At 41.6% G+C, this 57,380-nt stretch overlaps 2 long non-coding RNA genes across 2 annotated transcripts; one reads left to right on the top strand and one right to left on the bottom strand.

Annotated features, from left to right (window-relative positions):
* The first annotated feature begins 8,780 nt into the window (after window positions 1–8,780).
* On the top strand, window positions 8,781–52,830 carry LOC118972300 (uncharacterized). The gene is made up of 8 exons (XR_012127035.1): window positions 8,781–9,418; window positions 13,526–13,586; window positions 15,248–15,303; window positions 15,872–16,031; window positions 17,226–17,357; window positions 34,627–34,809; window positions 37,525–37,621; window positions 51,131–52,830. It is a non-coding gene; the product is annotated as an uncharacterized lncRNA (long non-coding RNA).
* A 56-nt stretch (window positions 52,831–52,886) lies between these two features.
* Window positions 52,887–56,620, bottom strand: LOC140847237 (uncharacterized). Its single transcript, XR_012127036.1, has 2 exons — window positions 54,763–56,620; window positions 52,887–54,365 (listed from the first exon to the last, which is right to left on the bottom strand). It is a non-coding gene; the product is annotated as an uncharacterized lncRNA (long non-coding RNA).
* Window positions 56,621–57,380: the final 760 nt, after the last annotated feature.

The following is a 57,380-nucleotide window of genomic DNA, read 5'->3' as shown; positions in this document are numbered from 1 at the left end:
CAGTGTTTTGGGAAACTGTCAAGTAGAAATTCAGTAATGTGACTAGTGTTGTGTGAGAGACGATGGAGCCATACAGATGGAAGGTATTTATATAGAATTTTAATCATACATCTATTTAGCCCATCGTTTTCTGGTTTATTTGTGTTACTGTTTTCTAAACTAGACTGAGCTTCGCAAGGGCAGGAACTGTCTTTTGGGTCACTAGCGCTTGGGGAGCCTCCCGTGTGTTAGCCTTCTGAATCCAGAGATGAAAGACATGGTCTCTGCTCTTAAGGAACTTTTCCCCTGGAGGGGAGATAGGTAACACAGCATCATTGCACAATGTGACTACATCCTCAGATTTAAGAAAGGATGTGGGAGCACAGAGGAAGAGCATCTTAAGCTGGGGAGAGGCTGCCAGGGAAAGCTAGAGAAAATGATGCTTAAGTTGGCATTTCAAGACCTATCAAGTGTTGGCTAAATAACAGTATTCAAGGCAGTTTGCAGCTAGAGAGGTTGTGTGAAGGTGTTTTGGGTTTTATGTCAAAGGCTGTAGACAGCCATTGAGGGATTTTAAGCTGTTGAGAGATGTGATTGATGTTTATGGAAGGACTCTCTGTTAATGTATGAGTGGCAGAGCCCCGTTATTCAGGCCTTGCATTTTTCCAGGTTAGAGAGTAGCACCTGACTGAAGCATGAACAGGATAAACCTGGATGTGGGTTGGGATGGGGAGCCAATGATAGCCCAGATTTCTGACCTGGGCAAGTGGCTGTGCCGTTCACTGAAATGGGAAGCAGGATATTTCATCCTGGGATTCTGAAACAACACTGTCCCAATTTTCCTTTTACTCAATGCTTGGACAGCCTTGGCTGCTTGTCCTTCGGCGTAGCCCAAGAAACGAGCTGTGCCTGGACTCGGAAAGCTCCCACACTGGGGGTCTGCGTCCGGCTGTCACAGCTCTCACTCATGCTTCACACGAAGCCTGATTTGAAGTGATCCTTTCTTGCCTCTGAAAAGTGCCTCGCCGTCTCCACCAGGACCCCAAAGTCCTTGAGGAACAGTGTGGCCTTTTAGGTCTAAGGCCATTGTGAGAGGTTCTCTCTCATCTGTGCTCAAGGCCAGATTTCTGCTTATTGTGTGGTCCAAAAAGAAGCTACTCCTGATTGTTAGAATGGAGTTCTTATTTTTCTGATTTCTGGGTTTTTTTTTCCTAATGTCAGTTGAAGCTGCACGGCAGTACAAGTTGCTGTAACCGGGTACATGGGCTGAGGCAGTTGCCCAGGTTCATGTGGCTACTATACCAGCTGCCATGGCTGTAGCAAGAGCCTTGATTTCATCCCTTGGTGTCTGTTGCATTAGACCTGAGTCAGATGTATTAGGGGTTTGAAGATGGGGCTTGATGCAACCCATTTTTTTTTCTCCAAGGTTCTGGCTGATGGAAAAGTTGAGGTAAGGATCACCAAGAAAATGGAGACCAAGGTGTCATCTTTATTACTGGTGGGCAAATGTCCAATAAATCCTCCAAATGTAGAGTATCCATCAATGCTATTGTGAATATGCCTTAGAACGGAGACAGGAGATAGACCCTCCTACCTGCCTGACACCTGCATGCTCTGGTGTATGTAGGGTGAGCGAGGTTTGTGGAGCAGAAGCGGAGTTCATTTCATCAGTTGGCAGTGAAGCCTGCAAGCCTACCTCAGGTACTCAATCCCTGGTGGGGGGCAGCAGGAATGGAGGACCTCCCCTCTGAGGAACGCAGCTCAGGTGGGCAGGCAGTAAGGAGATGGGAGGCAGAGAGGCTGGAACTCCTGGGCCAAAAAACCTACTACACTAGCACATAGGGTCCAATTTCAAGGCACAACCTGGTTTGTGATATTGAGGCCTAATGTGCAGAGTGAAACAGTCTAATGAAGGTGGCTACTACTCTTCTGAGGCCTACTTTGGACACATTGAATTGAGGTGCTAATCTTCAGTGAGGACCAAGTGGAGGGCTGGAAAGAGGGTATTACAGACCACAGCCCAGAGGAGAGGCTGGAGAACACACTTGTCAGTTGAAGTACAGAAAGGGGGAAATGGGTTTTTGTGAGAAAACTGGGGCAGTTTGAGGGAAGGACTGGGTAAGGTTATTCTTCTGAACAATTCTCTTGGGCTCTCATTTCAAGAATTTTCTCCTGATCAGTCTGTGACTATCATTACCTTTCTAAGGCAAGAATTCTCCATCCTCTGCTGTCTGGTTTACAAACCTGCCTTGATACAATCTGTTTCAAAATAAGAGAAACAATAAATAGTGTTCTAAGCTTAAATTTAGAACTACAGTGAGCACAACAGTCTGGAGGGTTTGGTTCAAAGTATTACTCTTGGCTGAAGTTTGCCTCTAGCATAATATAAGGTTATCCTTATAATCTCATGGGCTAATATTCATAACTTATCAAGTATCATTAGGACTATTATCTGAATAAGCTTTAAATTCTCAACAAACTGGCTATGTAGATATGTTGTTTTACAGTAAAATAAGATCCACTGAAATGAGTTTATCACTTTAATTGTATTAGCACCTTTCAAGTGGCTACATTTATTTGGAACATTTCCATAGGAGAAGAAATAAATTAACAGAATATTGCATGGCATGTGTTTGGCTCTAGTTCAAAGCAATGGAAAAGGTTTCAGAGGGAAACATTCATATGCTTGTCAACTGTAAAGAAATAGGACTACATTTTCTTCACCAGGAGAGAAAATGTCCAGGTAGACCATAGTTTGTAGGTCCATAAGGAAAGTGCACCAAAATATTCTCTGCCTGAGATGCATACATCTTTCGCTCATAAAAAGAAATCACCACTGAACAGGCAAACCTGTGTTGGAGAGTAAAACCACTTAAGATGTATTAGTTATTCTCATATTCCTAAAAAAAAAAAATCCTCCAGTCATAATCTGTTTAAGCATCTCCTTCCCCCTCCCCCATTCCCCCCCTCACCCCCATGACAGCATCTGTGAAGGTATAGGGGCTGGGAAGAGGCTAAATAAATTGGTTAGGGTCCCAAAGAAGCTGAATTTACTGCTGTGGTTTGATGAAAGCCAGGCCATGAGCATATGGTAGATTATTTTTCTTGACTGTCTTTTAAAATTTTGTCCAGAAAGGACGATGAATATTATATTTCTTCCCAGGGCATAAGGTGTAGGAATGGGGAGAATGGACTTGAAAGTCATGAAACAATCATGAGTCTTCTAGGCAAAAAAAAAAAAAAATAGTTCTCTTAGCTGGGAATTAAAGATCAAAACCAGGAACAGCTTTAAATAGTGCATGTTGAGGAATCTGGAGAAGGGTAACTGGGTGGTTTCCATTGTCATTGAGGACAAAGCAAAATAAATGGGTTTCAAATGCCGGGGAAGGGAAGGAATCAAGTTAGAATCAAGTTACCACAAAGAAAGATCCCTACTCTGCAGAAACATCTTCCAGTGAGGGTTTAAGAGTTGAATAAACAATCTTTTTGGAGGCAGGCTAGTAAATGAAGTGTTTGGGGATGAATGCATGCATCATACTTTTGGTGTACAATAGTTTTTCACAATGGGCAGCCCTGATTGTCACATTCATATAGCTCTTTTTATAAAATCCCCTTACAGTGGAAAGCCATGATTGTCATTCATATAATTTGTAAAACCTAAAATATTGTGTTCACTCAGACTTTATGAGTTAAGAGTAAGAGACTTATTGTGCTTCTCATCAATAAAAAATGAACCTCCTGTAATTCAACGCTTTCTTACATTGGGTATTTAATAAGTATTTATGAATGGAAATGAATGACTCCTTGAAGTGTATGGACTCTTTTATGAATATCTTTGAATTAAGGCCATTTACTTACTTGGTATTATTGAGCACCATCTACAAGCCTGGTATTGTCCTAGGCTCTGGATATAAAGTAGTGAACAATAAAGTCCCTGCTTTCAGAGAGCTATCATTCCAGAGAGAGACTAACAATCAGTAAGTAAATATAATATGTCATGTGATGATGTTATGAATAAAAATGAGTCAATGTTAAGGGAGTAGGGCATTACGGGTGGGGTGGTACGGGCTGGGTGCCATTTTACAAAGGGTGTCCAGGAATGGCTCTCGGAAAGAAGGTGGCCACAATGCCTGAATCTAATGAGAATCAACCATGCAGGTGTTTCTGGGAAGAGTTTCAGGTGTGTTCAGCACTTGTGGCTGAAGTGGATGAGGATGATGGGTGGGAGTGGGTTGCTGTACGCTGTGGTAAGTTTGGTTTTTACTTTGAATGAGAAGGGGACACACTGGAGCTTGCTGAGCAGAGAAGTGACATCATCTAATTATTTATACTTAATGAAAAAGCCACTGTGTTCACACAAAAAGTTAATTTGCAGTTACTGTTTTAGTTCACACTGCAAAGGAAATGTCCTGCCAATGGGTTTCAGCCCTGGGCAAGTTTACTATGGATTCAATGCGACCAAAGAAATTGACAGCAAAACATTCTTGGGGTGAAAGGGTTATACCCAACTTTATTTCCTGATGGCAGTCACTAAAATCCCGTTCACTCAGAGCGAGTCTGTATGCAGAAGCCAGTCTCTGCCTCTGGGCCTCTCTGCCTGCACAGCTGTCCCACACAGCCATCCTCTGGGCCTCTCTTGCACAGTTGTCCGCACAGCCATCCTCTGGGCCTCTGTCCTCAGCGCTGCCACCACTCCAGCCTCTGCTCTGCTCTCCTGCAGCTTTGCAGCTGTGCCACCGTGTTATGCCCAGAGCACTGGGCGGAGCTCTACATAGAGTCAACAGCCATGTATTGCCCACAGATGTGCAGTGAGCTAGTCAACCATGGCCAGATGAGAATCCTGGCTACAGGAACTCTTGTTTTATCCACAGAAATCACCCAAACTCCAATTTCCATTTCAGGCTCTCTCCTAGGAACACTCCTTCGCCATGTCCCAGACTTCCACTGAAGCTCAAGACTGACATCCAGCGGATATTTTTGTAATTGTAAACGTGAGTTTGAAACACAAAATAACTCGAGTAGGAATAGAGATTTACAGCAAAATCACAAACAGGATGATAAAGCAATCATAATGTTATGTAGAAGATTACAGTAGGGTTGTCTTCTTTTTTTTTTTGGCTTATAGTTTTTAGCTCAGGTGAGCTTGCGTTTCTCTAGCAAATACTTGTTTAAACTGGCGGGATTAGCTGTCAGAAGATAGGGACATTGAAATCATGGGCCAGTAAGGGGAGAATAAGTCAGGACCAGTGGAATTAACTAGGAAAAAGTGTTCTGGTTCTAAAGGTAGTCCTCAAAAAGTACTCTGTGGCTTGTTGTGTGGTGTCTATAAGAGTGTGAGTGTTCCAAGTCTGGCCTTGAGTCAGGTTGACACCTACTTTCAAAGGGGTCTGATCTTATGAATAGGATACAATGGAAATTCGAGGCAGCAAGGAAATAGTCAGGTGAGGTTGGGTGTTTTCTAAAGCTTAGGTGGATATTTCAGTGTTGCAGTCAAGATCTTTAGCTTTAAACTGGACATCTGATGTCACATCTTATTCTGCCATTTACTGATGCGGAAACCTGGACAAGTCGCGCTCTATCTCGGTTTCTTAATAGTACCCACTTCATAAGGATGTTTTAAAGGTGCATAAAGGTAAAGGTGGATTAAAAAAATGCCTTAAGGTAATTTATGCAAAGCACTTGACGTGCTAGCATTTAGTAAGCAGTAATAGCTAGGTGTTATTGTTCAGAGGATCCATAAGTAGCCATTAGAGGTAGAGAAGCTGGCTATTGTGGTAATGATAGTATATGCATTAAAAAACTTCTTTTTGCATTAGCAGAATTTAACTTTCAATCATTTTGTATATATAATCCATTTTATCTGCAGTGATTTAGGATAACTGAATATTCTGCTTAATGAAGTTATATGATTTATACAACATAGAGATTAAAGCTGTTTGGTGGCTTTCATTACTTTTAGGAAAAAGACCCAAATACTTTGCTCTGTGGGATCTGACTCCTGCCTGTCTCTTCATTATCTCTTACTACTCTTCCCCCTCAGTTTCTGCCTTATGGACATGCTGGCTTCTCTCAGGTCCTCCAGCACCTTGTCCCACCTATCTCAGGACCTTTGCATAGGCAGTTTCCTCAGCCTGTCCATGTTTCTCCCACTCCCACCCCACCTCAACAGCCAAGCGCACACCTAGTTAATGCCCACTCTTTCAGACTGTGGCTCAAAAGACACTTTGGAGAAGCTTTCCCTCCCTCTGCCCCACTCTCTGGTGGGACAAACCTCCCTTGTATAGGATCTCATTCTGAACTTTAAATTTTTCCTCAAAATACTTGTCATAGTTTTAAAGTATGTATTTGGATGATTATTCACTGCCCAACTAGACTGTAAGCATATGGAAAACTGGAACTCTGTCTGCATGGTCCGTGCCTCTGTAGCCCTGCCACAGTCTTTAGACTCTCAGATATTCTTTCGAATAAAGTAGTAGTCTGACAAAAGGAGTCTTATTTGAAGGTTAAAAAGGGAACAGGTAAAACAACTGGTGACTAACTCTTGAGTACGAGGGTGTAGTGGGTACTATGGTGTGGTACCCAGGTTCTCTGTTAAAGGCTAGGCACTCATCCCTCTAGATGTTGGGAACTTTGATGGTGGGTCCCCTCAGCCTAGTGCAGCTACCAGAATTGCCTTCAGCAAAGAGAGCTACATCACCTAAGATCATGGCCCATCCTAAGAGCAGCCCACATCCAGTGACAGGTTAATTGGGGGGTATCTGTCCCTCCCCTTGCCTCAGTGTGGAACAATTCGGAAGGAAGGGCCATTCCAGGTCCAGAGTTTGCCATAGCACTGGCTGAGGCCACTACTCAAACTGCACCAGCTGTTAAACTCCTACCCACCCTAATCTCCCTCCCTCAGCCCTCACAGGTGCTGTTCCTGAGAGCCATGTACCCCCCACCCCAAACACCTGCACACAAGTCTCAGAGTCTATTTCCTAGGGAACCTGACCCCAACTGGGTGTGAGGGAGAGGGAGGTGTCCAAGCTCCTTGATTTCTGTCTTGATGTTACCAGCTAAGATGCTGTTTTTCCCAGGATTGTGCTTTGGAGGCAATGAAGAATGAAGCCAGTAGACAAGAGAACAGAGCAACCAGCAAAGCTCTTTCAACGAAGAATGAAAAGAAAAGACCTCCTGCCACTCAGCAGGGGCTCCAAGAGGATGCCATCAGGCCTGTGGTGTCTGGGGTTTATATTGCCTCCTGATAGGAGGAAGTTCCCCCGCCTCCCATAGAGAACTGAACTGATGACATCACAACCCTCTTTTGATTCGCTGAAAGTACAATGCTTCATTTGCATAAGGCATAACCAATCAGAGCTGAGGTCTAACTGTTCTTCGGAATGGCTGAGTTTGATTGGAGCTTTTTTAACTTATAAGGGCCCTGAAGCTTCTTGAAACCTATAGGGGCCCTAAACTCTATTTGCCTGCCTCCCTCCATTACCTGCCTCATTGAGACGGCACATGAAGCCATTCAAAGAGATGAAAGCAAGAGAAAAATTACGTACGGAAGTTCAAGTAGGTTTGCTGGAAAAGAGATTCTGAAGGTGTTAAGTGAGCTTTCTGTGGGATGCCAAGAGCCTGAAGCCCAGAAGAAAGATCTGGGCCAGAGGTATGGACTTGGGAGTCATTGGCACACCAAAAAATGACATAAAAGAGCTCAGAGTGCGGAGAGTGAATAAAACTGAAGACTAGTGGGATCTGGGAACCAGCAGAGGGAGGAGAAGGAAGACAAACTCATAGCAGATGGAGTTATCACAGAGAGAGAAAGGAGTGTGAGCAATACGGAAACCAGAGGGAGCTGCAGAGGGTTTACAGAGGTCACAGGCACGTGTGTTGTGCTGGAGGGAATGCAGCACAGCAAAGTGTTTGTGGGGGTTAGTGACACTGCCACTGAAGACTTTGCTGGGGACTGTTTTACTGGCGTGGTTAGAAGCCAGATTCCAGTGAAGTAAATGGGGTGAGAGGGGCAAAGAAGAGATGGATGGAGTAACCTTTTTTCAGTTTTCATGAGACAGGAACAGCGACTAGGAGAGGTAGATAAGCACTGAGGAGCAAAGACAACAGGATATTTGTGCACAAATGATGGGGAAGGCAGGCTGAAGGAGCCGGTCCAGTTAGAAAAGTATAAAGTGAAGGGCACAGGAGTGACAACTAGGTAGAGGTTACTGAGGTGAAAGCTGATGGAGTGCACAACGTTAATGCTGGAGAGGCAGCTTCAAATTACTACTGTGAGGAAAGTGAGTAGACGTGCAAGCAACAATAGCTAAACTTACTGATGCTCTTTAAGCATCAGAAAGTTTTAGTACTTCCCCCAACCTTCACAACAAATCTTCAAGTAGAATGCCACGCCAACTGTCCAGGGCAGGTGGAGAGCAGGGGGCGGGGCCTCTCGACTCTGAAAGGCTCTCGCTCCCGGGAGCCCCGCCCAGGCCCCAGGTAGGCGGGTGAGCGCAAGCTTCCGGGCAGGCAAGCCCTAGAGGGTCGTGCTCTTTAGGATTGGGCAATTCCAGAGGGCACCCCTAATTATCTTGAGACAGGTTCCGAAGGAGCAGGAGGAGGTAAGACTGCGTTTCCCGAAGGAGGTTCAGGAACTGGGGACATGGAGAGCCAAGCACAGGCTGGGTGACGTCCGGGCTGTGCAGGAGCGAAGGAACTCGCTCCAGTGCGCAGGCGCCGGGGCCTGCTCCCCGCCCCTCCCCGCCCTCCCCCCGCCCCTCCCCGCCCTCCCCCGCCGCCCGCGGTAGAATCCCAGTTCTGCGCTCTCGCGGCACGGCGGTTTGATTCCTAGAATTTGTGTTTAAAAATATCGGTTGCAATTTACCGGTCAACTAATCGGTATCCGTTAGTTAAAAATACAGTTATGTGCAGATGATGGACTATTTTGCAGCCCCACCCACGCAAACCAGAACTTTGAATTTCTTTTTCTGTTGTCGAAGTACGGATATTCTCTCCTTGAACTGTTAACGGCTGGTGGCCAAGTCAAAGCTGTGTGAGTGGGACAAGGGAAGTTTCTTTCCACGGCTCGCAGTAGATTTGGTAACAAGCTGCAGTTCTAATGAGAGAAGGGCTGTGATGACAGTTTTCTCTGCGCAAGTGGGTCTGTGGTAGGAGCTGTGGTCACCTGGAAGAGAACTCTCTGGAAGAGACCGTAGGGCCTCAGAGGTGGGGAGACCTCAGCAGAGCGGCAAGAGCTGCAAACGTTGGAGAAGAGGCATTTCTCGGGGAACTCCTGAAAGTGCTCACAAGAAAAACCATCCCCGAGAATGTGGCAGTGTGCAAGCCGACATCGCTCTCCGCATTTCCCAGGCGGGCGTCTGTCAGCATTCAACTGTGACTTCTGAACCGCGAAGCTTTTTGGGTGGGCCTGCTGAGCTGCCCTTCTCTGAGCTTGAGGTTGGAGGTAGGCCTCTCACACCCACTACCTTCGGTTGGAGGATCGGTAGGGCTCGCCAAGAAATCCTCCATCCACCCCCTTCCCAACTCTATTCTTGCCCTTTTATATTTTCTTTATGGGCAGGATGGTGGATTCAAGAAGATTTTAGCCTAAGTCACTTTCAAACCCAAGAGTGATCTTTGAGTAATTAAAATTCCAGTCCAGTGTTGTAATGATGTAACAACTTAGTGTTACCCATTTGAAAGCTATTTTAACCATTTCAGGCCTCTTCAAAAAAAAAATCAAGTCACGTAGAAAAATTTATTAAAGAATTCACAATCCCACTCCTCTCCCCTTCTTTGGTTCCACTGCCCAGAGGGAAGTATTATACACTCTTGTTTGCTTTTGTGTTTAAGTAGTAAATTTTAGTTGTTGACAAATTTACTTCAACCCTGGCTTCTCAGTGGGTGCTCAGATTCTGTCACCTAGTAATGTTAATATTTTGGAGAAATGAGGGGTTACTCTTTACAGATAAGCAGTGACATATTACCCACCCCCTGGACCTGCCCCACTGATGATCTTGAGACAGCAGGTAAATTGAGGGCCTTTATGAAGCACCGGAAGGCCAGGCTTGCTCTGTGTGTGTGTGTGTACATGTGTGTACACACACACACACATGTACACACACACACATGTGGCCAATTATTTAAAAGCTTTTTAAAAATAGGAATTACAGTTTGTCACAAATCATGCTCACTTCTCTCTAGTAACTTTTTAGACTCAAAGTCCTTTTCTTGCAAGCCTGGCTGTGGTAGTGTTTGCTTGGATTGGGTGTAGCTTTGACTGCACCTGTTAAGCCTGGCAAGTTGATCTCTTGGGAGCAATGCTGTCCCTGTGCCTTTAGTGTATGAAAAATTGCCTCAGTGCAGCTGGCGCTGCCAGTCTCCTGTCCTAGAACCCATGGCAGCTGACCCTACTTCCTGCCTTAACCACGCCCTCCCGGGCAGCTCTTCCACAGTCCAGTGAACACAGGGATACAGGCCATGCTATTTGGCATCCTTCCTGTGTCCATGGGGAACTTGCTAGTGTATTCTGTCCAGCACTTTATAGGTTATTACCACTTGCTTCTCTCTCTCCAGGACTACTTAAATACCTCCTCCCTGGTCTATTCCTCTTGTAGAAGGGACTTCACATAGAGGCCAACGTGTGCTGGCTGTCAGTTCATCACCTCTGAGCTTCAGATCCGTTGTGCATTGCCTGCTCTGCCACATCCTTTCACTGTTTTTCCTTTGCTAGCTGGCACAATACTAAACTCTGTCAGTAGATGGCACTGGAGAGACACTGCCGGAGGAAGGAAAAGGAGTTTGTCTTAGATGGGATGTGTCCTTCTCAGTAGGCTCCTGGGTTCCCTTCCTCTGAAATCATCTTCCCTCACTTTTTCTCCTGGCAAATCCCTGCTCACTGTCAGGCCTCAGTTTAGTCCTCTGGTCCTCTGGGAAGCTTTCTCCACTTTCCCTAAGTCGAATCCCTTTTATTTCCTTTCAGAGCATCCTGTAAGGCTCCTTCAGGTCATTTTGCATAGCTGTAATTTTACATACGTTTGTACAAATTTGTACTATCTCCTCTACTACAGATTGTAAGATCCTTGAGGACAAGGAACTGTGGCTTTTTGGCTCCCATATAGTGCGTGTATTAAGCACGTTAACAAAACAGGCATTCCAATATGTTGTGGTTGTCTTGGTCCAACACTTTCCCTTTTCATACTCCAATCTGCTACAAGATGTCAGGCTAAGACATTCTGGTACTTGATTTCAGCCAAGAAAGAAGTGGGGCTTAAGGTTAAAAAGACTTTCTGAGCCAGAAGAGGATCCCTTTGAAGTGAGATTGAGGCACATATTCCAAACGGTTTCTCTGAGAATGACCTCTGTGGCTTTGCTTCTTTGCTGACTCTGTGGAACAGTCTGAAATACTAACAAGCAAGACAAAGGAGAGACTCTCATCTGCTTGGCTGAGGGGCAGTTGTGCTGTTTAGACAGCAGTTCTAGAGAGAGCATGAGCTCCCTGAGCTCTGATTCATGTGCAAATAGGGATGTGGAGGGAGGGGTGTATTTACAGCTGCTCTCCCCACCCTTTATTCTTCATTAACTGTGAGCTCTAGAGGAAAGGTCTAGAGCAAGGGGTCAGAAAACTGTAGCCCTAGGGCCAAATATGGCTCTGTGCCAGTTTTTGTAAATGAATTTAACTGGAACCTGTGGTGACCATTTAGTAAATAATATATGTAGGTATTGAATCACTCTGTTGTATATGTGAAACCAATATAATATTATATATGACTATATTCCAATAAAAAATATTAACTGGAATCCAGCCGTACCCATATGAATAGTTGTGATATAGACCATGTAGCTTGCAAAGCCAAAAATATTTACTATCTGGCCCTTTAAGATAAAACTGGGGGGACATTTGGTCTAGAGGAACATCAGCTTTTTAGAAGCTTTACTATCTGGTTAGTATTTAGCTGACCTTTCGTAAAAAGTTGTGATTTGACCTTTTGGAGAAAGGCCTGTTTTTTTTTCCAAGAGGCAAATATTCTGGATAGAAATGATACAGATTACTTGAAGTTCCTTAGAAGTTATATCCATATGTCAGAATTTTATTTATTAATTCATTTCAGGAATTACCCACTTAAGTGTGCTGTATCTTTTTTAGTGGAAAATATGGGATACATGATGTAAATTCCTTATAGTTTTTTTAGCATGCTTTGCCATAGCAGGCCTAGTAAGTCACTGTTATACTAATTACTTCATTTGTCAAGATGCCAATCAAAGGCCTGTAGCTATTTGCCTCTCATTGAAGAAATATTCTCGGCATGGATTGTGTGGCTTATGCTGGGAAGGAAAAATTGCCTCTATCCTTCAAGGTTCTTTTGGCTGGTCTAAGATTTAAATTGACATGAGACAGATTAACAGAAGAAAATAAAAATTAATGATGTATATATGGGAAATCCAATAAACATGAGAGATTCCAAAGACAGGCAAAATGAGGTATATATGTCACTCTGGACTAGGAAGAAGGGTCAGGTTTGGGGTTTCAAAGGGAAGGAGGGCAATTCCCAAGAAGAATGGAAAGAGTAAGTCTCACTAAACAATGTTGTCTGGACCATCAAGAAACAATGGGATGTTGAGAGGACTTTGAATAAATAGGCGTCTTGCTAGGTTCCTTCCTGCCCACCACACCAACTTCATATTATACTATAGTTCTCTATGGTGGTTACTTCTTTCCTGGAATAGGTCCTCTATCTAAATTTTCAGGCTGTTAGTGGGGGAAGCAAAAAAGAAAAACGTATTCAGTCTTCTGTTTATTATTTTTTAAAAAACCAGCCTAAAATAATCCACATGCCAAAATTTGGTGTGGCAAATTTTGCTCCCCTACACAATGAGATTTTAGGTGCTCACACATTGCTGAGTCTGAATATCATGTGAGATCATTTTTCAAGTTTTAAACAGTAAAATACATTTTCTACAGATCACTTCCTGACAAAACATTTTGAGTAAAGATGGTCAGTATTCCTGACAGTTTCTTAATGTTCTTATGCTTAGAAAAACAGGCAAATCAGAACCAAGGTAACTATTTTTAAGCAAACACATATAAGAGATTAGCTGGCCCTCCATAGACCCTTTAGTTTAGGCAGATGATTGCTGTGGCCCAGTGGGAGGGTATGTTTTTGGCGAGGTCTACAGAAAGGAGCTACCAGAAGGGAAAATTCTTAGTTTATGAGTTTTGGTGGAGAGCAGCACAGGTAGGCTCTCCACCCACCTCTCAACTGTACCTTTTTTGCAGAAAGTTTTCCAGGCCTGTAGGAGAAGCTCTTCTTTGTATCCCAAGGTAGTTATGGAATAGGATTTCCCATCTACCTAAGAAAGGAATGGGACACGGGAGGCTCAGTATATGTCAGAATCATATACTTAGATCTTCCCAGAATCCTCTCCACATTTTTGGGGTTAAATCTGTCTTTAAAATAGTATGTTATTTTCAAAACATTCTTTTTCTTATTTGCTACCTCTAGCTGTATTTATTTGTATGATTTATATTTAAGGAATTTCAGTGTCTAACTTCTATTCTTTGTTATTCTAGAGTTCTTACATGTTGATTCATACTTCAGTATGCTGATTTCTTCAAACATTTTAAAATTAAGGTATGCATGTTTTATATATATATATATATATATATATATATATATATATATATATATATATATATATCTGTGCCCTTGTATGTGTGAGAATACCTTTATGTTGTTTTCCTATATAAAAAGTGGGCATAATATTTTTGACTTACATTGGTTTTCTTGAAAAAAATCACTATAATTATAAGGTTGAAGGATACTTTTAAAGAAAGTGGAGTCATGACTCAGAGAAATACAAAGTGAACATGTGTCAAAGATTTTATTTAACTCATTGATTAATGAGAGAACCATAAGATGTTACAATTGGTTCCAAGGGAAATTCAAAGAACCACATGTTATATAGGCAAGTAAGGAATCCTGGAATGAATTTACAAATAGATTCAAAACAAACCTACTCACAAGGCCATACTCAGCCATATTCCACTAAACACAGTTGACTTGCATTTTTATGGACAAGGATAATTCACGTTATTTCCCCTTTTCTACAACTTTAGAGTCATGAAATAACTCAGTTACAGTGAAAGGTTGATAACCTGGAAGGGTGTGCTACATGGGACATTCAGTAATCACTGTGGTCCATTTCAACGTCTTTAACAATTTTCCCTACACTAATACTTTGTAGTGTTTAGTATGCCTCGTAGAGTTCTAAATACATTGTGTACCTTAACTAAATAAACTCACAAAATTAACTTTATTTTACAGATGAGAAAAATGAGGCATTAAGGTTTTAATTTGCTCATGGTAAAATGTAAAAGCCAGAAGTGAAAAAAATAACATCTCTACTACCGTAGCATGTGAAATCACACGTAGGTGTATGTATATATGCACAAAAATACTAGAACACAGAAAACTGACCTTTACCAATGCCTTATGAGGTGTCCATGCTTTTTGTTAAAAGAAAAAGGGAAGGTGTGGAGTAATGTGCATAGAATTATTTTATTTCTTTAAAAGCAAACTAGCGAGGAGCAACAGGAAGTTGTATTCAGTCACATCTCCTGGTTAGAATTCCAGCTCTTCCACTCAAGAGCTGGATAGGGCAAACTATAGAATCTCTTTGTCCTTCAGTTTCTGCATTTATAAGTAATAATATAATATCTATTTGCAGCTGTTGAGAGGATGACAGGAGCATATACGTAAAGAGCCTGGGAGAGTGCAGGGCTCAGGGTGAATGCTCTGTTAAGTGTCGGCGTGTCTTTGTGTGTGATTGTGGGTGTGCTGTGCTTCCCGTTGTCCAGCCTGGAGGCATCACCTTTCCCTTTGAAGCTCAGATACTGAGTCTGTGCACTCACCCCACTGAACATTGGAACTGCAGTTGTTTACCAGATTTAGCTCCCCATGTCATTTCTGGGGCTTCAAAGGAATCGTTACAATTTCTACAAATCCATGGTGGTTTTACTTATCACCTTTTGTCTGCCCTTCCAGGATGGTCGGGCTTCTGGCTGGTGCTTGATGCCCCACCAGGGACAGCTCTGTGCCCTGCTGGTGGCCACCCCCTGTCATTCCTGGGCCATGGTCTCCTGAGAAATGAGGCTATATCCCCTCCCAACTATGAACACATTCACTTTCTTAATTCCTCAAATCCAAGTTAAAAAAAGGCTTACTGTTTACTAAAAATGTACTGGAGACTTGGAGACAGCAAAACCACAAAGTGTTTCCCCATTATTCCTCAGCCTATTGCAGTTTGGCTTCTGTTACCTTTGCCTCAGATTTCAAGAACATCCCAAAGGTAAGAGAAAAGTATAATGTACTGCTATGTCCCATCATCCAGCCTTGACAATTATTAATATTTTGTCAGTCACATTCCATTTATCCCTTTTCTGGAGCATTATGAAAAGTTAATCCTAGACATCATGTCATTTTACTCATAAATGCTTCAGTACACATTTCTAATTGATAAAGACTTTGAAATACATATTTTTTACACCCCACCATGGCATTACCACACCTAACAAAATGTCTCTGTATCGCCTAATACACAGTCCTTACTCAAATTTCCCTGCATGTCTCAAAAATGTCTGTTTACCATCACTGGTCGAATGAGGACCAGACAAGGTCACGTGGGCAGGAGAGACCTTCTTTTTACCCTTCTCCTCCTGTTCCAGCTTCTCCTGCTTCCTTTCTCCTTCCTCACCTCCTCTTTTGAAATTCAACTGTTACCATTTATTTCAAAGTCTGCATACAGAAAAAAGCAAGGGGCACATCCAAATGCCAGATGTCTGAAGTCATGACTTTTACAGGTTACTTTTCATTCATGGGAATAACCCAAGGCGCCCTGCCACCTCCATTCTTTCCAGAGATTGTTCTGGGATCCACAGAGGAGGAAAGTCTGTGTAGTCATAAGAATACCTCAAGTATGCATTCAAAAAGTGACAAGCAGACTGTGTGAAAATGGGGGAATAATGACAGACAAGTGGAACAGACATTTGAATGGAAGTGCAAGTACGCCTTTGGAAAGTAAGTAAAGTCATAGTAAAGAAGCTCAGGATGCACCCGAAAGGAACTTCAGGTATATAATTGCAAAGAAGTCACAGTATTCCCGTGGTTCATAACTTTTAGAATGAGATGTGTAAAACTCTTCTGGCTGCGGCCATGCTGATCTTTCTCATCATCCTTTCCTCTGCATAAGGTCCAGTCTGTACAGCTATAACCGTGTATTTGTTAGGCTGTAATTATACTGTAAGAGACATTTGAGAGGAGTTATGGAAGTTTAGATCATCTCCCCACCTTGATTATGACCACCCATCTCCTCCCTTCTCTACACTGTAGCCAGAGTGATTTTTTTAAGGTAAGTAATTACCCCTCATCAGCTGTTTCCTGGTACATTCAGAATATAATCAACAGTTTTTTAGTTTGGCTTGCAGGCTTGGATGATTTCACCCACTGCCTGTCTCTCCAGTTTTATTTTGGACCATTTTTCTTTCTTTCATTTGCTTCAGGCACAGTGTTCTCTGTTTCTAGAGAATCCCACACACCCTCCTGCTATTGGCCTTTGCCCAGGCTCTGTTTTCTGATTGGGAGTATGCTCCCCAGCCCCCACCTCCCAAACGTTTTGTTAGAGAGCCATATGCTTTTTTTTTTTTTTAACAGAGCACTTTACCCAAGTTTGTGGTCATTCATTCATTCATGTGATTTTTTCCCCCTCAGGCTGTGCATCGTGCAGCATGTGTGAATGGTAGCCCTGGCCTGCTAGGCCACAAAGTTCCAGAGATTCAGGACAATATCTATATTTGTGTGCCACTTTGTACCCGGCACACAGGAGAACTCAGTGTATAATCGTTAATTGTAAAAAATGGATGGTTCTCATACAGGCTCATTTCTTCGGCTTAAAAACTTAAAGTTTTTAAAGTGTCTCTGACTTTCTTGTTATTTGCTGGTAGTTATATTCTGTGAAGTTGCCTTAAACACTAAATTAGTATATACTAAATTAGCTCCTATAGAAAACAGAGGCATAGGTTCCTGTGAGCCTCTGGATAAAATATTTTTATTACTGATCATTGTATAACCTTATTTTATGTGTGTTTCTATTTAAAGACACATTATTAAATATCATTATTGGTTTATTAATATTGAACTCATAGCCTGTGGGGTTATAACTCATGCCTGAGTAGAGCTTATCTAACACATGTATTTTTTCTGCCTGGCATATAGCAGCCTTCTTGCACTTGGGGACACTAGATGGCACTTCAGCTCTGCGCTTGGGGTCCACGTAAAATGGCCAACAAAATGCATAAATGTGAAAAACGTGGCACCAAATAAAACATGAAGAGGCCATTGTTTAAGGTAGGAGTGCTGAAACAAGAAGGCAGAATGTCACCTTGTTTAATCTCAGCTGAGAACATGAGCTTTGGGCGAATCAAAATTTCCCCTGCTTTTTGGATGGCAGTGAATGATCACAAGAGTGTCATATGAGTATTGATTTTGGGGTGACAAATTTGCCAAATAGACAAATTTGCAAATATAAAATCTTAGAATAATAATGATCAACTGTATATATATATATATAAAATAACAGAAGGTATGTATGTGTAGGATAAAACTTAGTATCTATAGGGTTCGGTACTATCTGTGGGTTCAAGCATCCTCTGGGGGTCTTTGGACGTATTCCCTACAGATAAGGGAGGATGTCAGTATCTCACTGGATGGGGCACACTTTGATCTTTTTAACAAACATTGACAAATATGATTAAGCAGGATTAGGGTTGCCTGGTTTTCTCAGATATTGCACAGATTTTACATGCTGCATTTACCCGTAAAGGTGTAATGTAAAAGTTCAGTAAACACGGTGGTTTAGTCAGTGCATCAGCGTCAGTCCATTAAATTTGCTGCTGCAGGCCAGTTTCTGGGCTTCCTCATGCCCTGTCTTGCTAGGCATTTAGTAGGGGCTTAATTTGGCAAGAAGCTATGGGCTGTCCTCAGGTCAAATGATATCAAAATCTCTTATCAGATGGCTCTTCTGGAAATATCAACAATTTCTAAACTGTCAACACTGCAATATAAACAATGCACATACGTTGTTGATAATGGCAGTAATTTCTAGTCCCAGTAAAACAGACCCTAGGGAAGTTTGTTGTGGTGATGTGCTTTTCTCTTGAGATCATTGAAGACTCAACTACAGCTGGTGCCTGTCCACAGCCTGGCATTGTAATTATCTCATTTCCTGAGACCCAAGCACTATCGATCACATCTGTTATATTAAAACATTAGTGATAATGGGTGCAATATCATTTCCACTACATACAACTTCTGACCGTGAAGATGTATAATTTTTGCCTTTTAGAATTTATATTCTCTCCTTGCTGCCATATATTTTCTTTAGCTTTTGAATTGGAAAAAAACTCAACTACTCTAATGGAGGTTATCCTCATGGTATAGTTTTTATGTGCTTTGTTTAATATTCCATAATTATTTAAGAATCAAAACCTAGCAAGTGATGGGAGCTGGTAATTGTGCTGTCCTGATTTTGTCTTCTCTTATATGTTCAGGTATTAAATCCAGAGTATCTGAAAAACAAGTTGTAGATGCAAAATTTGAGAGGGTTTTAATGAGAAAACTCCCTGTAAGGAGCCATAGAATATGACCAAAATTGCAATCGGAGACAAAACTGTGGCCTTACTACTTTCATTATTAAATGAGAAAGTAAGTAAATTTAAGCAGAATTAAAAGATAGACAAACTCCAAAGAGTTCTTACAAATCTATGAAAAAACAAAAGGAATCCAGGAGGAAAACAGGTGAAAGAAGGGCTGTGAGGATGGCTCACATGCAAACAATTTTTGAGGCCCCAGAAAGGGTAGACTAGCTAAAAAATTTGTATGTAATATTGCTGGAGAAGGTCATCAAGAGAACATGACTGCAGGTTGACCCCGCAACCGGAGGCTCCTCCCCTGGCCTTGGAATGTGGGCTCTGCCCACGGTTCCCACCACGGGAGCCATTTTCAAGCACGTATCCTCGGAGAGCAATGTGTCCTGGAGCCCCTTTGAATGGTAGATTGGACTGAACCCCATTAAGGCCTCCACATAAACTTAAGATTCTCGCAGGCGGCGAGGAGATCCGCTCCTCTTCAGCTGTCCAAGACGAGCCTCAGTTTGCTTACTCTTCAAACCCGCCACCTACCAGTCTGCACCGGCCTGCCTCTTTCTTGGGTCTCTCTCTGCCCTCCACGTACTGAGGCCAGTTTGCAAACCAACAAGTATTTGCCTTGGGATCCCTCGCCTGCCAAGGACTTTGTGATGTGCACCAGTTTTCCTCCCTCTGCCCTGGTAGAAGATAGGAAAGGGCAGTTCATGAAAGCATGTGTACAGGGGCCAATAGATTGAATAAATGTCCCTACTAACTAAATAATAAATAAAAATCCAAAATAAATATAATACTGATCCGGCACTTGGTCCTACCAAGTTGGCAAAAACATAAAAGGATAATACCCAGGTGGGCAAGGGTGTAGGAAAATGACTGTTTTTCTACTGTTTGTGGACCCAGAAGCTGATTCAGCTTTTCTGTAGGACAGCTGGGCTCTTGGCATCGTTAATCTCTTTTGATCCATCTATTTTACTTTCAGGATTTTATCCTGAGGAAATTAGGGATTTGTGTAAAGGTAGATAAACAAGGATTTTCTTGTGGCATTTATAAAAGGGGAAAATAGGCTACAGTGCAGTCATTAAACATACTCATTGCCATCCCTATCGAACACTTACTCGACACGAGGCTTACTCGACACAAGGCTTTGTCCTGAGTAACTGATATTCCACAGGAGGTCAGTATTTAAGAAACAAAAAACTGTGGCTTAAGGAGGTTATACAATTTATCAGAGGCTGCATGATTAGGAACCAGTAAAGCTTAAGTGAAACCCCAGTCTTAACTAACTTCTATAATAAACGTTCTCTATCACTGAACAAGTATATTTTGATGACATAAGGAAATGTTTATACTATGTTGCTGTTTGAAAAAAAAAATCAGGCTGTATTCAGTATCTCTAATCCATGCAGGACTATTCAGATTCTCTGATACTTTGTTATGTTTTTCTAGGAATGAGTCCATTTATTGTTTCAAATTGGTTGGTATAAATCTGTTAATATCCACTTATTATATGGAAATGTGTGTAGACACCATAGTTGGTGTCCTGTTTTATTTCTGTTTCTTTTGCCTTTCTCCTTGGTCTTGGCTGGGATTTGTTAATTTTATTAGGTATTTAGGAACCAAATATTTGCCTTGTTGATGGGCTCTCATGGCTGTTTTTTAATTTAATCAATTTCTGATCTGATCTTAATTCTTTCCTCTCTTCAGTCTCCTTTGCATTCTTTTCTCTTTCTGACTTGAGTCCTGACATCGTTGATTTTTTAGCCGTTCTCATTTTTCTAATATGCATATTTAAAGCCATAAATGTATGGCATAAATTCTTTTAAATGTGGCTTTAGTTCTTCATCTGTAAAAATGGACATGTAGTTAAAAAAATATCATCATTCATCTCAAATATTTCTCACTTTCATTTTTTTTTTAACCCATGAGCTGTTTAGAAGGGTATTGGCTAATTTCCAAACCTGTGGCAAATTTTTAGTTACCTTTTTGGTGTTATTAGCATAATTCCACTGTGGAGAGTCAGGACATGACCTGTATCATTTAAATCTTCTGAAATTTGTTGAAACTTCATTTTTGTCTTAGACTGTGGACATTTGGTAAGTAGCTATGGTATTTGAAGAGGATGTATATTTGACACTAGTTGGGTGCACTGTGCCGTATCTGTCTTTTGTTAATCTTGTTCAAATCTGTGTCCTTACTGATGGTGCATTTGCTTTTTCTATCAGTTACTGGGAAGGATGTGTTAGAATCTCTGACCATGATATGGATTTGTCTGTTTCTTACTTTATTTCTGCCAGTTTTTCCTTTATATATTTTGAGGTAATGTTCTTAGAACCAAAATACAAATTTAGGCATTGTATATTCCCTTTAGATCTGCTTTTTATCATCATAAATTGTCCCTATTTATATCTGTCTAATAATGCTCTTTGCCTTAAAGTCTGCTTTGTCTTACAGTGAAGATACACCAGCTTTCTTATGGTTTGTGTTTGCATGGAATATGTCATTTTTTCCATCCTTTTGCTCTCAACTTCATCTATTTATGGTGTATCTTTTCTATGTGATTGAGTTGCTTATTTTTAATCTAACAGTCTGACAACTTTTAATTATGTATTTGATCTACAGTATTCACTTTCACTGTATCATTGATATGTTTGAATTTAAGCCATTCATCTTTTTTTTATTAAAGTATCGTTGATAAGCAGTCTTATGTTGGTTTTATACACAACACAGTGGTTCAACATTTACCCATATTCTCAAGTCCTCACCCCCTCCCTCTAGTGCGGTCACTGTCCATCAATGTAGTAAAATGTTACAGAACCATTAACTGTATTCTCTGTGCTGTACTATCATCCCCGTGACCAACCTGTATTGTGACTATGAATTATAATGCCCTTTAATCCCTTCTTCCCACCACCCCCCAAACCCCTTCCCCTTGGTAACCACTAGTCCCTTTCTGGTGTCTGTGATTCTACTGCTGTTTTGTCCCTTGCTTTGTTTTTACGTTCTACAAACAAGTGAAATAATATGGTATTTGTCTTTCTCTGCCTGGCTTATTTCACTCAGCATAATATCCTCTAGTTCCATCCACATTGTTGCAAATTGGAGGATTTTTTCTTTTTATGGCTGAATAGTATTCCATAGTGTATATGTGCCACCTCTTCTTTATCCATTCATCTATTGATGGACACTTAGGTTGCTTCCATATTTTGTAAGCCTTTCATCTGAATCCTGATTTGTCTTATGAGTCTATATGCTTTTTTCCCCTGTCCTTTCTTGCCTTCTTTTTAGTCAATCAAATGCTAATTAAAGTATTATATATATTCCTACGTTTACTAGTTCTGGATAATGCAGAGATTGGAGAGCAGCCCCTTCCTGCCTTGTGTGCTACAAGTACCAAGGATGTTGGTGATAAATTTTAAACTCCATCTGACATCCTGACTGTTATTTTGCAGCTGCTGTGTAGATGCACTGGCATACCGTGCCCTCCCCATTCTGCATTCTATTCTGCATCTTGGTGTTTCTTCCTTTTGAGAAACTCCCTTTTGTATTTCCACTAGTATAGTTGAGCTCATCACAAATTCCCTCAGTTTTGGTGTCAAATGTATTTTGCCTTCAACTTTGAAGGATATTTTTGGTGGATATAGAATTCTCTGTTGGGAGCTATTTTCTTTTAGCACTTTGAAGATATCATCCCACTGCCTTCTTTTTAAATTTCCTGTTGAGAAATCATCTGATGGTTTGAGTGTTCTTTTAAAGGTAATATATCTCTTTTCCTCTGGTGGATTTGAAGGTTGTTCTCTTTCTCTTTGTTGTTCAGCAGTTTGGCTGTGGTGTGCTTAGGTGTGGTTTTCTTTGTATTTACTCTTCTTAGAGTTTGTAGCACTTCTCCGTGTTTTTGTGTATTTTGGGGGGAAATGTTTTGTCGATATTTCTTCAAATAATGCTTCTGCTTTATTCTCTTATTCTTGGACACTTTCACCATATCCCATGTGTCTCTTATGTTCATTTCTGTACTTTTTCATTTTGATTCCCCATGTTCCAGCCTATATATTTTCATCTGATGTTCTACTTCACTGTCTTTTCAGTTGTATGTAATCTCCTTTTGTCAATTTACAATATTTTATATTTCAGGTCTAGACTTTCCATTTATTTTCTGCTTCCCAGTTCTCTGCTGAAATTCTCCCTCTTCTCAATTAGTTGATTGGATGTAATAATAGTTTATCTTTCTTTGATACTTAAACATTTGTTTCACTTCTGAGTTTGTTTCTTTTGTGTTTTTTTTCCCCTTACTTTTCAGGTAAATCTTATCCTCTTATATGCCTGTTTTTATTTTGATTAAGTGCCAGGTATTGATTATGAAAAATTTTAGAGATAATCTGAAGCTCTGGGTGATGTTTTCTTGTCTAGGGAAGATTTCTTTTGGCTCCTGTGGGTAGCTCATCTGGTTAGATCAACCTAATGCCATCAGAGATGGAGACCAGATTAAAGCTGAGCTTCAGTTCTTGTGAAGGCTAAACTGTTTCTGGTTCACCCTTCTACCCTTTCAGAATCTCATTGAAAGTGTGGGATTTTTACCAGAGCCCCTTCTCTTTGGATGCCTTGAACTCAAATTTTTATTCTTATTTAATGAAGAAAATTTTGCTCACTTTCTCAGCATCTCATTTGTCATTTCCATTTTCAGGACTGGCAGTTGGCATTGAGGGGAAAAGTGCCCTAAATCCTGCAATTACCTCTCTTGGTTTCCCTTCTTTCAAAAATCTTGGTACCACAACTTCTCACTGTGTTGGTATTTTTAAGGCCAATGTGTATTTCAAACATGTATTTTTAACATTGTGTCCATCTTTTAGTTATCAATAGGATGATTATTCTAAAATTATGCACCATACATTCCTGGAAGTGGAATTCCATTTTTTCCCTCTGTTCATATGCATATAGACAAAAAACTCAAAAAATTCAGAATTTTTGTGGGATTGTGAAGACTTTTGTTTTCTTCTTAACTTTCTTGTGATATACATGTTTCTGAAAAGAGCATGGATTGCTCAGATTTAATAAAATAAACATATACAAATAGAACATTAAAATTAGTATATGTAATGAGATACTACTAGCAGCATTTATTTGCAAATGTTTAAAAATATTCTAACAATAATAAAACATATATATATGTGTTATATATATAACATGATCCATAATCTAATACCCTCCTCTAAATTTACCTTTTTTATTTTCCGGGCTCTGCCTGTATTTCATATACAGATATTACAATGCACGTTTAGTGACTGTTCTTAGCAGTGAATTTTAATGATGTACTTTGGAAAAATATAGCCTCCATGTATTTTTTTCTAATACCATGTTTCTAGTTCTGTTAGAGGGTGGTGGTTTATTTTCCTTCTCGTCCCGGCCACAACAAAGAATTGAAGGGCAGAGACACAGTAGTGAAGCAGAGTAAAAATTTTATCTGAAGTTATGCACTTAAAGAGAGAGAAAGTGTGGGCATCCTCAGAGAGGAGGCACACTGAAAGGTTGGTGGTTCCCCCTCTTAAGGATCTTTCAGGAATGTGACAAAGGGCTAGAGGGTGTAGACTTGTCAAGTGGTCTCAAGATATTGTCTTTGGTGAGAAACATTAAGTCACTTTTCTTCTATTATCAGCCCTCTAGATAATTCTGCAAAATCAACACAAAGAATTTCCTGATCTGGTTCCTCCCCAGGATAGAAGCTTCCCTCTGGGGACATATAAATTGAGACCGTCTGCCCTGCCCCTAAGGTGGGCTGAGTTACTGTCTGTTTGCTAAAGAATATGTTAGGGACCTTACCTCCTAACTTCCTGGCTTTAAAATGGAATTTTAGCTTTAAGATGGAATATTTCCTGTTCTTACTATGCTGTTATCTCTGGGCTTTGTTCATCATAGGCAGGAAAAGTTAACCATGGTGCCTGTCTTCTACCCAGGTTGCATATTACTTGATTAGGGGCTGGAGGAGGTAAAAACAGCATATAGGATAAGTTAAAGAATAAGCTGGGCCTTTTAGTAGACTAAACTAAATCTTACAATGGCATGATCTAATTGACACAATGAAGACATGGGCTGTGCTCTGATACTTTTCATTATCTGGGGAATATCTAGATATTTTGAGTTACTCTTGGCCTTTGTAGCTTCAATTTATTAACTCATTAACTCTGTGAGTCTCTTCTGACCCTCTAGTTTTATCTGGTTAACTCTCTGAGTCCCTTCTAGTGGGCTTTACTGGCCTTATTCTCTTTCCACCCTGCTCATATCTATTTTTCTGCCTAACAGTTCTTGTCCATCATCTTACCATTCTTTGCCTAGAATTAAGAAGATTGGCTTATTTATAGATTTCTTGTTCTATGCAATAGGTATATAGTTAAAATGTCAAACAAAATACTTAAAAATATTAACACCACTAAAAGATGTGTATGGTGCCTTTCTACATGTTTTTCTTTCAAATCAGAAGAGGCATAGAAGCATTTTGTTTCAGAATATTATATTTGACTTTGCCTGCTTTTAAAAGCTTTCTTTCAGCCCAGATAGATTATTTCCCTTCTTCTTTATTTGAAATCCATTTATCAAACACTAGATGTATTTCCCTTTCCAGGACAATGCCTTCATGTCATTAATGCTGACAGTATTCATCTTTAATAATACTAGACTCTGATGAATTGTAATCTTTTGATGCTATCTCTATTATCATGTAAGCTTTTGAAAAATAAATTTTTAGGCAGATTCACACTCATATCATCATTACCTGTAAAGGCATCTTAATGAAATTCATGACTATAAGAGGAAGCTAAATTTTAATTGAAGATTGTCCTTGAAAATGGAAGAATCTTAAGGTTTTTGGTAGATAGATAGTAATAAATTGATGAAAATAGGAAATAAAAATGGGTTTATTCTCTGAAATAAAAAGTCTCAAACATTAGTGAACTGAAAGAAGCTCTGAAAATGGTACTAATGATCTTTGGACTAATTTAAAACATTAGTCATATTGTGCAAAAAACATAGAGATTAATCTTGGCCAGATGTCCACGCCCTCAAAAATGTGGTGAATGTAATTTATGCAGTGATGAAAGTTTCCAATAAGGAACTCATAGAATGCCAGCTCTGGAAACTTCCTTTAAGGTCATAGAAACTTACTGAGCCTTTCATTTTCTAGATGAGACTCAAGAGGTTTTTTTCAGGCATCAAGTTGCTAGGCAATTTCATGAAAACTCCTAGAAGAGTAGCTGGCCTTGAGCAAATGTTCTATAAATGTTCATTTCTTTTCTTTTTCCTAGAACACAGAAGAAACCTATTTTCCCATTCTTGGGATGAGCACATCATGATGTGTTTGTTGCATTAATCATCTAATCTGCGATAAAAAGCAACCCCCAAATCTCAGTGGCAAAAACCAACAAAAACTGATTTCTTTGTCTTCTCGCATGTCTGCTGTGGATGGGCTGAAGCTATCCCCCTGTTGCTGTAGGCTGCCTGTGGTTGCAGCTGTGGCTGGGGCTCTGTTTAATTTGGCTCTTTTCTATGAGTCTTCATTTTGGAATCCAAGCTAATGGACCAGCCCATCTAGGTTGTGCTTTTCTTCAGGCAGAGATTAAAAAGCAAGAGCAGGCTTCTCAAATAAGCTCTTGCTTGGAGCAAGCACGCTGTCATTTTTGCTGTCACTCATTGGCCAATCAAGTCCATGGCCAAGTCTGGCAGTGGGCGGAGAGATGTGCTCCCCCTTGCAGGAGTCACGGCAAACAAGGAGGATGTGTAATTCTCTTGCACTGTAGGGAGGGAATAGTTGTCAACAATAATATTAACTGCCACAGAATCGAAAAATATTTTAATGTGGTGCCTTTATTTGACCTGCAATTTTTTCTCAATCCCTGCTCTGCAGAAAGGCAAGCTATTGGCTCTTGCTGCATTTTCTATGGCAGGGCTGAGTTCTGATTTTTTCATATTAGACTGACAGTTTTGGGTTACTCAGGAAGAATGTTTCTAAGGCTGCACCAGAATTTGAGGACCAGTATCTGCCATAGTTGTTTCTCTTTTGAATCACTTTTTTATACCAAAATCGAGGGTGTTAATTTTCTTTTAAAAAATGCTTCATGGAGGGGGGACAGTTTGAACAGGAGACTGCTGCCTTTTATATTCCAAAACAAGACTAGAAAGACCTTCAACTTGGCCTTGGAAGTTAAAACTTTAGGTGGCTCAGTATTACTGGTGGTACTCATATAAAGATGAGAAGCCACGGGAACAAAGGGTATGTTTCCACAAAGTCTTTTAAAAATGTTTTAAAGGTCAGTTTAACAACCAACATCCCTCAAGAGCTTTCTTCAAAATGTATTTTTAAGAAGAGGAAGGCTTTGTGTAAAGTGGGGGTAGATGAGGCAAGGAAATGGGGGGCAGAGAAGGGAGCTAGTTATTCAGAGTCTAGCATACTTCTCTTAGACTTAAAGTGCACTTCAGTCTCACAACCGTCCTGTCGTGGATGGTTGGGTGAAGGCAGGAGTGACAGTGAGAGGCAGGGAGAATTGGGTGATCTCTTCAGATTGTTAATGTTAGAATCTATCCGTTTATCATGCTTCTGTATCGAGTGGTGAGTGCATTCACATGTAAAGGGATTGGAAGAGGAAACAACAGAAATTTGGAGGATATAAAAGGGACTATAGGAAGAAGTCTTCTTGTCCAGGGTCCTTCAGCCACCCAGTTCCCTTCTGTGGGGACAATTTGTGTCATCTGTTTCTAGGGGTATTTTAGGCATTTACAAGTAAATACATTCAACTGTATATATCTCAATTTTGTACACAAAATCTCTCTATTCTGCACTTGGCTTTCACGTAACATATCTTGGAGATCATCCGTATAAATATACATTGAGTCCCCTCCTCGCACCCTCATCTGTCTTTTTTTTTAAGGGAGCTTGGGTCTGTCTTTGTAAAGTTAGGTTTCCTGAGAAATGGTCCAGGGGATATTAGTTCTAAAGTGGAAAGGAGAGCAGGCAAAGTCTCAGTGTGGGGGTGAAATAGGCTCGTAGAGGTGAAGGGGGAGGGGAAGGCAGAGTGATAATGTGCCAGGCAGCGAAAGCCAGACGTCTGTGTGGTTTCTTCGTGTGCACATCTCATAGCGCCTCGTTCAGAAGAGCCGTAGTGGTAGAAAGCGAATTTGCTGTGATTTGGAATGTAAATGGGAGATGTGCATCTGCTTAGTGTGCTATTACAAGGAGAATCACATCAAATTACAGGGTATGAAATGGTACGTCATTTGAGTGAATTACCTATGACAGGTCAGCCATGACCTAATCATACACTTTCCTTTATATGTAAGGCGGTCCACTCCTCTGCTCTCAGCAGGCCATTTGCTCCCTCTGCCATGCTTCCCCCCCACCTTGCAACCAGCTGAGGTGAGGGATCAGGTGGGATAGCCTTCAGAAGTACAGTGAATAGCCTTCAGAAGTACAGACCCTCCCACCTCCCTGCCCCCTCCATGGCTTCACTAACACCTTGTCTGACAGGCTCCTGAGATTAATCAGCCTCAGTCAAGAATACAATAGTTTAATAATTACATAATGCTTATTTCCATAATACTCAAGATCATGCGTTGTTATTAAAGAATGCATACAGAGTTTTTCTCTCAACTGTTTTCTCAAAGGTAGAACTTTTATAAATGGCCAACAGTGGTATAAACAGTTAAAATGAGATTTTCAAGACTGTAAAATAGATTCTATTCAGATGTAAGAATTTCCTATATCCCATTTAGTCTGCATTTTTGAAAGTAACCATTTTTTTTAAGAAGAGGTTACATCTGCAAGTAAGTGGGCACAAGGATCCTTGATGTTTGTAGGCACTCATCATCTATCTACTTAATAACTTAAAAGTACCACTCAGGAGCTCATCCCTCATGTCCTTTAGCCTTAGCTTCTGTGTTTTCAACTTGACACATCTTCTGGACTTGTCTTCTGTTTAAAATCCAGAAAATATGAGTTTGACAGAGCTGTGTCCTACAGACCCATGAAGGGGCATTTGCAAATACTGCAGCATGTTGTGAAAATCCTGGTTTCTTCATCCTAATAAAGAGCGTGCACTAGATGGTGGACTTCAGCCTATCAGGGAACTTCAGTGTAACCGTACTGGCTTCTGTGCTTCCATGACTGTGCCTGCCTTAAGATTTCCCAGCTTTATTTTCTCTCTCAACATTCTGCAGCTGGCCTCTGAAAGCTCAGGTCTGTCCCTGCTGCGCAGCCTGTTCAGATGGGGGCAGGGGAAGCAGCAACCTCAGCCTCCCGATTTCATGAAAGTTGGAATGAAACTGCTTCAGACCAGAGACTTTGGGTGTGTCTTCCCTGAGGCTGGTTCTTGCAGCACATTATTTACTCTCAGTCCTTTTTTTTTTTTTTTTCTCTCAGTCCTTTTTTCATGTCCAAGTGGATGAGAAAGCTCTGGATTTCAGCCCAGTTCCTCTCCTTGGCTGTATGATTTTATCTTTGCTTCATACTTGAGTCTGTTTTGAAATTTATGTGTGACTGTAATATAGCCTAGTGGGTAAGAGTTTGGCATCTGGAGTCAGGATGACGTAATTTAAAATTTTCATTCTACCAGCAGAGTTACCACCGGAAAGTTACCAACCACTCTACAAACCTCAGATTTTCCCATCTATAAAATGGGGATAATGATAGTACTTCCCTTAGATGGTTGTTGAAGGATTAAGTGAAGTAATACATGTCAAATGCTTGGCACCCAATGGTTGTTAAGTAAGTGTTTAGCTTTTATTACTGTTGTTGTGCTGTTGACTATTTGACAGGACCACTACATGTACATGTAACTCTAAAGCTCCTTATGGGTAGAGACTGATAGGTCCACCTGGTATTTTCTCATTTAATATTTTTTGAATGAGTAAATGGAGGAAATACTCTTGTTATATAGTTAGCTTTCAAGTTAGAGGTTGAAAAGGGGGCCAGAGTGGTTTTTTCTCTACAAATATTTTTGATAGCCTGTTGCGTGTAAGATCTGGCTAGTGATACAACAGGTATAGTTCTTTGCCTCCAGGGAAGTCATAGTATTTTTCTACATGACAACACAGTCATGAACAAAACTAATACAGGAGGAATGAAGCAGATCTAGTGGGATAATGAGATCCTAAACCATAAAGTGGATGATTATAAACTGAATATGTTTTCTTAAACATGGAAATAACATTATTGTTTGTCATATCATTAAAATAAGTTCAGAGAACATGGAAAAGTATAAAGGATAAGATTCAATCAATTTTAATCTACAGATAATTACACAACCATCTAGAAACCTGGTATTCAGTGTGTAGTCTGCAGATTCACATCATTGGTATCACCTTGGGATCTTGTTAGAAATGTACACTCTTTGGCCCCATCCAAGACCTAGTATCAGAATTTGATGTTACCAAGATCCTGAGCCCATTCTTAGGCATATAAAAGTTGGAGAAGCATTGATCCAGTAGACTATATAATAGCCATCAAATTGATTTAGTTCTCTACATGCTGGACTTCTCTTTCTGGCAATTTAGAGATTAGAGGACCAGAAGCCTTCCTGACACAGACTGCCCAAGAAAGTAGGTAAAATATAACAGATATCCATTTGAAGTGGAACTGAGCTCAAAAGAAAGAGAGATTCTAAGGAACAAAAAGACGTGAACTACAGACCAGAGGAGAAAGTGGGTGCTGAAGTATTAGTTGCCTAAGGAAGTTTGCTGGTCCTTGTAGTCAAGGAGCTTTGGTTTGAGTGGCTCTGCTGATGGGAACAAGAGCTAGTTCTGGATGTTGGACATGTGGGATGAAACCCCAGCATAAAGCCACAGTCTTTGAACTGCTGAACCTCCAGGAAGGGGTAAACTAAAAAAAAAATCAACCCACCTGCAAAGGGAGTTGCGATTGCAGTTGGTGTGTGTCAGTTCCTCTGGGCAGGAAAAGGGTATTCTTGAGAATATATAATCACAGAGCTTCTTTTACTTAGGTTGGGCATTGGAATTCATATCCAGGAATCCTCAAGCCAAGAGATTAATATGAAAGTTAGTCCTAATTTGGGAAGAGCCCCAGGGCATCCGTGAGAAGCACACACATCCCCTCAGCTCAGCCCCAGAGGGAAGCTCTAGCTCCACGGAGCATGAGCTCTTAATCAGAAAGCCCAAAACACACAAGGAGACAACCCACGTGAGTTAGTCACCAGAAAAATCAAGTAGCTGAATTAGAATGTACAGAATTTTGAATGCTATAGTTACTGGCTACAAAATAAAAAAGTATGTTAAGATGCTTAAAAAAAAAAGGATGGGATAGAAAACACAGGAAAGAAACATGGTATTATTATCATACTATAGTAATTTCCTACAACCTCCTTTTTTCCCCTTAAGATTTCTTGAGAGTCATCTCAGCACCCTAAAAGAGTGAGTGGTGGAGATATGAGTCAGCTCATCACTTCAGCATCATATAAACAAGACATAGAAGAGACAGAGCACACTCATGTGCTGACCCTTTTAGACATGGTGGCCCACCCACTAGCACATGTGGTATGATTTGTGCCCTGGAATATGACTGTAATTAGAATTTCCCTTGTTTGTAGAAGAGAATGGGGTGGGGGTGGGGTTCAGAGCAGAGGTTGTGAGGTGGGCAGGGGAGGGAAGAGAGAAGCCTAAAGTATGTCTTCTCATAGAAGACTTCAACCTCAGAGAATATGTGTAGGGAAAAAAATGATTCCATTGAATCATTTAATGAATTTACCCTTGCTGTTTATATTATAATTATGTTAACTAAAAAACAATGTGAAAATGCATTTCAGCAGTGAAGACCCTGACCTGTTTATGTGGTGATTGAAAATGAAATGAACTTGAGCCCTCATTTTCCAAAGTCCTCAGGATTGCTCAGTTTGAGAACCAATCATTTATGTTTGCTGTCTCGTGGTGGCACAAGAAAACTCCACGTATAAACATTATATAGAGTTTGCTGCTGCATGTTCTTTTCCCATCTAGGACTTTTGCTTTTTCTCCCCCACACTGGGGACCTTGGTTTTTGATCTCAGAAGAGAAAATGCACCGTTCCATTGACATGGGTATTTCTATTCTGAATGGAGGCTTAGGAAAACTCCCTGAGGAACTCAGAAGTATTCTAGCTTTTTCCTGCTGAGGTCCTTCTGCCCCTCAAGGGACTCTCTTGGACAAGATCTTGTGCTTGGTCCCCACCTGGTCCACAGAAAATAGTCACATATATTCTATGCCACAAACTCAGGGAACTGGCCTGCCCCAGCAGCCGCTGCTTGTTTGCTTTTTCACGACAGCTGCTAGTTAGCTAGGTTTCTTGCCTTCTAGATTTTTCAGGTGGAAGTCTGTCTATATCTCCCCATCTCTAGGGTCAAATTTCAAACTCTTCAAGTGGTCTTCTTAAAGCCCCTCTATTTTGACGTACAGGAATCAGCGAAATGTTCCCGATTATTATCATACTACCTTGGGAGGGAGGTTAGGCTTCTAGTACACCAATAACTTCCCCCAAATCTCCTAATCTCTGACTTTGGACCCTTTTATATCCTATATAACTGAGGGAGTAGGAGACATGTAGTTTTTTCTAAATTAAAATATTAATTTTCACATAGTTATAAATTCACATACAATTGTAAGAAATAATTCAGAGTGATCCTATGTACCCTTAATCCATCTTCACTCAATGGTAATATCTGGCAAGACTATAGTGGAACATCACAATTGGGATGCTGACATCAGTACCTTCAGGGTACAGAGTGGTCCCATCCTCACAAGGTCCCTTGGCTGGAGAGCACAGCCTCCTGGGGGGCTGTGTAGTCTGCCTTTTTCAGCATCTTCTCTGGGATTTGTGAGCAAAAAGGTAAAAGCCAGGAGACTCGCCACTGTGTCACGCCCTAGCTGGTCTGTCTCCTCATCTCCTTATTTAGAGTCTTTCATTTGTTCTATACTATCCAGGGTTTTTGGCTGTACTTGGAGGCCTAGGGAAAAATAGGTCAACTCCATCTTCCTAGGAGTCTTAGGTAACATTTTTTGATCGCCTCTTTTGCAAGACCTCAGCATAGCTTTACATTTCACTTGGGATCTGGCCTTCATTGTCTTGGTACCTCAAACAAAACTTCCTATGAGCATTTGGTTATATATGCCTGATGATGAAAAGGTTACAAAGTACAGTCTCAACAGTCATGGTTATGAAAAGTAACTGGGTATTCATTGTCTTAGTACAACACATGAACATGTTCTTAGATTACTCTTTTTTCTGGCTTCAGGGAGATCATTCTGGAAAGATAGGTCTCAGAAAAATTATTAAAGAATTACCAAATTCCATTGTTGCAGAAATGAATGTTGTTAGAACTAGATGGCTATTTGTTACTCCTAGTAATATGGCAGTCAGAATATGGTATAGATAGGGGTGGCCAGAGTCAGTTTGTACTGGGTTATAAAAGATGACTGTTTTCAAGAATTCTGCAAGACAAACACATAGTCATTAAAAAAATTTAAGTTACATAGGACTTCAGTAAATCACATTAAAAGCAAAGGTAATAGTAAAACCTTCTTCCTAGTTCTACTACATTCTATTATTATCTTTGTTCTTGAGATTATGTACATCTGTGGTATGTGTGGTGGAAATACTGTATCATGGCATCGTGCGTCTCTTTTCAACTCTGGGTTCAATGATGTCATGTTGGTATCCTGACATCAGCCACGGTGGGAGTGTTTACACTGCAGACATTGGAAATGTTGCAAATCAGGGCTTTCTCTCAAGAGAGCCTGTTGTTAAGCATTTTCCAGAACACCACTGAGAATAAGCTATTTCCCCAGATTCTCTCAATCCCTGAAGATAATTTTTTTATTCTCCAAAAGCTTGCCCTATCCCAGGAGCTTTGAAATTCCAGACCTAAATTACTTGCATTTTATAATGTAATTGCAAGATAAAAGCAACTATTTCTTCAACCTGCACAAACCACAGTGGGAAACAGATACATGTTTCCTATTATTCTGCCTTTTGAAGAAGCTTTGAGGATGGAGCTGATGCCATATTCAGATTAACTAGGTGAGTGGAAGAGGTGGTGGAAAGGGAAGACAAATGACTTGTTTTTCAATACAGTTGCTCTGGCTATTGTCTTTAATTGCACTCTGGCAGGACTGATAAGGAAACAGGCTTCTGTCAGCTGTGAGGAGCTGCCATGCCACAAAGCCCTAATATTTCTTTTTCTGTATAAGCGATGTCTTGTGCACAAAGCAACATAGATGTGAATTATTTTTGATATTAGTGATTGGTTATGTTTCTACTATGTTTAGGGCTTTAATTTTCTTAAAGCCACACGGCTCCCATTTTGAAGTTAACTGTTGGATTTGGCAAAGCAGGAGGTTTTAGCAGTTAAGATGTAGATGCACTTTTTGAGCTTTTCAGTATACTCCTTATTCATGTTATTTGGTTTTAAAAGATATGCTGATATCAACCTGAAAGCATGACTGAGAGCTGACCACCTTGGTGCCTTTTCCTTTCCAATTTGGTCAGGTTTCTCCCAGGCTCTCCTGAACACCCCCATAATGTGAGTGCAAAGCAGACATATGATGTAGAGACCACGTGCCTTTTACTTTTTTTTTGGTTGGAAAAAAGGTAGCAGAGCTATGCATTTCAGTCTTTTATCCATGTCATCTTCACCTCCTTTGGGGTAAAAGGCCAAATGCCAAAGCAAAAAAGCATTATAGAAAGACAAGTGGGTGACGATACGGCCTGAGTGCCAAGGGAGCATCGGCTGGAGGGCAGGTACAACTGTGGGCTGCAGGGTGGAAATGCTGAATCTAGCAAATGGGATTAAAAAGCCCAACTCCTGTCAGAGTATCCTAGAATAACCTGTTCAAAACTGGGTGTGAAGCAGTTAAATATTTTATGTGGGCTTGTTAAATAGTGTTTTGTGGGGAATGTCATTTCCTCCATGTTTCTGTCTAATGAAGGAGTCATTTCAACTTTCTGTTTCAAGCAGATACATACCTTCCTGTCAAGGGGACTTTGAAATATGTGATGCTGTTGCCAGAGCTCCACTACAGCGTAGGGAACGTCAGAGCCAAGAGTGCATTCGGTTGGAGAGCCAGGGAGTCCTGGCGCCGAGAAGCCGTGCACAGGTGACCCAGAACCTGTGGGAGGGAAGCAAAGCCAGTAGAATGTGAGTAAGTAACATAAGCAGAAACTCAAGTCTTTATAGTAAGCCCTGAAATAAACATAAGACTTCCAGACATCCCAGCAGAGGGCAGGCTATGTGGGATGGGAGCCCACATGCTAAGCCATTCAGAAGAGGGTTAGCAGAGAACCATCTGACAAAGTCTGGCTAGTCCCTGGCCCTGCTTTGGTTAATTCAGGCTAGTGCTGTGATTAAGTGTGTGGGCTCACGAGTCAGATTGCCAGGTTTATATCCTTAGTAACTGAGTGATCTTGTGTTTCTCAAACTGAGTGATACTAGCACACCTCAGGTAAAGCTCTTAGCAAAGTTTCTGGAAGCTAGTAAGTTCTCCATAAATGTGTGCTGTATAGATAATAATGCAATTATATTATTATTAGTTTCATAGTGAAATGAGACATATCAGAATCCACTTGGTATTTTTTAGGGCTTTCAGTATATTGGTATAGTTAGTGAGCTGTATCTCATTACAAAATGAGGGTTTGAGAATCCCCCACAGTCCTAAGCAAGAATCCTTAGTGTGTTGCCCTACATTGATACCTAGTTCAGGAGGCCCTGCATGACTGTGCACGGACCATGGTGAACACCAGACTCATTTAAGCAGCTCCCTTACAGGTTGCAGGCTTCACTAGGCCTAGTTTTGTTTGAATTTGCTACCAGTTAATTTTTTTTGCATCTTTATGTGCCCCTCATGTGTGGAGAAGCAACAACTGAGGATACAGTAAGAATGCAGTGACAGAGCTGGGCTACTGTCCTCTTTCATTCATTTGCCAATTCATGGATTTGTTAATTTACTCATTGGTCGGTTGATCCAGTTATTCATTAAGATACAGTGATTAACTGGCCAGAGTGTAACCGTCACAGCACCAGTCTTGTAATCCTTATTTTCAAAGACAATAGAGGGGACAGAAAAGTACAAAGGGCAATCAGACATCATGCTGCTTGATAAGAATAATCACAGTGAAACATCTTGTACTAATGACTAGATTAGAGCAGCAATGACAGGTCTTGAAGAAAAGTTTCACTGACAACAAATATTTGTTGAACACCTAGGCAGTTTTCGAGGATTTGGGCACAGAGCAGTGAAAAGGACAAGTCCCTGCTGTCATGAGTATTATGTTCTCCTGGGGTTGGGCAGGGAGCAGAATAAGCTAATAGGAAAAATATTATATAGGAATATATGCTATGCAAAGAATTAAAATATATCTTTTGGGGGAATGATTGGATGACTATTTTATATAGAGTGATCAGGAAACCCTCCCTGAGGAGGTGACACTTGAGATGAGACCTAAAGGGTTGAGAAAGAAGATGAGGGAGAGAGTTTTAGGCAGAGAAGAAAGCTGGTGGAAATGCCCTAATATAAAATGGAGATTGGCATGTTGAAAAGAAGGCCAGCATGGCTGGCACACAGCAAGCCAAGCGTGGGACAAGGATGGAGAGTTAGGGAGTGGGAAGAAGGTTTCTGAAAGCCATGTTGACTTTCATTCTAAGTGCACCAAGGTGACATTGATGGGTGTTATGCAGGGGAGTGACATGGTCTACTTTACATTTAAAAATGTACTTCTGGTAGGTGTGTGGGGACTAGATCATTGGAAGTGGTCTCAGTATTCCAAGTGGGAGAGGCCAGAGGCTTGGATTGCAGAGGACGCAGAAGAGGGGAGATGTCGATGCATCTGGGTGTGTTTTGAAGATGCATCTGATAGGGTTTGCTTCTCCTTATAGGATTTGTGTGGAGTGTGGAAAAGAGGAATGAAGGCAAGGTAAGCTCTTAGGTTTTTCACATGAGCACCTGGGTACATGACAGTGCAGTTTACTGAGATGAGGCCTAGCAAAGGAGCAGAGTGATTTTTTGGGGGGAATAGGGACATGCTGATGTGGGATGAGGAGAGGAAATCAGGGGTCCTCAAGTGTCTGTGGAGTTTGAGATATCTATTAGATGCACACAATAAAACATGTTCTTACCCACCTTGGGGACTGGCATGGCAACTAGCACATTCTAGGTTAGGCCAATAGCTATATTTGGATGAAAGAATAAATGCATAAAGGAGACAGTGGCCTACTCTGTCAACTGCATCCTCACCTTCATCGGATGCTACCTCATCAGCACACACGGGGAGCACAGAACAATTCAAAAATAGACTAATTCAACAGGTAATACATTCAGACAAAACCAGGCTTAGGTAAGTCTATATTTGGTAAAAGGGATCCTACTTGCTGCCCTGCTCCAAGTGGTAACTTGGATTACAAATATGGACTCCTGGGGAGAGGTGAGGTTTGCAAGAAAGATGTGGTAGTCTTGGAATTTCGATGGTTTCCAAAGCCACAGGATGCCTTGAAGTCTCTTAGGAAGAACATGTAAATAAAGGAACAGGGCATGGGTCAATGTCCTATTATGGCTGTAACAAATTAAAACAAATTTAGTAGCTTAAAACAACACAGATTTACTATTTGATAGTTCTGGAAGTCTGAAGTCCAAAATGGGGCTCACTGGGCTGCAATCAAGGTATTAGCAGGGCTGAACCCCCTCTGGAGGCTCTGAGCAGAATCCGTTATCTCACCTTCTCTGGCTTCTAGAGTCTCCCTGTTTCACTGGCTGTGGCCCCTTTTTCCATATTTAAAGTATATTACTTCAACCTCCATTTCCACAGTTACAACTTTTTCTGATTCTGACTCTTGCCCTACCTCCCTCTTTCCTTTATAAAGATCCTTGAGATGTCCTTGAGCCCGTCTGGAGAATCCAGGATCATCTGTCTCTTCATATCAAGATCCTTAATCATACCTGCAAAGTCCCTTTTGTCATGTAAGGTGAAATATTCACATGTTCTGGGGATTATGATGGGAACAACTTTCAGGATTATTATTTTTGCCTACTAAAGGGCTCAGGACTGATCCCTGGAGTCTTCCCACGAGGACTAACGGAGAAGATCCAGCAAAGCAGAAGAGGAAGGAAGGGCCCGTGAGAGAGTAGGAGAAGCAGGAAAATGTGGTGTCACAGAAGCCAAGGGAGACAGTTTTGAGGAAGAGGGAATGTAATTGTATCGGTTAGCTTTGGGTTTGGCTGTTAATAATGGAAAACCCTATACAGTGGTTTTACCGAAGAAGGGGTTTATATTTGTCCTGTCACAGTGAGTCTAGAAGAGGCCATCCCTGGCTGGAGGACTAGCCTGGTGCCTCTGTCTTCCTTGGCCGTGTTTTGCGTGTGGCTTCCTTAACGCATTTCCAAGAGGGTGGCTGCATCTCTAGGCTTTGCGTTTGCCTGTCAGGTAGAAGAATGAGAAAGGAAAACAGGCAGAGGGGAAAGGGTAAAAGGGGCATGCCAGCTGAGTCTGAGTCTTCTGTAAAGCTTTCTCCGAAACTCTTTCCAGTCACTGCTACTTACATCCCGTTGGCCAGGCTCACACCCAACTCCGGAAGCCTGAGCGGAGTCTGTCGGCAAGGAAGGGGGAAGAGTGGGCGTTGGGTAGGCGGTCGGCAGCACCTGAGGCTGTAAGAGCTCTTAGTCATAGGATTTTTGTGAAAGACAAGGCCTTTCATCTAAGATCATGTCTTCCAAGGAAGTTGGGGCTTTAAAGGTAGACTTAACTCCTTTTTAATTTTTACGGAATTTTGATGATTGGTGTTCTGTAAACTTCCTGGAGCTCTTACGACATTTGATTTATATACTCAGGAGGCTTTTTCCTTCTGTCTCAGAATTTCCTCTCAGATAATTTAATTCTCTTTGCTTTTGTTTAATCTTCTGGAGAGATGGGGTAATGCCAGTCAGCATCAGTCAATTATCTGGACCCTTGAAATAGTTTGAACTAGCAAACCAGTGAATTAACGGAAAAAGGCATGGGCAAATCAAATACTGGTGTAATTTTGTGAGGGCTTATTGAGGGAATTAGTAAAATACAAAGGGAGGAAAAGTGCACTGCATCTTTATTGGGAAAGAATTGGTTTAGTGAATTTTCATACAAATGAGGGGAGTGTTATATATGGTCTTTACTGATGAGAATGGAAATCTGAACACTTATAAAAAATGGAAATTATAAATACTCTAGAAGATTACAGAAAGATAATTGCAAGACAAAAGAAATGGGTCTGGCTGGTCTGCAGTTTCACAGGAGGAAGGAGAGAAGAGAGGGTGGCACTTCAGTGAGGGCAGTTCTGTGCTCGACTTAACGGAGGTTGCCACGTGTCAGTCTCTTCTGACAGTTGCCATCTTTCTGGGTTGATGGCTCTATCTCCTGCAGGTGCTTATCGGCAGGGTGAAAGCTCATATTGGGCAACCATTATAAAAGAGAAACATCTTAAAATGTCATCTACTGGTGAACTTTCCAAGTATGCCTTAAAAGGTAGAAATAAATATCCTTTGAAATTCATTTTTTTCCCCTTCATCTGCTAGTTTTGGCCCATCTGCCAGGCTAGAAGATTGCTACTGTCTTCTACCTTCACCAGTGAGTGATCCAAGCTTCAGTTTGGAACTCTTAAAAATGTTATAAAATAGTTCTACAATCCCAGAAATTTCTTCTAGTCAGTATGCATTACTCTCCCTCACCCCCCCCAGCACACAGATAAGCTCAGCTGCAGAGTGCTGGATACATTAATCCTGAGTCAAAAACCCACATCTCTCACTCTCTCACACACACACAGTCTCTCTCTCTTTTGCTTTCCTGTCATGAAATGGAGTTGAGTGAACCTCTGCCAGGTAACATGGCTTTCTCTCATCAATGAGACTCACTCACAGGAGATCCTAATTAGGAAGCTAGTGAATATTAAATGCTTCGATTTTTGATCAGTTTGATAGCAGAAACCAAACACCTGATTATTTGGAAATGTAAAAGGGCTTTAGTCCTAAGCATTCTATAGACTGATTTTCATCACTGATCCAATTTTCATGGCCTCATATCTTCATGTTTGTGTTGGTGTTGAAGGATTTTGACAAGAGGGAAGGGAAAAAGCATTTTAAGCTAAGAGCACAGTGTGAACATGGGTAAGAAGGCAAGACACTGTATTGTGTATGCTGCAAATAAAAAATAATCTGGCAAGACTAGTGCATAGGATTTGGGTAATATTTTAATAAGACTTGAAATTGGAGGCATATTTTGGAACTAGGCTTTGGAAGGCCTTGAATGCCAGACTAAGGAGTGGAATTGTATTCATCAGGCAAGAAGATTTTTGAAGATGGGAATGAACTGACCCATGCATTAGGAAGAGAATGTACAAAATAACAAAAGTAATTTTAGTATACAGAGTTCCAGAGTGCACATAGCTTTTTCACTTACTTTAAAAACAACTCTAGAATGAAGTACATAAAGCCTTACAAGGGTTTGGAGATTCATGTCATACAAAGTCTATTTGAAACCACTGGAGCTGACACCCACTATTTGAAGGGATCTTTATAGAAAGGATATAGATTTTTTTCTTTTTTTTCTTTACTGTCTCCATAGGAAAGGCATAAACCTAAGAAGATAATTCAACTCCTCTACAGTCTTTAAAAAGAAATAAGATAGGAAACAAAATTAAGTAAAGAACAACTTAGAAAACACCAAAAATTATCTGCTGAGGACAACCTTTCTTCATATTTGAATGTATTACTTTCCATTTTTTTAAGAACACATATTTATCTGTCCTTCCATATACTCACAGTACAGATATTTATAGATATTATGGTACATTATAGGGAGACAAGCTAGAGAAAATAGATATGATTTCTTTTCTTATGGGGCTTATGGTTTAGTTTATTCTTTTTACACTTATAATGATATTCACACACTGTTTTTTAAAAAATCAGCATTTAAAATGATCATACCATATACACTTGCTATGCTATTATAGTTGCCTTGTTTGCATATTTTAGATACAACATATTTTTTTTCTACTGCTGGACGTTTAGATGGCTCCAGTGTTTTTGCTATAATAAACAACTTAACAATAAATAATATACCTAAGTTTTTTCAACATTTTAGATAAGTTCCTTAGAAAAGATCCCAACAAGAATTGCACAGCCAAAGGGAGTGAACACTTAAAAGGCATTGGATAGCGGTTATTACTGAACAAAACGTGAAAAAACTGAGTCATTTGCATTTATTAACTCACTTCTTCCCATGATCCTCTAATAAAGGAATTATTACCCTTCTTTCATAGTCAGGCTACACGATCTGTTCAAGGTCACCCAGCTAGAACATAGCAGAACAAGGATTTGAAAAAAAGTGCGTAAATCTATTCAGCAGTATAAGTCCATCTCACAGCAACCTTGCCACATTGGTCATTAATATGAAAATTAACTTGAAGTTCTGTTAATCATTTATATGAAAAAACTGCATCCTGGATTTTCAGTAAACTGACAATCTTTACAATCCATGTCAAATTGTTCACTTAGTAACATGGAATTATTTAATAATTAGAGTAAGGCAACTTGCAATCATCTGAAGCTGTTTCAGATGACTGAGTTAAGTCATCAAGGTCATTCATTGAATTCATTTACTTTCTGATCTGTTCTTTTTACCAGACGGTTTCTGTGCCCTTTTTCACACTGATGTATTTAACTTGAATTGCTGTCCTCATTCACTGGTAGTAGATCACCAGTTAGTGAATTAGCCTTCTCAAACCTTGGTTTAACCACAGATTCTCTTCATGTCCATTTGTCATTTTTATTTTTCTTTACTTCCTTCAGATGCAAGCCAGGACCACTACTATCAGAATCTTCATTCTGCATAATAGGAAATTGCTGGTTATCAGTTTTTCTACTAGTCCTTGATGAGTTAAACCATTGTTGTCATCATCATTAACATTGTATGTTGTTTCCTGATCCTCCCATTTCACAACTTCTGTGCTGCTGCTTTTCTTCTTCAACCTCTTTTTTGCAATTGAGCTTTCTCTTTTCCCAAAGCCAGGAGCTCTACTAGTAACATGCCTATCTCATTCTAAAACCTTTGCATGTCTTGCTGTAATTCTTCACTTAGATATGCTTTTGATGTTCTGTCACTACACTGTGGAGAACTCACATTTTCTAATTCGGGTCCCAAGCTTTTATAGTTATTAGCACTGCAGTTATATGTTTGTGTTAGGAAGGAAGGAACTCGGCTCAGTGTCGCAGGGAAGTCGGATATAGTGAGACGAGAAACCAAAGTCAAGAAAGCAAAGTAAGTTTTAATACACTCCGCATAGAGTCACAGAGTGGGCCTGCCTCAAGTGAGACAGGCTTGGATGTTCATTCTGAGGCTTTGACGTGATTTTGGCAGGGCAGAGAGGTCCTTGATTGACAGCTCTTAGGTCTCTAGGCTTGTTCTGATTGGTGAAATGAGGACCTGGGCTGTGCCATCTCCGTGCTTGTGATGTTTCTTATCTGGGGAGACTCTGGACAATTCTTGAGTCACTCTTTGACCCTGTAGCTTCATCTGATCAACTCCGTGAGTCATTTTTGGGGGGCCCTCTCCTTTTCATACCACTCATTTCTGTCTAACATTTGTAATGACTTCTGGAACAAGTCTTGTATTGGTTTTGTTACAGGTTTTTGTAATAGCAGAAATATAATGCCTTTTTATTTGAATTGTGTGTTTCATCTCACTGGAGTGGGCAAGCCACAAATCGATGAGGCTTCTTGTATCACCAGACTGAGATACATATTTGATGTCTAATTTTCAATCAGTGGTATCTTGGCTCATAATTTTTGTCATTTGCATATCAACCTCTTCATCTTCCTTCACTTCAAATGCAGCTACTGGGATCCCCTTACTTTATTTTCTGCATTGTCATAAAAACTCTCCTCATTTTTGTTAAAAACATGTTCAATGTCTGGTTTGTTATCATTTGCAAAGTCTAATTTATTTTCACTTAAAGAAAGCTTAGGAGATGACTGACAGGTGTATCCTGGCGACCTAGAGTATGAATGAGATGGAAAGACATTTTCTTTCTGTTAAGGAAATGCCTGGAATGCTGCAGAGATGCATCTTTTTCATCATAATCCAGTATACTATTTTTCAAAACAAAGTATTTTCTTTACATTTGCTCTTTCTTCAGAGTTTTCATTGGTGGCTCTTCCTCAAGATAAGTAGCAATTTTGTGTTTTTCACAGTTTACCAAACTTCTCCTTTAACTCATTTGTGATGAGTTTTCAATTATTTTCCATTTTAATTTACCTTGTTTGGCCACATGGAAGTCCTGAATGTACAGATACATCCTTTCTCTCATGTTCCTTGTTCAATTCTGCTGCTTGAGACATTTTTTTGCAGATGCAAACGTGGAAGATTAATCTGCTTGATTTGATAATTCAGAAGTCTTTTTTTGCTGGGGTACATGTTTGTAAAATAATTTTATCCTGTGGGTGATTATATTCATTCCCCTCAAGGCTTTCTTATTCTTCCTCTGATATCATTTCTAAGTCTAGCTGTGCTGACAAACCTGCTTTGGATATTTGTATTGCCTTCATTCCTACTGCTTTATTACGAACAGTCTTTCACTTCAGCAACAGGTTCCCAGTGAGGATATTTTTCAGAAGAATCCATGTGGGCTATTGGTATGCCTCTACTTCTCACGTTCTCTAGTTTAGCCCTTGTGGAGAAAGCAGAAACAAGAAAACTAATTGTGATATTTTGAGTTTCATTCGTAGAGAAATTGCAGGCTGGGAGAGGAGCTGGAAAACATCCTGCTCAGAGCCTGAGAACATCCGCGGGGCTCCAGTCCCACTAACCAAGTGATGGAAGTACTTGCGCCTGTGTCCTGCCCAGATCCTTCGGGACATCTGCCTGCCTAAAGACTGATTACTGTAAAACCCCAATATTTTTTCCTTTTGGCACTGTAACCTCTCTGACTCAGCCCTTTGCAGCCCCTGTGGTAGTCTATTAAATCTTGCTGTCACCTGGACTCCTGCATTTCCTTGGCTTTCTTGACCTAATAGCAGTCTTTAAGCTTCTTGATGCACTCATGCAAGAGGCCTATGAAACATGTCTTCTACTTGTCTATTTAATATATTTTTTTCCTCTTCGATCTGCAGCTCCAGAAAGGTGATCAACAATACTTCTGTGGAAGACTCTCAGAATCCCGAGGCGATTCTGTATCTTCCTCTTCTAATTTTTAGGTTCCTCTTCTTCTATATATTCAGAAATTAGTTGGTGATTGCTTTTCATCTTATCAATCGCATGTATGTTTGCTTCTTTTCTAAAAAATTCTACCATTTGCTGTTTTCACGTACAGCGAATAAAAGCGGTGTGAGTGTAAGGTAAATTCTAGCCAGAATAAGCAGGCAAAGAGAGGCAACAAAGGGCCAGGTAATTTATTTAAATACCCCCGGGTGAGGTTCTACGGCCTTCTTGCCAGAGGCCAGAGAAGTCACACCGGTTAGGGAGTGTTGGCAGCCGAGCTCAGAAAATAGCGCCCCATGCAGGGCAGCCGGAAGGCCCCGAACTTCCTAATGACAAATCATCCCACACCACTAAACTACATGCTAATTGCGCCTTGGCATAAGGACCAATGAGACCCACCAAATGGTTATGCTAATAAGGCATATGGAGCCGCACCAACCAGGTCAGAGCATGAGAACTATATAAGCAAGCCTCTCCTTCCCCTCTGGGTCCTGCCCAACTCATTTGTTTCACAAAGAGCTGAAGAATAAAGCTTTCTGCAGAAGAATCCTGCTGTTGTTGCATGCTGTTCTTGCCGGCGAGGACAGGGCACGCGACAAGTGGTGCCGAATCCCGGGAACCAGAACATCACCGGCACAGGGAGGACCCTTCAGACATCTGGAGAGGATTCAGAACTGCAGGTCAGAAGAAAGCCCGGAGGGGTAAGTTCCGAGAGGCCCCTGCTTTTTAGGATGATGGTTGATGGTTCTCTGTAAATAAGGAGGCACCATGGGGAATGCACCGTCATTAGTCACGGCGCTGCAGACAGCTCTCAAAGAGCGAAACTTGAAGGTCTCCAGCAAAGTCTTAGGATCTTTTGTGAAGGAGATAGACCGTGTGGCCCCCTGGTTCATTTGTTCAGGGTCCCTCTCAATCCCGAGCTGGGACAAACTGGGGAAAGATCTTGATAGAGAGGAGGAGGAGGGTAGCCTGAGGGGAGGCACCAGGCCCCTCTGGAAACTGATTAGAGCTTGTCTGCAAGATGAGAGATGTGAAAAGGTAATAAAAGAAGGTCAGAGAGCATTGACAGATATCCAAGATAGCATGTCAGAAACGGAACGGGAAACAGAGAGCGCGCGCGGCCGAAAAAAGGCCACAAAAACGAAGGTAAAGAAACCTCAGAGTGAGGGAGAAAGCCCGCCTAGGGCAAAAGCGAAAGAGCCCCGAGAAGTGAGTGACGATCGCCTCGGAGAAAATAGTAAATACCCCTGGAAAGAGTTGAGGGACCTCCAACTCTCCAATAGGGAATCTGAAGAGGAATTAACGTCCACAGAGGAAGGGGAAGAGAATAAAACCGCAGAGTGCAGAAGTAAGGGAACCAGCAAAGTTGAAAAGCGGACCAAGGAAAAAATGAAAGCAGGGTGTCCCCTGACGCCCGTTGCCCCGCCACCTTACGTGAGTGGCGCACTCTCCTTTTGCCACCCAGATACTCTTCAGGCAATTAGACAAATGTTTCCTGTATTTGAGGATAATGGCGTACGCTCTCACCAGCCCCTGAGCCATAAACAAGTTAAGGAGTTAGCAGAATCTGTTCGGGCTTATGGAGTCAGTGCTAACTATACCATAGCACAAGTTGAGAGATTAACAGAGACAGCCATGACACCCGCAGACTGGCAATATGTAACTAAGGCATGCCTTTCTAGTATGGGGCAATACATAGAATGGAAGGCATTGTGGCATGATATCAGCATGACCCAGGCACGCGCAAACGCAGCCGAAGGACAGCCTGCGTGGTCATATGATATGCTGACGGGCCAAGGACAGTGGGTAGCCAACCAGACTGCCTTCCCCTTACAGGTATATGCACAAATAAACACGTGCGCCGCCAAGGCATGGAAAGCCCTCACCAACAAAGGAGAAGTATCAGGCAATTTGACAAAAATTATTCAGGGGCTGAGCGAGCCATTTTCTGACTTTGTCACTCGTATGATGGAGGCCGCAGGCAGAATATTTGGAGATCAGGAACAAGCAATGCCCCTAGTGGAGCAATTAGTGTTTGAACAATGTACCAAGGAATGCAGACAGGCGATAACACCCTGGAAACAAAAAGGGATACATGCCTGGTTGAAAGCCTGTAGAGAAATAGGAGGGCCACTCACCAATGCGGGCCTAGCCGCGGCCATATTACAGAGCCACAAACAAGCCAGGATCACTAACAGAAGTATCAAATGCTTTCAATGCGGGAAATTAGGACATATAAAGAGAGAGTGTAGGAGCCCAGCTTCAGAACAAACAACCCAAAAGACCCCTGAGTTGTGCCCTAAGTGTAAGAAAGGCAGGCATTGGGCTAATGAGTGCCGGTCTATTAAAGATATAGAAGGGAAACCCTTAGAGTTGCCAAAAAACGCCCAGAGGGGCCCCCGTCACCAGGGCCCGCAAATATATGGGGCAACCAGCACGCAAGTGTCATTCGGGAACAACCAGGCCCCCCAAGGAGAGCCACTTCAAGTTCCGCGGGATTGGACATCCGTGCCACCACCAGAATAGTGTTGACTCCACAGATGGGAGTTCAGCCTATCCCTTCAGACTTTAAAGGCCCCCTACCACCAAATACCATTGGGTTACTCCTAGGGCGCTCTTCTGCTGCATTGAAAGGCCTGGTAGTTCATCCCGGAGTTATAGATCAAGATTATGAAGGACAGGTAAAAATCATGTGTTCGGCTCCCAGAGGAATCTATCCTATATCCCTGGGAGACCGCATAGCCCAGCTCTTAGTTTTACCTAGTCTCCACGCCAATTATCCTGCTACCAACACGGAGAGGGGAGAAAGGGGCTTCGGCTCCTCTGACTGGGATTCAGCCTTCATAGTATTAGATTTAGCAGACAGACCAAAATTAACTCTTCAAATAGAGGGAAAGAGCTTTGAGGGAATCCTAGACACTGGAGCAGATAAAAGTATTATCTCTGCAACCTGGTGGCCCTCCAAGCGGCCTATGACCCAAGGCAACCACCTGGCAGACCTCGCAACCAGAAATATAGCTTTTCCCCTGCTAGACCCTATCACCACAGCTTCAAAATTCCATACACAATTTCATGTCACTGCCGAAACACTGCGCAAGCGGTTTAGCATAACCAGGGCCGAAGCTAGGAACATTGTCCTTAGCTGCCAACATTGCTGCAGCTTCCTTCCCACACCTCATGTTGGGATCAACCCCAGAGGTATTAGGCCTTTACAAGTTTGGCAAATGGATGTGACGCATATTTCGTCTTTTGGGAAACTGAAATATGTACATGTATCCGTGGATACTTGTTCAGGAGTCATCTTTGCCTCCCCATTGTCAGGAGAGAAAGCTTCCCATGTCATCCAGCACTGCCTTGAAGCTTGGAGCGCATGGGGGTTACCACAGATTCTGAAAACAGACAATGGCCCAGCCTATACCTCTACAAAATTTGCTCAATTTTGTCATCACATGGGGATAAAACATATCACTGGCCTTCCCTACAACCCACAGGGTCAAGGGATTGTGGAACGCGCAAACCGCACGCTCAAATCCTATTTACTTAAACAAAAAGGGGGAATTGAAGATATACCCCCCACACCAAAAACTGCCATAGCCCTAGCACTTTTCACTATAAATTTTTTGAATCTGGATGCTCAAAGCCATACAGCAGCGGATCGCCATAATCAGTGGCCAAAAGACCCACAAGAACTAGTAAAATGGAAGGACGTGTTATCTAACCAATGGAAGGGCCCGGATCCAATCATAATCAGATCCAGGGGAGCTGTGTGTGTTTTCCCCCAGGGTGAAGAAAATCCCTTCTGGATCCCGGAGCGCCTAACGAGGAAAGTCCTAAACAAAGGAGATGACTTCGCTGTACCTCCTGACCCTGCTCCTGACACTGGAGACCCCGACTCAGGGAGTATTGAGATGGGGAATCCTGTCTGCCTTTCCTAAGCCTATGCCTGTCCGTTTCAATGCAGCCGTTTTTCCGCGCTTTTTCACTACCAATACTAGTATGAACTTGCCCTACTTAGTTAAAGACACCCTAGTAGCTCCCCTGGGAGAAAACCGATCCTTCGTAACTAATGGGTCATTATGCTTCACCACTCAGAATCTAGCTGGCTGTATCTCCCTGAAACGGAGGAAATACGGATGGTTCAGTGACATAATTCTAGAGGCCAGTAGCCTCCCCGTTATGTCAGCTAAATTTGAAGGGCCTAATAAGGAAGGGAGCCCGTCCTATAAGAACATGACTATCCACCAGATGGTTCTCTGGATCAATGGCACATTTGTACACTCTCCCAGGAACAATTCCACCGACAGGCCTCGTCAACCCAAATATGCCTCCCATTGTGTGGGCGACTATGAGGGAGAGCTGTGGCCCTGGACTGACTGTCAGTCAACTGTAGTAACGTGGGCAACTGAGAGGCAGGAGTTTACCATCTCCCCAGATATGGAGGGACGGCCAGCCAATGAGGCTTGGTGGCCAGTAAAGGTGCTCGAAGGCGAGTTTCGTCAGCAGCTGAGCATGAACCCCTTCCATAAATGGATGCTGTGTGGAGTCAATGGCTCGTGTACCGACCTCTCCCCCTTTTCCGCCCTCCAGGGTGGGGGAATCGGTGTAAAAAATATCACCTTTTGGTGCGAGAATAACCACATGCGCGCACACTGGAACATGATCATGACCCATAACAACGAGAACTACACGTGTTCAGCAAAATCAGGTCCAGAGTCACCTAATTCCCTTTTTCCACCTTCTCCAGTATGCGTATACCCCCCATTTCTGTTTATCTTATCCAATAGTAGCTTTGACTCCTGCTCCAATGAAACCTGCTTTCTGTCTCAGTGTTGGGATGCGCGTAACTTTACCAATGCTTTGGTAGTCCGCATCCCCCGTTGGGTCCCTGTTCCCGTAGACGCCCCTAACACCATGACTCTGTTTCGAGAAAGGCGTGATTTCGGTGTTACAGCCGCCATAGTGCTCCTGATCTCCGCGACCGCGGTCGCAGCCACCGCCGCTGGTATAGCTTTAGACACCTCCATCAAATCGGCTACAGAGCTCAATAACCTTGCAGCCTCAGTAGCTTCTGCCCTGGACCAACAGTCCACACTTGATGGCAAACTGAAAGGAGGAATAATGATCCTCAATCAACGCATAGATCTCGTGGAGGAACAAATAGAGGTGCTCTGGCAAATGGCCCAATTGGGATGTGAGCGGAAATATCGTACCCTCTGCATCACTAGCATTCAATATAAAAATTTTACACGGGCAGCTAATCTGTCACGAGACCTGTCCCAGTATCTTTCAGGAAACTGGTCCCAAGACTTCGATGGGACACTAGAAGAGCTGCAGCGAGAAATTATCCACATCAACTCCACCCGTCTAGATATCTCTGTAGCGGAAGGACTCTCTTCCTGGTTCCTCAGAGCTCTCTCCCACGTCAAGGAGTGGGCGGGCATGGCTGGGATGGGCGTGTTCCTGCTTGGAGGTCTCATGCTCTTACTCTGGTTGTTATGCAGACTCCGCAACCAACATAAGCAGGACAAGGTGATCCTTGCTCAAGCCCTAATGGCGATAGACGTTGGCGCCTCTCCCCAAGTGTGGCTCAACATGCTTAAGAAGGAAGCTCGGCTTTAGCTTGAGGTAGCTCTTGCACCCTGAGCCCATGTGGCACTGCACCAGGCCCGAGTACCTCAATGCTTAATCACAGCTTTCTTTAAGAAGCTCATGGTGCAAGAGGGTTGAGAAAAAGGGTCCAAACCCTTTGTACCAAGCGGTCCCAACGCCAGCCAGAGGATGCAAGGCAAAGCACTGCAAGAGGTCTTGGACCCCTCTGAGAGGCATGCCTGACTGCATAGGGGTAGATGCCCAGAACCCCTCTCCAAAAAGGGGGCATCAGGAAGTATGATGGAGGTCAGGCCTCTGTCTCCGCCTCTGCTGGCAAGTTCCGCCTTGAGCTTCTGTTAGACAAAAAAGGGGGAGATGTTGGCAGCCGCGCTCAGAAAATAGCGCCCCATGCAGGGCAGCCGGAAGGCCCCGAACTTCCTAATGACAAATCATCCCACACCACTAAACTACATGCTAATTGCGCCTTGGCATAAGGACCAATGAGACCCACCAAATGGTTATGCTAATAAGGCATATGGAGCCGCACCAACCAGGTCAGAGCATGAGAACTATATAAGCAAGCCTCTCCTTCCCCTCTGGGTCCTGCCCAACTCATTTGTTTCACAAAGAGCTGAAGAATAAAGCTTTCTGCAGAAGAATCCTGCTGTTGTTGCATGCTGTTCTTGCCGGCGAGGACAGGGCACGCGACAAGGGAGGTGGGGCGTTTATAAGGGATTTGGAGGGGGAGGAGTGGGCAAACTATTTTAGGGGGGTGTTGAGAGGTACGATTGGCTAAAGGTGACATAATAGTCAACTAGAAACTTTTTTCCTTCCAAGAGGGAGGAGGCTGACATCCGGGTCTTGGCACACCAGGATGGAATTCAGGGAGAGCTGTCCCCTTTCCATATACGGCACGGACTTTGGGGTCTGGTCTGTTCTCCCCCTGTGGCATCTCTCTGTTCTATTTGCATGTCCTTGTTTTTCCTTCCTCCAGCCTAACAGTGAGGTCATCCTTGTTTCTTGCCTCAGTGTTTGCATGGTGTGAAAGCAGCTGCTATTGATGTGTTCTGACCAGCAGAGTGGAGAGCAGTGTTGCCCCTGACGTCCATAACATTTAGATCAGAACCATGTTCTAGAAGAAAAGTTGCTCATTCCTCTTCCTGGCAATGTATGGCCTTAATCAGAGCTGTCCTGTTTTCATTATTGCAGAGGTTAAGCTGCCATTTTGTGGGTAGAAATTGTTCCAGAACCTCTTGCTTGGCCTTAGTCCATCTCCATATCAACAGGTGTTTACAAGGGGTGGGGAGAAGTTCTTCTCCCCTTAGTCGAGCCAGGATGGGGAGAGACATGGGGGAGCAGTAGATGACTTTTTGTAAGCAATGAACAGGTTTCTCCCACATTATTTTCCCCTTTGATATCAGCCTCACAGGTTTTGCTGGCTTATTTGCCCTGGTCTGGGAACACTGTTTTCCCCGGGAGTTACACATTTCTTTCTAGTAGTAGAGTTACCACTTCTGCATGGTAATTAGCACAGACCAAATGTAGAGCAGGTCCTGTTCATCTTGTCCCTGTCATTCAAGCCTGATGCCCTTCTCTGAGCAATGGAATATGCTGTACTTTGCTTTGCCCAAGCAGGTAACCTTGTGTATCTTTTCAAGGTCTTTGCCTTTGATGTGGTATCCAGGATGGGAGCTGGCTCTCCTGCTGTCCTGAGCACTGCCCTCCCTTCCCTCTGCCAGCTCCTGGAGGTGCCTGAAGGTGACTCGCCCTTCCTACCCACAGAGCCAGAAATTTTCATCGTACAGCCTTACGGGTTGAAGTGACACAGCTCCCTGCTGCCTTCCACAAATATCTACTAACTGGAGGGTATGAGGGGTCAGTAATTCTTGGTTATCAGTTAGTGTCAACAGTTAATAGGATAGGGAAGAATGGTTTTCTCATTATGCCGTATAGTGCTTTATAAATGCACATCTGCTCCCATACCCCAGGCTCTGCTGCAATCCCCAGAGTTCTTCTGAAAGACCATTCTTACCCAAATGAATATGTTAATAATAATTATTGTGGTAAAAGTAAAAATCCCAGCTAATATGATGGAAACATTCCCTCAGTCTGCAATGAAGGAAAGTAACCGTATATCACAGTGACAAGTGTCTCTTGCATTCGTTGTAAATCAGGTGTCTTTTCAATCCTGTATGGAAAGGGATACTGTACCACTCATCTTGTTTTGCATATGTAATGGTGCCCCTGGCTCGAATGACTGTGTCAGTGTTTCAGGTTGTTAATAGAGCTGTTTGCTTCCCTGAGGATGTCTTTTGGATTTATGGCTATTCTACTATTAGCTTGCATGATTAGCAAATAAAAGAGAGCTCCTAAATCACTAAGCAGAGGTGCTGCTTAAAACTGGGAAATCCAATGCAAACTTAATGCCTCTGATGATGGATTAATAGCTCTAGGAAACAATTGTCATCCAAACTCCTGTTTTGATCTCCATTTAATTATTGAAGAGTTGTGCTAGTTTAAATTGACTAAAGGTTGTTGGTTTTTGTGTAATTGTCATTAAAAGTAAATGAAGAATTATAAATTAGCATTTTGCATTCTAGTAAGTTAGTTGGCTAGAAGGAAGAATAGAAAGATTTGCGGGAAAGGTAAAAGCAGGAAGCGCTGGGAAAATGGAACACAGGAAAGCCAGAAAAAAGTAGGATGAGGTAACTGATGTCAATCACCAGGCATACTCATTCAGGAAAATGTTTGGATTTTCAGAGTTATGAGCAAGCCAATTGGTCAGAGGACTGTGCTGGGCCTCCTTTATCTCCAGAGATGTCTTGAATGAATCTGGTTCTTAGAGGTGCTGATGGCAGTGAAAATGGTTGGGGCAGCATTTGAGAATCAGACCAAATTTCTGCCACTTAGCTTAGAACACCGAAATGAAAAAGTCCTTGGTTTCTTTTCTTGATCTCAGAAAGGGCTGGTAAAGAAGAGTTTTATTTTCTAGTGGTGAGTGTATTCCTAATTATGGCATCACAAGCCTGATCACATGCCCAAGTGGGTACTTTGAGATGGAAAAGCACTCGAGAGACCCAAGGAAAGACCACAGAATGCCATATGAGACGTGCGGGTTTATTGGGACTTGTACAGGGAGTCCAGGAGCAGCCAACTGGACCAAGTTATGCACCACTATTATGGACAGGCGGGGAGACAGACTATGTGTGTGCCTGTGGGAGGGAACAGAGAGTTTGCTATGTTAGGAGGGATCATATTTATGCCACCAGCACCCCAAGGAACAAAACCTAGGTTAGAGGGATCTGCTTCCAAATAAGATGTTTCCATAGATCAGGTGGGCTGGGATTTGGCCAGCACCAGGCATTGTTGGATTCCCCTGAGGAAGGCGCCGCCCCAAATCACTCACCAAAGACGTTTCTTGATGCAACAAGCAAGAGGAATTTATTCGGAAGCCAACTAGTTGGGGTCCAAGTCAGCCCGTCGCAGCGGGTCTCAACGAGGACCCAGAGCACACAAAGCCAGAAGGTTTTATAGCATTTTCAAAAGGGGTAAAATTTTCCATAATTACAATACAGGGTTTTTTTCTATAGGCTCATAAATCTTTTGCTGGCGCCACATCCTGGGGTCTGGTTAGATGAGATCACCTTTGGAATGTCTAGGGTGGTTCTAGCAAGATAAGCTAGGCATGTATGATTAACTGATTTACGGTTGGCTAACTAAAGGTCACTACAATTGACACAGGCTAACTAACTTGTTTTTCAAGATTCTAATGATTTTCCTTCTTCTGGGTTAGGGGGTGGTATTTAGGCCTTAAGATGGCTGTACTTATGCTAACTTTTGATTCTTCAGATCCTACATTTCCCCACTTCTCTTTTTGGGGCATTCCAATCATGGAATGTTTGTATCTTCTTGTGAGGTGAGTGAGTGGTATTGTTGCTTCAACATTAGTACATGAACAGCACTCACTCTTTCTCTAACAAAAGTCATCAACCGGTTTAATATGCAGGGTCTCAAAGTTAGGAGCAACACAAGGATGAGTAGGGGCCTAGCCAGAGTGGATATCAGGGTTGTAAACCACGGGGACCTAGTGAACCAAGATTCAAACAGTCCTTGGCCTGCTTCTCGCTCTCTCTTCCTCTGATATAGCCTTTCTCTAAGTTTTGACATTGAATCTCTTACTATCCCAGAATGATCTGCATAAAAGCAGCATTCTTCTCTTAAAGCTGCACACAGTCCTCCTTCTTTTAGGAACAGTAGATCCAGCCCTCGTCTATTCTGTAAGACTACCTCAGAGAGGGAAGTCAGAGATTCTTCAAGTTTTGTAATGGATTGCTCTAAGGTCTTTAAGTCTTCATTAATAGCTGTCCTTAGTCTTTCATAATGTTGGTTCCCTTGGACAATAGCGGCTGCCCCCGTTCTCACTCTGGCTGCGACTCTTATTTCTAACAACACAGCTAAGGTCAGCGAGACCGGCTCTCTCTTATATCTATGCCTAGGTTTAAATTTAGCTACGAATGAGAGATTATCATGATACATTAACTTGGGCACCAGCTGGACCATGATACAGAAATCACGGGAGGAGTTGAAGGCAGAAGTAGAGACACATGGGGTCACTCCAGTGTTACAAGCCCACCATCCCTTGGGAGGAGGGATTAAATACCTGTTTTTACCAGGGAAGGCTATGGGTATGGTCTCATTCTTTCTTCTACAGATAGAGACTCTAGCTGCTGCTAGGGAAAAGGGGCGATGACCGCTCTGGCTGCTTCGTGCTGAGAAGGGGGCGCAGTAAAGGGTGCAGCTAGGTCTCCATCACTGGTCAGTTGAGAGGGCTTCAGAAGGCTGGCGCTTCTATTCTGGGTTTCATTTTTATTACTATTTGCAGTTTTGTGGCTTCTAGGCAAGATAAAACAAATTGTGTTATTAGGTTACGTAGCAACATCTGGAGTTGGATTTTTTATTCTGGAAGGAGGCTACATTATTGAAACGATACTTCTCTCTAAAATCACTCTCATTTTTACTAGAAGTAACTAGGTTAAGAAAATAATTAACAGCTGGCTTGATTATTTGCACAGGTGCAGCAAGAAGAGCAATTGATTACACAGGCTCTTTTAAATATGCTTTGCTGGAACTTTTTGTAAGGAATTTCAGATTGAACTTTTAAAGGCCTCTTGAGGCCAGACAGCCAAGCCAGACTTGCCATAAGGCTTTGCCTGCAGTACCTGTAGATTTGGATGAATTCTTCTCTTCTCGAGGTCTCTGCACCTGCCAGGAAGTGACCTTCTTTACTCACCTGGTAAGGCTGCTGGGAACTCTGTAAGCAAGGTACCAGGCCAGTTCTTCCAAGGGGCTTTGTTGGCTTTATAAAGTCAATCTTAGTTCTTTAAAGTTGTTCACATCTGAGTCTATGCACATGTCTCTCAGGTACGACATTCCAGTCAAAGCCCTGGTAGTATAACCAGTGTTCTTAAGTAGTCTTCTCACAAGGAAAGCAGATTCTTATTGAACTCGTGCAAATAAACATACTGCCATGGAATACAAAAACAGTCACTGAAAGTTTTTAAACTCTGGAGGGATCAAGTAGAGAGAAGGATGTTTCAATTCTGCTCATAAAGATAGTCATTTACTAAACTGTTGTCAATTTAAGAGAACAAGGTTAAAACACTTTACCAGCAACATTTGAAACGAAAAGACACAAAATCATTTTCTTTAGTTTATGTAATCTTATGTAACTAATACCTGTTCTGCTGAAATCTAGTTCTTTACCAGTTTAGGGATAATACTATAAATGACAAAAGACTTACAAATGACAATGGTTAAAGATCTGATGAGAGCTTACTGTAAAACAGTTGACATAAGGAAATTCTGATATTTCTGTAATACAAAACATTCAGTAACAAAGTTTAGCATCATTCTCTTTGACAGTGCTTTCCTGGTAAATAAATATATATATATATATCAGATAAATAAGCCAAATTAGTCAAATACTTTCTCTAGTGAGAAAAAATTCTTCTGACATGTTCCAGGGGCCCTCTGGAAAATATCAGAGTTAACTAGAGGTAAAAGCACCTTTTTGCATTTAATTTTTTTAGAACTATCATTACACATTTATTGTCTATATACTCAGCACAGTAAACGAGATATCTTAAAAAGTGGGGCAGCAGGGGAGACTGCTGCTGTCAATTTTTAAAGACAACATACAGAAAGTCAAACTAATTCTAGGTTACTAAGCATTCTTGAGAGAATGGTAGCAGATGGTAGATTCTTCTGCTTTCATCTTCAGGAAGGGAAAAAAGCTACAATAAGAATTCATATTTAGCTGAAAGAACTGTCTAAACTCAAGGCAGAGTATAGTATCACCAGGCATACAAAAGACCTGTTAGAGATACATACAAAGAATGAATATGGCTATAGTCAAATTCAACTTAAAAGTTTAAGCAGAATCGCAAATTTAAATGTCTCTTTCTTTCACACAGATATTCAGATATGACCAGAAATATGATTTGAGATGAAAGAGATCAGGCATTTTACTTCTTCATTTAGGGACTGAGAAATGATGACCTTTGGCTTACAATCAATAGCTTACAAACAGTGAAAATAATAAGAACATAACTCAGCATAAGTGTCTAAGACCAGATACAAAAAAGCAGAGAAAGTGCTTAAGTTTACAGGTCTTCCCTGAAAGCTTCAAGAATGTTTTACTCTTTAATAGTAGATTCCCCCATGTTTTTTTTTGTTTTTTTTTTTTTAAAACATACAGCATATAAATTAAACAAGAAGACCTGGTGGTTCTCAAAAAATCTATTACAACTTTTTTCAAAAGTGGTCACACGTTCGTCTATCTAAACCTTCACCGTGAAACCTGTTTTTCTGGGAGAAACATAATCTTGTCCAGATTCTACAGTTTAATAAATTTTGGTTTGTTAACTAAGTGCATTTAATCAGCTGAAAAAAGCTTTGTTACTATTCTGCTTAGGAATTCAATTTTTCAGGCCATGCAATCATTTTTAATAACAGAATATTTCAAAGGCAAATAAAGGTTATACAGTTGTTAACAAACTTTAGCTTTTAGTCCCTTTAACATTACGATTTCATGGCAACTCACTGAGACTTTAAGCATGAGAAACTGCTGTGATCTTTCAACATTAAGAGCAGACTAAGAGTTAAAGAAAACTGTTTAACTGGAAACGAGATTCTAATTTTGCTGTGCACTTGATATCAAGACTCACTTGCTTTAATTTCACTAGGCACGACTATATCTGTAAGAATATAGTAATTTATTCTTCATTTGCCCCATGGTCCCAAGCACATAAGCCGGTGAAAATTATGCCTGGGCTTGCCTGCGGCTTGACTGGGTTTATCTCACTTTATCTCTAAACATCGTAACCCTCCCCCCCAAGCAACAGGCTGAGCGGATCTTCTACAACAAAAGGCATCACGCTGTTTTCTCTCTTTGTCTCTCTTTAAATAAATAGCTGTACTTTAGAACAAAGTTACTTTCTTTTATCACAAAACACATTCTTTAGCATGCAGAAGAGTTTTCATTTTTTATACTTTTTCTTATTAAAACATACATCTTTTAGCATAGAGAAATGTTTTTCTTTATTACTTTAAGTGGTTTTAATTAGAACTTAAAACCATTAGAAACTTTAACTTCTAGTGAACACTGAGAAGCAGGACACTGCAAACTGTCAAACTAACATTTTCTAGACCAACAAACTCACGAACACATTCTACAATTTCTGCAACCATGAGCTTCACAGCACAATCTCCCAGCAAACACAGAGCACATCTTCTCAACTTAACAAAACTCTAAGGCTTTAAGTTACTACAAAGATTCTCAGGCTGCAGGTAGGCATACACACTGCAACACACAATTAAAAAGGTGTTCACTTGCCACACTTATCCAGC

This window comes from Manis javanica, chromosome 2, assembly GCF_040802235.1.
Source record: "Manis javanica isolate MJ-LG chromosome 2, MJ_LKY, whole genome shotgun sequence".
NCBI lineage: Eukaryota > Metazoa > Chordata > Mammalia > Pholidota > Manidae > Manis > Manis javanica.
Note: the sequence above shows the minus strand (reverse complement) of the source record. Positions and strands in the feature narration are given on the sequence as shown.